The sequence below is a fragment of the Rutidosis leptorrhynchoides genome, chromosome 9 (genome assembly GCF_046630445.1).
Source record: "Rutidosis leptorrhynchoides isolate AG116_Rl617_1_P2 chromosome 9, CSIRO_AGI_Rlap_v1, whole genome shotgun sequence".
NCBI classification, from domain to species: Eukaryota; Viridiplantae; Streptophyta; class Magnoliopsida; order Asterales; family Asteraceae; genus Rutidosis; species Rutidosis leptorrhynchoides.
The window spans coordinates 151,813,460-151,885,548 of NC_092341.1; positions in this window are offsets into that span (position 1 = coordinate 151,813,460).

Genomic DNA, 72,089 nt, shown 5'->3' on the forward strand with positions numbered 1-72,089 from the left:
GTCCTCTCGGCAAGGAGAAAAAATTAATGAAGACGAACGATCAAAAGGCTCTTTCCATCATCCAACAAAGTGTAGATGATGGAGCTTTTGAGAAAATTGCAAGTGCAACCACCGCCAAGAAAGCATGGGAGATCTTGGAGAATTCTTATAAGGGAGTTGATAAGGTGAAAAAGGTTCGACTACAAACACTACGAGGTGAGTTCGAATCCTTAAATAAGAAAGACTCAGAATCAATTTCTAATTATTTTACAAGAGTCTTGGCGGTTGTCAATCAATTAAAGAGGAATGGCGAAACTTTAAGTGATGTGAGGGTCATTGAGAAAATTCTTAGATCATTAGATTCAAAATTCGACTATATAGTCGTAGCCATTGAAGAATCTAAAGATCTAGAATCAATGACTATCGATGAACTCATGGGTTCATTACAAGCCCATGAAGAGAGGTTCAATAAGAAAAATAAGGAGCCTTTGGAGCAAGCTTTACAAGCAAAACTCTCTTTCAAGGAAGAGAACAGTGAAAAGACTCGTCAAACGAGTCAACGAGGCCGTGGTCAAGTACGTGGCCGAGGATGAGGGCAAGGATATATCAAATGTGGAGGTTATAGTTCTTACAAAAATGAAGAAAGAAGTCAAGATTTTCACCTGACAAGAGGTCGCGGGAGAGGCTACACAAGTAGAAAGCCAAGGTATGACAATTCTCAAACCAAATGCTATAATTGTCATAAATTTGGCCACTATGCTTCGGAATGCGAGAAGTCAAACAATTACGTGCAAGAAAGAGCAAATTTTGCACAAGAAGATACTGAAGCCGTGGAAAACACTTTGTTACTAGCATGCAAAGGTGAAGATAACGGAGAATCAAATTTGTGGTATCTCGACACGGGAGCAAGCAACCATATGTGCAGTGCGAAAAACATGTTTGTGGAGTTAGACGAGGTAATTAGTGGAAATATCACCTTCAGAGATTCCTCTAAAGTCCCGGTTAAAGGCAAAGGTAAGATTCTCACCCGCTTGAAAAATGGAAGGCATCAATTTATCTCTAACGTGTATTATGTGCCCAATATGAAGACGAATATACTGAGTATTGGACAACTCTTGGAGAAAGGCTATGATATTCACATGATAAATCGTACCCTTTTTTTAAGAGACCAAAAAGGAGGTTTGATTGCTAAGGTGCCAATGTCAACGAATAGGATGTTCATGCTAAATATTCAACATGACATTCCAAGATGTTTAAAAGCATGTTTCAACGATAATTCTTGGCTTTGGCACATGAGATACGGGCGCTTAAATTTTGGAGGCTTAAAATTATTATCAAGTAAAGGAATGGTGAAGGGTTTGCCTCCAATTAATCATCCGGAACAAATATGTGAGGGATGCCTTCTAGGAAAGCACTTTCGAAACAGTTTTCCAACAGAAGCTTCTAGTAGAGCGAAGAAACCTCTAGAACTTATTCACACGGATGTTTGTGGACCCATCAGCCCACCGTCTTTTGGTAAAAATAGATATTTTCTTCTATTCATTGATGATTTTAGTCGAAAAACATGGGTCTATTTTCTAAAAGAGAAGTCGGAAGCTTTTGGAATGTTCAAGAAGTTTAAAGCATTTGTGGAGAATCAAAGTGGTCTCACCATAAAGGCGTTGAGATCCGATCATGGAGGAGAGTTCACATCCAAGGAATTCAAGGAATTTTGCGACAACAATGGCTTACGACGTCCTCTAACTCTTCCGTATTCACCTCAACAAAATGGTGTTGCGGGAAGAAAAAATAGGACCATTCTTGATATGGCCTGGAGTATGTTAAAGAGCAAAAGGATGCCTAAGGAGTTTTGGGCTGAGGCAGTGGACTGTGCGATCTATCTAGCAAATCGCTCGCCCACTAGAAGCGTCAAGAACAAAACGCCCATTGAAGCTTGGAGTGGAAGGAAGCCCGGCATCTTACACCTTCGAGTGTTCAGAAGTGTGGCATATGCTCATGTGCCAGATCAGAAGAGGACGAAGCTCGATGATAAAAGCGAGAAACTCATATTCGTGGGCTATGACTCAAGTTCGAAGGGTTACAAGTTATACAATCCCAAGACCGGTAAAGTAATCTCAAGTCAAGATGTGGTGTTCGATGAAGAAGAAACATGGGATTGGAATGTTCCCGAAGAGGAGAACTACGACTTTCTCCCTTATCCATTCGAAAGTACTGCAAGGAATGAATAATATCTAGAAGTTCAAGAACCTTCTAGTACACCATCTCCGCACTCTCCATGTACTCCAACCACTACACCTAATGAAGTGACATCAACATCAGGAGGAGAATAAAGTAGGCTACAACATCACACAAGGAGCATTAGGGAGTTGTACGAGGTAACCCAGCCTATGGAGGATCTATCATTGTTCTGCCTTCTTGTCGATTGTGAGCCAATAAGTTACGAAGACGCAGCAAAAATCCAAAAGTGGAAACGTGCCATGGACGAGGAGATTCAAGCAATCGAGAAGAATGATACGTGGGATCTTGCTACACTACCAAAAGGGCATAAGGCTATTGGTGTAAAGTGGGTGTACAAGGCCAAGAAGAATTCCAAAGGTGAAGTTGAAAGATACAAGGCAAGGTTGGTGGCGAAAGGATATAGTCAACGAGCTGGCATAGACTATGAAGAAGTATTTGCTCCCGTCGCTCGTCTAGAAACTATAAGATTAATAATCTCACTTATGGCTCAGCATAATTGGAAGATTTATCAAATGGATGTCAAATCCGAGTTCCTTAATGGCTACTTAGAAGAAGAAGTCTATATAGAACAACCATTGGGATACATCGTGAAAGGCCAAGAGAATAAGGTGCTGAAATTGAAAAGGGCCTTTATATGGGTTGAAGCAAGCGCCTCGAGCATGGAATAGCAGGATAGACAAGTATTTCCAATAGAATGGCTTTACAAAATGCCCACATGAGCATGCTCTCTATACCAAAGTAAGCAAGGAAGGATATGTTATGATTGTGTGCCTATATGTGGATGACTTGATATTCACCGGTAGTAATCCCAAAATGTTTGAGGAGTTCAAGAAAGCAATGGTTCGGGAGTTCGAGATGACCGACATTGGACTTATGGCTTACTATCTTGGGATCAAGGTAAAACAAAAGAAAGAAGGAATATTCATATCCCAAGAAGGTTACGCGAATGAGGTGCTCAAGAAGTTTAAGATGAATGACTGCAAGTCAATGAACACACCGGTGGATTGCAATCTCAAATTGTCAAAAGATGATGAAGGATACTTGGTGGATCCAACACAATACAAGAGTTTGGTTGGAAGTCTGAGGTACCTAACCTGCACGAGGCCAGATATTCTCTACGGAGTTGGACTAGTAAGTCGATACATGGAAGCACCTACAATAAATCACTTGAAGGTGGCCAAGAAGATACTTCGCTACATCAAAGGTACGATTGACTATTGCCTGTTTTATTTGCCTTCTGAGCACTTCAAGCTAGTTGGATACAGTGATAGTGATTGGGCTGGAGACATAGATGATCGTAAGAGTACGAGTGGTTTCGTGTTCTATATGGGAGATACGTCGTTCACATGGAGCTCAAAGAAGCAACCCATTGTGACTCTGTCAACGTGTGAAGCCGAGTTTGTAGCAGCAACATCGTGCACCTGTCATGCAATATGGCTCAGGAAGTTACTAAATGAGCTTAAGTTTTTTCAAAAGGAAGCTACAGAGATATATGTGGATAACAAGTTTGCGATTGCTCTAGCAAAGAATCCAGTCTTCCATGATCGAAACAAACACATCGATACAAAATACCATTACATAAGGGAGTGTGTTACAAATAAAGAGGTGCAGATAAAGTACGCAAAGTCACTTGACCAAGTTGCTGATATTTTCACAAAGCCCCTAAAACACGAGACATTTCAGAGATTACGGAATATGCTCGGAGTGACGAAATCAAGTTTAAGGGGGGCTGTTGGAAACTAAACTTGATTTTGGGCTATGTGTTTTAGATTTGGGCTTGCAAGTATACAACTATTTTGGATCAAGATTATAGCCCATTATGTAGAAACTTCTTGTAATATGTAGTAGTGAAAGTGTGTAGAATGTGTGTAGAATAATCTTGTAAAATATCTAGGTCTAGAAATACTAGGAAATATCTAGATAGGAGTAGATGATGGAGTGATCTAGACTACTCCATTGAGTAGTATAAATAGAGGGCTTCACCCCTCATTTGTAATCAAGCAACAAAGCAATTCAATAAGCAACAAATCAAGTAATAAACAAAGCCTTCAAGATCAATCTTACTTCTAAATCATCAATCATCTCTCCCACAAATAATATACATAACTCCTATTTCCAACATTGTCGTGGTGTTTGAGTTATGGTGTTTGATGAGGATGCAGTTGATTAATCCCCTAAAGGGAAATAGAAAAGAAGCAAGCGTAAGAGGAAAACAGAATAATAGAGGTAGCATGCTTGTGTTTCTTAAAGACGTGTATGTGTTAATATATTACTCAATCAAGCATAGTAATCTACTATAAATTCAACAATCAAACAATTTAACCATCTTAAATTTGGATTATATTACCGACGTTTATAATTACGAATATTATATTGTGGTCTATTGCTAAATAGTTACGGATAAAAACTCTTTCGAAGAATCCCATATTTTTAAATTAAATAGCTTTATTTATTTTGGTCATTATGATATAAAATTCAGTCATAAATTATTAAATAAAAATTACATTAATTATTCACTCCCAACCCCCAAGTTAAATATAAAAAGTTTTAAAATTTGACAAACAACTTCTAAATATATTATTAATAAGCCTAAAATTTATAAAACTCATTTTCGGATCACCGTTTATTTTAAAATCATATAAGTTTAAATTTAACTTGCTTAATATCAATCGAAACATCAAACGAGTATTACAATCATTTAATATTTACTTTTTAATATACTTTATTTATATATAGAGATATCTTTTAAATAATAATTATTATATTATCCTATTTTTATTTTATTAATTTTTAATAACAACATATAATACTTCAAATTATATTTCGAATTATTATTTATATATACATACACACATATCTATTTATAATTAATTGTTCGTGAATCGTCGGGAATGGTAAAAGGGCAAATGCATTTGTGTAAACTGTTTCAAAGATTTTGAGACTCAACGTTACAGATTTTGCTTATCGTGTCAGAAACATATAAAGTTTAAACTTAAATTTGGTCGGGAATTTCCGGGTCGGCACAAAAGGAGACATCAGTTTCTCTTTCTTGGCGCAAGATAATTGCTTTGCGCTTCGAAGTCGCATGGGCGGCTGGATTAGTCGGAACCACAATAGTTTCCGGCTGAGTATCGAGATCCGTATCATGAAGATCTTTTTGTCCAAAAATGACACCATCGGACTTCTTCAACATCATAAACTCGTTCAAATCCGTTTCTGCAATAAAAAGAAAAATATAAGCATAAAGACAAGGGAGATAAATAAACGTCTAAAGTAGTAACATTTAGATAGGGTGTACCCTTCTTGTTCCTAATAATTACGAGACGCTTATCAGAACGTGTCCAATGGGTTGAAATGCAACCAAGAACTAGTGGAACATTAGGATAAACACGAGACGGAAGCGAAAAATTAAGGCAAGATTTGTAGAAATTATCTTCCTCGGGCAGAATGGGTAAAGGTTTATTTTTCTCTCCTTTCTTTCCAGAGTACCAGATAAGAATGTTGTTATATTCTTCAGGAACACATGTAGACTTAACGAAGAAAAAGAATTTTTCCACACACCCTTCACACCTTTTGGGGTAACACAAAACTTGCGGACATTGTCAAAAGAATACCAACTTTCATCACTCATAGAAACATGAAAAAGGTTGGTAAAGATAGACAACGAGGGTTTGTGACCGTTCTAGCGACACCACAATTCAAAGGTAGTGATACGACTCGCACCATAAGGGTGCAATTGACTAATACCGATACAATAGTGGCGAAGAACCTCCATGAAAAATGCGGTAGGAGGAATACGGGTATTACCGAGCTCCATAACCTTATCATAAATGGAAATCATATGCTCTGGCGGCTGATTAGCCCCTAGATCATTTAGAGGGGCAATTGGGGAGTATTTTTCAATTGGGGGATATTGTTCGATGATTTTACGAATCTCCTCATCAGTAATAGAAGATTCTATATCTTTCACGTTCTTATCAATAGACATAGTAGATCGATGCAAGATTTCAAAAGAAATAAAAGGATGAAGGAGAGAAAAGACGAACCTTCGGATGAATAAATGCAAACAGGAAAGTAAATGGCTGCCAGAAAATGAGCAGGATTTGAAATGAGGGAGGAGCGTGTGAAAACTAAAAAGGTAACCTGAACTATTTATAGGTAAGAAAAATTAAAAAGAAAGCATGCCACAGTTAATTTATGAGCGTACACATGTATCAATCTAAAAGTTTATTGACAGTCGGCATACGATAGCAACTCTAGGCAGTTGCATACATTTTCATCATTACCTTTTTGGATGAATAATGACAGTTGTCGCCTCAAGTACAGTAAATACAGTCGAAAGGATGATTTTATCAGCTACAAGAAAATATTGCATTAAATGCAAATGACGGATGGTTATGCACACATGAATATAATGTCATATGTGTGTTCCAATACATTAAAATGAATAGTTGCAAGGTCCAGTGTAAACATTGGATGTCGTTTTTGGTACTTATTTTGAAAATTAGTTCAACCCTATACACTTATTGACATTGTATATAACATCGAACTGGGGGGACTTAATGATATGCATATCCGTATAATGATGCGGAATACGCATCTAAAGCCCTTACCAAAATAGCTAGTGTCGGTGCATTAATAAAATATGGGTATAGCCGCATCTAATATGCGCCTATACCAATTAATGTGAGTTTCGTACACTTGCATAAGGGTCCATTATATTCGACAGGAATATATGACATAATTAATACAGATTCTTATTCCTTAAATAACGTAAGTTAGTTAGTGAAAAGATCACATGTATTTAGGGATAAGATCCTATTAAAACCCTAATTCGTGAGACTATAAATACATAGCTCTCGAACCCTAAAAAACACAATCGTTACTAATACGTATCACACAATACACATTCGTACGAACAAGCTTCATACGATCATTCACATAAAGACTTTCAGGTATGTTACAAACTATGAAACCTTCAGGTCTTTGGGCCACTCAACCTCGTATGCTAGGTTGTTGGTGGACTCTATAATCGGCCACCCTACCAGAATCGAAACGATTCCGGTACGGGTTATCCACGACTAAGGTCGGGGGTTCGAATGTTGTTAGTCCTTAAACCCTTCCATGTACTCAAGCGTAGGTTCACCTTGACCTCGTGAAAATATGCTTGATCAGTTTCTAAGCGATGAAGTTCTATAGTGAGAAAGTAGTGTGTGAGAGAGAAAATGTACTCTCTGCAACAAGTGACTGAATTGTGAAATGTGGTGACCTAGGGGGTCTATTTATAGGCGTAGAATGTCTGAAATTCTTGGGAACATGTGTCAGATGCTGATCACTTTGATTATTCGAAATATCCACAATCGAATTTGGCTTGAGCTGACATAGCTGTTGGTTGCTCACACGCCTATTCAAGGGTTTAAGTATAGAAGCTGCCTTAGAGCTTACACATGATGCTGGGCGGCCTGGCTGAGTGTTGGATGACTATTAACAAAAACTGTCATTATTGCTGTCTTTTATACCTTTCGAGCCTTTCTATTGTGTAAAAATAATGTTTTTATGCATGGTCATGAATTCGAGACCCACGGATGGCGCCATATGTTGGTACTATTTTCTGTCTAGCATCTAAAAGGTACCAGTACAATACTAGAATTTCTTAGCGTGGAGAGATATGTTGCCGACTGATGTTTGCCCTCGGGATAAGATCCCTGCAGACTCGGAACACAGAAGAGATCTCCGTGGGGTGGCCTTAGCAGTCTTATTGGACCAGAATGTGAGCTGGTCCGTCTAGTGTTTTGTTACTAAGCGGTGAAGTTTTAGAGTGAGAAAGTACTGTGTGAGTAAGAAAGTGTATTCTCTGCGACAAGTGAATGAACTCTTAAATGTGGTGACCCAGGGGGTATATTTATAGGTGTAGAATGTCCGAAATTCTCGGGAACACGTGTTAGATGCAGATTAATTTGATTATGCGAAATATCCGCAACCAAATTTGGCTTGGACTGACGTGGCTCTGTGTCGTTCACGCGCCTATTTAAGGGCTTAAGTATAGAAGCTGCCTTCAGGGCTTACGCATGACGTTAGGCAGCCTGGATGAGCACTAGACGCCTATTAACAAAAACTTCCATTATTACTGCCTTTTTTGCCTTTCGAGCCATTCTTTTGTGCAAAAACGATGTTTTTATGAGTGTATCCCCTAGGATACACCATTAGAAAGGAAAATACAAGAAATAGTATGGATGATGGAAATCTAGCACTAGTCTTCAATAAACTTGAGCTTGCAACTTCAACTGAACCTTGATCTCTAAAGAATCATCAAAAGGATCAAATTTAGGTTTTATTTCGGGCCCAATTGTAGCTCCCTTAGCTCAAACCTTTCTCTTCCCTTTTATAGGTTGTCACTAAAAAAAGTGATTATTGCAACGTCGGTGCACCGCACCAGATAATTGCATCGCACCACATCTGAAATGGTAGAGGTGCGTTGTACCATGGCTTGGTGCTACACAATGGGTCTCACTTTAATGTCGCACCTTGACTTTGTTGGGCCACAATCATTCTTTCATTTTGGCTACTGATTTTGAGGTGGCTCTTCATAGTGATATGTCGCATCGTAATCGTTCATGGTGCACCACAATTGTTCTGGAATTTTCATGGATGCGCCACACTAAATACTTGGTGAGCCGTACCTTGTCTGATTTATGCTCTTTTATTCTTTTTTCATCTTTTGGCTCAAGACTTGGTAAATTTTGTACCAATTTCAGCTTTTGACTTCATTTAGCCCTAAACCAACTCTCAATCATTATTTCAACACTTTCAATGAATAAACTCTACAAAACGAATGTCAAGGAAGCGAATATTTTGAGGATAGACATGTGAAATTTGAGATATATTAAATCCCCACACTTGAATCTTGCTTGTCCCCAAGCAAGACCAATCTAAAAAAAAACTTGGACCAATATCAATTCTTGAAATTCCAAGCTAAAAACTTTCTGAACTGAATCTTTAAAGCTCATTTCAACAATAACTTGACAAAGTTTAAATTACCTCAATGACTTCTCAAACTTCAACTTCAATGCTTTCAGAATCTTCCATCAAATGAAATCTTCTACAAATCTTTTCACCAACTTTCATCAAATATCAATTCTTTCATCTCTAACTTTGACTTTCAAAACTTTGACTAAATTTCTTCTTTCAAAGGCTTGTCTTGAAACAATTATAAACATAAATCAATCTTACTGTTCACAACTCACAATCTTCTCAAATTCTTAACTCAAAGATCACCAAATTCAAAGTTAGACTAGATTAAACCTCAACAAACCCTCAAATCTTAGACTATTCTTCAAGATTTCCCGTCAAAATCCAATCTTTATCTAAAAACTTCAAGAAGGATCAACATATGGCAACAATACATATAGGCATAACCTTCATCAAAAATCAAACCACTTTCACTTTCAAATAGATAATTTCTCATGTGTTTTCCTAATCATCAGCTATAAAAAATCAAATATTTCCCAAATGGAGAAACAGGTGGAACCAAGGTTGAAAGGTTGGTGTGCCATCCACGGTTGTCTTCATTTTCAAGACAACGACACTACTCCCGTATGCACCCGTTTATCCCTTGTGATCTAGAGTAAGCACAATTGGAAAACGGCTCAAGGTTATAGTCCCATGTGACTTGGTAAAAACCATTTTGGATTTGGCCTAAATGAGCTCTCATTTCTCGGTTTTAGCCCCAAAAAGCCTCAATTTTTGTGAAAACTGTTTATACGATCAACGTTATTCTGGTAGTGAATAATAGCACACAAAATATACTAACCCAGTATATTACCTTTCGGTAAATTACCTCTCGGATGCAAATAGAAAGCGATGAGAGAGTACTTGTCAATTATGAGCATTTAGTGTCATCCACAGCCCAACTATTAATAATCAGTGACAAAAGAAATAATATCAAAACCTACACCTGGGTTAAGAGAAAAATTGGAATAATACATGAATGGCATTTTGTACAATTCAAATCAGGGGTCAAAATCTGCGGAGACTGAGCTGTCGTGTGGTACGAATCTTGCTCCAGCTTAAACTGTAATCAGTCTTACACTGAGCAGCGACCCGAATTTACCTACCATGGTACCCTCTCTTCCCACGGTACCTTTACATCCTAAAACGATGATGGTATGAAATGATATACTTTAGGAAGGTGCTATATCAAGTAGAACGAAGATTCGAAAGACTTAACTCCCTTAAAAGGATGGAGTTGATTCATCCTAAAACTCAAAGTGGCAGAGTTTAATTTAAAATTGTTCATATATCCACTTTTATAATGAAAAATTGCATGTTCTAGATTTCCATGTTTTAGTAAGTATGATTGACATTTTAACTTCAAGATTGTCCCGAGAATTAATCTCTCTCCCCACACTTGAAATCATGTAATGTCCCCTATAATACGAACTCTGATAAAGTTAATGAATTTGAGAGGGCGATAGTAGAAAAGGGGAAAATAGAAAAGAAATCGGGGATTAAGATCAAAAGATCGCAGAATGTGGAAATGAAGTCAATATCATCATCACGCAAGACAGGTGATGAACTTAATGTCAGGCTTTAGAAAAATACAACCAATCATCACAACCTGCCATTATAAACATCATGCCTAAAATAGAATGGGGGTGGTATCCACCCAAGTATGGCAAATGGAATGCCACACGCCCAAGGCAAACGGCCATGGTAAACGGGCTGACTGATCAAACGGCTCTTGCAAACGGCTTGCTAAACGGCTTACCAAATGGCTTGCCAGTCATTTACAGGCAACGCACACTTCAATTCACTTCTTTCTCTCTCTTATACAATATTAGTCATACTTTCATGGTCTTCGACCCCGTGTGGGAAATCTAGTACCTAGAGAAGAATGTAGAAGATTGTATTAGGAGCAGTCTGGAGTTTGCAGTTGTCACTTTTGTATTCGGAACTCGTTTAATCTACTGGTACTTCTATCCTTTATATTTATATAAAGTCTTCTATCATTATGTTTTGTTATGTTGCTGCCATGATTAGCGAGTAGTTATCTTTAGTGTATGCTATGATGTAGTCAGTTATAATATCGAAATAATATTATGGGTTGTGTATGTTGTCAAAATGCTTTCCGATTATGCTTTAAACTCAATCGATTTTCCAACTAATAGAACGTAGTTATTGGCTATGTTATTGGGAAGTCGCGAACCCCGAATCAGAGTACACTATCTGTGTCACCCCTTGGTAAGAAAAGTCTATCAGATACAATGCAAGATCGAATGAGGTACACTGGTTGTAGTAAGTCTATCAAGATTTGGATTCTGACTAAGGACTCTTTCGTAGTAAAACATTTAACTAGACCCAAAGTACATTGTCGATCCTAGACCATGCTAGTGTAGTCATCCAGCATATAAACTTCATACGTGAATACTGATGCACAACGGTTGTTGTAAGCTGTACCTCTACTAAGTAAGGCCATGGAACCCGGTCAGTGCTGATTAGTACACTTCACCATAATGCGGTCTCAAGCATTGCACCCCGCTTGAGGGATTCTTGGTTAATTAAGGAACTGTTTGTTTAAACACAAAAAGGATTAGACCGTTAGGATAACCGAACATGTTCATGGAAGTCCACTGGACTTGGTCATGGTGTTCTTTATGGTTAAACCCTTTTTAAGGGCCTAACTATATTTTAAACCCAATCATTAATGAAAGCATCGAAACACATCACGTCTCTCAGATACGGTAAACCTTGTATTCTATTGCGCTTAAGAAAGTTTAGATCTTTGTCGAATGTTAATACGTCATCCAACCAAGTCGCTCAATTGGATGAGCCATCTGAACGTGTATGCCTGTAGTCAGACTGCACGGGCGTTGGAGGTAAGGGACGTTGCTGTCTATTCAGAATCTTCAAGCCTATCGCATTACCCAGTGACATGTCTTACAACAGGGGCGTTTAGGACCAGTGTAATGAATACAAGGTCCCTACCTATTCATGAGCCAGCATTTCATAATTCCGGCAGAATAACTAGTGAAATCATAGTATACACTTGTTTTAACCTTATCTAAATTACGAATTTTATTGTATTTACTTTATCTGTCTTATAAACTAGAAAAAACCTAAAATTAGGTAACCACTACTCCTTCTCCTTATAATTATCTTAAGCTTTAAATATAAGTTCGATTTTACTGATATCTTAAAAAAATACGACCCTAGATCATACTTCCTTACTCATAATAAGGAATAGTACGATTTAGGCCCCACTAAATATAAATTTAAAACAGTACCCCCTTCTAGTGACTGATTCTGACGTGTTGCGACCTGACGACACTGCACAAATAAAACCGTCTGTTTTGGTCATATCACGCACCATTTCAAGTTCAAACTTTCTGTTAATGTGAGGGCCCTTTTCTTTGTTATGGTTCGCCACACCAGATGCTGATTTTGCTGGTTCCAGATTTTTCCCTCTTTCAACTCAGCACATAGGCAATTTCCTGCTTGCAAAACAACAATGCATACAAAAACACAATCTTTTTGGTCTTTTGGTCAAAATATGCATGTAATACAGCTATATGAAACGTATCATACAAAGATGCAACTAACCAAAGAAACATCGTACAACCTAAATGCATTGCAACTACCATGAACACTACGCACATGTTTTGTGATTTGTATTAACAAGTCTGTCACATGACTCGTACCCAAGTATTTCACTAGTTGGGTAAAGAGTAATTTCATCTAGCCTAGTAGTGTTGCTTTCATGAAAGTAAAAATTCAATCTATGAACGTTGACCTTAAAGGTATTTCCATTTCCAAATAACTCAACATAACCTGTTGGGTATGCTTGTTTGACTACATAAAGGCCTGTCCATCTTGACTTCAACTTTCTGGGTAAAAATTTGAATCGAGAGTTAAACACTAAGACTTTATCACCTGGTTAAAATTCATTGGTCTCCATTAAACGGGCATCACATCACTTTTTGGTCTTCTCCTTATAAGTTCTAGAATTCTCATACGCTTCTAACCATAATTCACCTAACTCATGCAATTGCATGATTCTTTTCTCTCCCGCCTTCTCAAGATCAAGAATACACAACTTTTAAGCCCAATAGGCCCCATGCTCAACTTCAACGGGAAGATGGCATGCCTTCTCAAGAATTCTTTTTAGGGCCTGATTTGTATTCTCCACTTGCTCATTTCTTTGTGGGTGATAAGGACTGGTGAAATAATGGCTTACATCATATTTTCAACGACTAACATTCTTTCGTCCACTTGATCTTTTCACCCTCTTTGTCACATTCTTAAGCACAAATATTGATTTACTCAGCATGTAGACAACTTCACATTCATCACCAACTCCAAGGTTATTTTTTTCAAAAAAGGCAGTCAGTCACCATAAATGCTCAACTTTGGTGGTTTTAAACCTTTAACCGATAAGAAGCACCACCTCACTTTAACACCATCTGCGTTAACAATATCTACAGAACTACCATTTTCAACTCCAGGAATGTTATAGAACTTAGGTGGAATACGCTATATAAAACCAAATTAAAAGTACAGCATTAGAAAACCTTTTAGTGGAATCTAAATGAAATCTTTGTGTAACATATAGAAATTATAATTAAAATATTTATTAAGAATAAAAATGTGTTAATGAAATTGAGTTTGAGCACATTAGTTAATTTAAAAGGAGAAGAATCATACAAAGCATCTTGATTTGACAATTTTAAACTTGACGAAACGATCTTCCACATTAGATGGTGAAGGAAATTCATGGTGCTGATGTTGTTGTACAACAGAAGTAGAAGCTGCATTCATAGGTGTGGTTGATGGTTTATGAGGCGGCTTAGTTCCAAGGTAGCTTATAAATAGAAAATGCTGAACTGCAAGAGCTTCATTGTTTCCACAAAAGTTCTCCATCCGGTTGTAAACATTAACTGCACACCATCAGAACTGATCTCTATGATCGAACGATTAACTGTGCTGGTGTTAATGAAGACTTCGGAAGGAGGAACTATATTGTGATATGTCATGTCAGACCACTTTAAAGGTAATAGCTACATAACAAATCAAGATAAATGAAGTTAATAATATTTAGGTTCATTAAATAATTAACTAAATGTAAACCTAAATGTAATTGATAAACATACCATGCTTCGGTCATGACAATCCAGCAACCATTTCATGAACATTGCATTTCTTGGTAATCTTAAGATGTTCCACAATCTGACTCCACCCAGTTGAAAAAGTCAGATCATCTCCTATCCACTTCAATTCAAGTTCAGATTGATAATCGAATTCATTAATGATGTTCATTAACTTGGAGGTTTTTATTTTCCTGAAGTAGTTGTTTGCAAAATCATGGGGCATAGTCTGGAAATTAACGCGACATGTGTTTAAGAAAGTATTATTTGCACTTGTCATTATATAAATTTGATTACATTATAAGTAAAATTGTTTATTTAAAAAGATAAGCATCGTAATACCTGTAATGGTGCATACGGGCACTTAAACATGATAATAAAATAAGGAAGCCAGAAAGTTTGTGCCATGAGTTGAGTATATCTTTCTAGGAATTAAAATGAAATACATTTATACAATGAAAATCTGAGTATATGATATAACAATTTTGTAAACTAAATATTAATGTTTGTATATTTTGAGAACATATGTAAGTTACAATGTAATGTAAATAATATAATTATTAATGATAAAGATTTGTAAAAGCACAATCTTATTTTTATAAAAACCACATCACAAAGTTAAAAATTAAAGCTTATAGTTTTGTAAATTTAGAAGAATATATAGATTCTTTAGCTAATATTATCAACAGACATATATACTAACATAATATTCGGATTAAAAGTGTCAGATAGAAGTATCTATATAATTAAAAATCAATATACGGCTTTATACTTGAAAATTGAAATTACAAATCCGATTTAACTTTACGGAAGGATGCATGCATTCATCAATTAACAATTTCTTTTACATGGGAAAATTATTAAGAAACTAACATAAATACCATTAAAAACCCTTACAAATCTAATACAATAGATAGTAATATAACAACTAGAACAAATAAACACGTTTACAGATACTATAGATAGTTGGAAATCAAAGTACATATGGAAAAAAGAAAGTAAAAAAAGAAGATGACACTTACAGGTATAATGTGGTCCTTGTGTGTAAAAGCGGTTTCGAAGGTCGAAAGATTTTGAAGAAGTCACGGCGACAAACATATGTTTTTTTTTATCTCCTCCACCTTTTTTAATTTTACAGTAAAAATTAAGCACAGTAAAAGGGTTTTTTTTGTTGGACTAAAAAAACCAGGACTATTTTATACTGACTATATTATATTGGACTGAAACAAAACTGCAAATGTGGTTTTAAAAAATTAATGGGCTTGAATACAGCAAAAACAATTTAGTCCAAGATTAAACAAAAACGTATTCATAAATTAATGCTGTTGTAATAATTAATCGTATAACAACACAAATATCAAGACACCTACACTAAGAGGTAAAAAAATATCTTTCTTGAAAGTCGGTTTTTAGAAGACAAACAAACATTAAATTTCAATGTAAGTACAAAATTGTTTCCATCACTTTCTACTTCATTTGATTGTAAGTACAAAATTGTTTCCATCACTTTCTACTTCATTTGTTAAATCAAGAGTTGTATATGCTTTGGTTGTCTAGAAAGTTGTTTATTTAATAATGAGTTTAATATTTATATCTATTTTTTTGTGCTGTTATGGTTTTTATAGATCGTAACTTTAAATTAATGTAACCATGATAATCATTTGATAGATAAACTTATACGGATTTATTTGTTTTGATATTTTTATAAATTGCATGTATATTAGTTGTTGGATAATAATAAGTGTTTAATATATATAAATCCTTACTTAATTAGTATAAATTGGTATTTAAATAGGGTTTACTAACTAAAATTACTAATATAATGTTGTTGTATAAATAATATGCAGATTACATAAATAACAAAACTAAAGTCCACTACCTGTCATATTTTTAATACTTGAAGATTGTTTTAATAGTTTATCATGAACATTGTTATTTAGTTTAGGAGATTAAGTTTCGATGATTGATGGTTCTCACATAATCATTGTGCAGAGATGTAAAAGATTCAAATTTATTATGATATTAGGGATTATGAGGAATAGTATATTAAATTAGAAAACAATTATTTTCTCATTATAATATGTTTTTCATGGTTGAAATTCTGTTATTGATTTTGATTTTGATGTATTTGCAATTAATTATACAAATTTATAATTGATAAATGTAATAGAATTTTGTATTACCTAATATGTATTAATTTGATTGATCAATAATAGAGTTGAATAGATTATTCTCAAAGACTACCTTCGTTTCTGACAGTCATTCATGATCCAAATGCGAAGGAAATGGTAAACCATACACACACCTATTTATTTATAGGATAATCCTCTGTTAAATTATTCAGCATATGCTTAAATCCAACTTCTCAATGTTCATTTAACGAAACATTTATTCATTTATCATCAAGCACCAGCAGAATTTGTGAGAAGACATATTGATTCACCGGGTACTATTGATTATTTCAGCATTAAGTTAAGACGCACATATTCTATTCAGATTCAACTGCGATGGGAAGGTACAAAATTGTTCTTCAGTGATGGCTGGGAAGAAATTAATAAGTATTTCCAAACTGAATGTAGTGACATGTTAACGTTGGCATATGTGGGTGAGTACACATTTGAAGTGAAACATTACGTAGCAAGAGACGATTTTTGTGAACGTTTTTCTTTTAAAAAGTGTGTCTATCATGCTTAAAAATGAACATGAATCCAAACGCCTCAGAACTGGTATTGTATTATGTACACTAATATATTTTACATGATCTATGTTGTTAATATATTAAACATGCTTAATTATTAAAAGGTGTTGCCAACCAAATGGATTGGAAATCAGGTAATAGATTATGATAGAGAAATTAGGTTGGAGGTACTCAACATCAGAGGATATGTATATGCTGTGGAAATGAGTTTTATTGGCAATAAGTTATTGTTAAAAATGGTTTTCGAAAATTGGTAAAGGATCTTAAAGTGAATAAGTCTGATGTGCTTTGCTTAACGATGATCGATGAAGATCATATAGGGATGATGGTTTACTCTGTTAATGGATGTGAGAATCTGAAATGACCCGTCTTAATCCATCTGGACGAATACATTACATTTGGTTACTGATAATGCTAAACACGAACATATATTTCATAGCATTATTCCTCAAGAAACACAAGCTTTTAGTTGCAATTGTTCTATTTACTAGTGATATTCGTTTAAATAATAAAAGGTGAAGACAAAAGACAGATGCGATGAATTGAAGACGCAAACGACCAAAAAGCTCAAAAGTACAAAGTACAATCAAAGTGGTTCCAATTATTGATGAGAAACGTCTCAAAATTACAAGAGTACAAGCCGCAAAACGCAAAGTACAAGATATTAAATTATACGAAAGGATGTTCAAAAATCCGGAACCGAGACATGAACCAGCTTTCAACGTACGACGCAACGGATCAGAAATTATAAATTAATTATGTATATAAATATAATATAATATATAATTAATTATATAAATTATATATTTATATTATATTTATAATAAAAACCGTCGGCAGCCTTGGATTCCAAAAGTGTGAGCTGGAATCCACAGCTCTGCACTCGCGGAGTTTGAAAGCCCAAAAAGGCCGCACTCGCGGAGCACTCTCTGCCTATAAAAGAACATGCATTTCGACGATTTAGATATACCTTTTATATTTTATAGATATTTTTCTTTCCCCATTTTTATGTATCAAGTATCACTCCAAATCGTAATCTCAATTTGTAATTTTAATTTTAAGATAGTGATAATAATAAGTATCGATTAGTCGAATGTTTTAAGGTTTTGTAAGTCGAAACTCTGTCCGTGTATCACTACGCTAATAACACCCACTGTAAGTTATGTTTATGTTATTTTCATTAATGTCTCGTAGCTAAGTTATTATTATGCTTATTTAATGCCGAAGTAATCGTGATGTTTGACTAAAAATATTAAAATTGGGTAATTGGGCTTTGTACCATAATTGGGGTTTGGACAAAAGAACGACACTTGTGGAAATTAGACTATGGGATATTAATGGGCTTTATATTTGTTTAACTAAATGATAGTTTGTTAATTTTAATATAAAGATTTACAATTGGACGTCCCTATAAATAACCATATACACTCGATTGGACACGATGGGCGGGATATTTATATGTACGAATAATCGTTCATTTAACCGGACACGGGAATGTATTAATAGTCTATGGAATTATTAAAACAGGGGTGAAATAATGTACAAGGACACTTGGCATAATTGATAACAAAGTATTAAAACCTTGGATTAGACGCAGTCGATATCCTGGTGTAATTATTAAACAAAGTATTAAGACCTTGTTACAGTTTAAGTCCCCAATTAGTTGGAATATTTAACTTCGGGTATAAGGATAATTTGACTAGGACACTCGCACTTTATATTTATGACTGATGGACTGTTATGGACAAAAACCATACGGACATATTGAATAATCCAGGACAAAGAACAATTAACCCATGGGAATAAATTAAAATCAACACGTCAAACATCATGATTACGGAAGTTTAAATAAGCATAATTCTTTTATTTCATATATAATTCCTTTATTTTCATATTTAATTGCACTTCTAATTATCACATTTTTATTTATTGTCATTGTATTTAATTGCACTTTTAATTATCGCACTTTTTAATTATCGCAATTGTATTTCATCGCACTTTTATTTATTGCAATTTAATTATCGTTATTTATTTTACGCTTTAGATTAAGTCTTTTATTTATTTAATATTTTACATTAGGTTTTAACTGTGACTAAAGTTTTAAAATCGATAAACCGGTCATTAAATGGTAAAAACCCCCTTTTTTATAATAATAATATTACTTATATATATATTTGTATTTTTATAAGATAAAACTAATATAGCATTAAGCTCTGTTTAAAAGATTTCCTTGTGGAACGAACTGGACTTACTAAAAACTACACTACTGTACGATTAGGTACACTGCCTATAAGTGTTGTAGCAAGGTTTAGGTATATCCATTCTATAAATAAATAAATATCTTGTGTAAAATTGTATCATATTTAATAGTATTTCCTAGTAAAATATAAGCTATTTCATATACGCCTCGCATAACATCAGTTACATCGCGAGGTACTTGACCTCTATATGATACATTTTACAAACATTGCATTCGTTTTTAAAAGACAAACTTTCATCACATCGAAAATTGACAGCATGCATACCATTTCATAATATTTCCAACTATAATTGACCTAGTAATAATCTTGATGAACTCAACTACTCGAATGCAACGTCTTTTGAAATATGTCATGAATGACTCCAAGTAATATCTCTAAATGAGCAAAGGCGGAGTGGAAGATTTCTTTCAAACCTGAGAATAAACATGCTTTCAAGTGTCAACCAAAAGGTTGGTGAGTTCATTAGTTTATCATAAACATTCATTTCCATCATTTTAATAGACCACAAGATTTTCATTTCATTTCTCATAAACATCATCTCATATTAGGCATTTTGCAAACTGCATAGAGATAAAAATCATTCATATAGTGAACACCTGGTAACCGACCTTAACAAGATGCATATAGAATATCCCCTATCATTCCGGGACTCCCTTCGGACATGAAAAATTCGAAGTACTAAAGCATCCGGTACTTTGGATGGGGCTTGTTGGGCCCAATAGATCTATCTTTAGGATTCGCGTCAATTAAGGTGTCTGTTCCCTAATTCTTAGATTACCAGACTAAAAAGGGGCATATTCGGTTTAATAATCTAGACATAGAATGAAGTTTTAAGTACTTGTGTCTATTTCATAAAATATTTATAAAACAACGCATGTATTCTCAGTTCCAAAAATATATATTGCAAAAGCATTTAAAAAGGGAGCAAATGAAACTCACGATGGTGTATTTTGTAGTAAAAATACATATGGCGATATTGAAAAACTGAACAATGCAGGGTTGGCCTCGGATTCACGAACCTATATCATGTATATATATATATATATATATATATATATATATATATATATATATATATATATATATATATATATATATATATATATAATTGACAAGTTTATGTATTATCATTAATTGTTATTTTAGTAATTTGTATGTTTTATTAATAACTAATTTAACTATATTTATTTTATATACTTTATTTATTATGAAATTATTAGTGTTATTATGTGATATGTACAAAATATATTCTTATATAGCAATTTTTTTGGTAACATAATGTAAGTAGCAATTTGTATCTTTTTATGATAATAATAATACTAATAATTAGATTTTTAGCAATGATATTGATATTAATAGTTTTGATAATAGTAATAAAAGTAATGTTAATTATAATAAAAGTAATGATAATAATGATAAGATAAAATGTTAGTTTTCATAAAATATTACTTTTAATAATAATGGTGATTTTTATAAAAATGATGATTTCATTAGAAGTTTTAATAGTCATGTTAATGAAAATATCAATATTAATGTTAAATGATAATTCTAATACTATTATTAATAAAAATGTTACTTTTAGTAATAATGGTTACTACAATTATACTGATAATAATAATAATAATAATAACTATATTAATATAATTTTTAATATCAAAGATATTGGTTCCATTCGTAATGCTATTACCAAATATAACCTACTTGATAGTACTAATAATAATACTTATACTAATAATAGTACTAAAAATCTTATTATTAATATTAGTGATAATAATTATTACAATAATAATTCTTATGATAATAATATTAATGATAGTCATAATACTTATTTTAATGATAATAATCTAAACTATATAAAAAAATCATGATAATACTAGCTAACATAATAATAATAATAATAATTATAATAATAATGATAATGATAATGATGATAATAATAATAATAATAATAATAATAATAATAATAATAATAATAATAATAATAATAATAATAATAATAATAATAATAATAATAATAATAATAATAATAATAATAATAATAATTATTATTATTATTATTATTATTATTATTATTATTATTATTATTATTATTATTATTATTATTATTATAACAATTATAATGAAATAATAATAATAATAAGTTTGAAAGTACAACCTTTGAAGAAACTAAAAAAATTTCACCATAGAAGGGACTCGAACCCGCGACCTCTCGAAACCCGACACCCCACTTAACCATCTGTTCCACCATGTTTTTCTGATTAAACACAGATCCATTTATTTATAACTATTATCCTAATATCTACTTCTTCTTCAAATTGAAAATCGACCAGGGATTAAACCATGTAAAAATCAAGTTTTCTTAATCAGTTTTAGGACTAAAATCTTATTCAGAAATGACCCTAAATCTGAATTAAATCAATTTAAACAAAACAGATAACAATTTTACTGTAACAGTTTTAAAAAACCACGTTGATGAACTTAAAAACAAACTCAGTATTATAGACTGTTATAGACCTCGATCCCAACATGAAAAAGATTCTAAATTACTATTGAAAACTATCTTTATCAATAATTAATCTTAAAACATCAAAACGATTACCAATTTTACGATGAACAAATTGTTTGACTTTTTGGCAATCAACTTTGACTTCAAATTTCAATTTCAATTTCAATTCGAAGAATTGGAACCTGAAACTTTCCAGAAAGTTTAAAGATTATATTCCTAACAACACTGCATTTAAAATTTTTGAATTCTAATTCGAAATCGTTTATTTTGAAAAATGGACACAGAAACAGAGTTCTAGCTGGGTTCTTCATTATTTTTATTTTAATTCGATCAGTTTTGGAGTTGTTAGTGTCTTTTGTGGTTTACAAATGATAATGTGAGGTGAGGTGATTCTAATTACAACTGGAGTCGATTGTTTTGTAGCATAGAGGTCTCGACAGGATGAATGTGCAGGTACAAAAAAAATAAAGTTGAATGAGACTTCTAACAGATTCAGATAAAATTAAAACTAAAAATTTGATTTGTACAAACTTTGGATCTTGACTGTGAGTTAAAATCGATGGATAACTGAATGGAGATAGGAGTCGTTCGAATAGAACAGTAAAGGAAGAAAATAAATAAAGTTTGTTTATAAAGTCTAATTAAATTTGTTGTGTAGCTGGGTTTATATTCGATTTGTGATTAGATCAAAGGCATAAGACAAAATTAGATACAGAAGGATAGATACAGGTAACCAGTTTATACGATATTCCATTTTTATATAATTTATATACTAAATAAATATATTAATAATAATAAAAATTTTATTAATAATAATTATAAATAATAATGATACTAATAATTATAAAAAAAATGGTAATAATTATATTATTAATGATAATAATATATTGTATTATTTTCTATTAACTATAACTATAATAATACTAATGTTATTAATAATAATAATAATAATAATAATAATAATAATAATAATAATAATAATAATAATAATATTATTAATAAAGATAATAATAATAATAATAATAATAATAATAATAAATAATCAACATAACTTAAAATTAAAATCTTACTACTAATTATAATGATATAACAAATTAGATGTATCAATTCCATATATTATATTAAATAGTAATATACTAACTTTAATATTAATATTAATACTAATATTAATAATGAAAATAGATATACTAATATTACTATAACATTTATATTTTAATTTGTAATTAAATATATTAATATTACAATTTATTAATCAGGCAACATTTAATAATTATATAATACATATATATAATAACATATATTAAATATTTATTATTTATTCCTTACAATATAATAATAATCATTTATAGAAATCAATAATACCATATATATATATATATATATATATATATATATATATATATATATATATATATATATATATATATATATATATATATATATTCATATAATAGTAACTTAATTATTCTATTTATTATTGTATATTTTTAATTCCAATTAATTAAGTGTACTTTTATTAATTCAAAATACGATATGTACACTTCTATTTGTGTATATATGTTTATATTTATTTACACACAATGTTTCGTGAATCGTTGGAAATGGTCGACGTCAAAAGAATTCATGAATACAGTTTAAAGTTTTTGAGACTTCAACATTATAAACTTTGCTTATCGTTTCGAATTCATATAAAGATTAAGTTTAAATTTGGTCAAAAATTTCCGGGTCGTCACAGTACCTACCCGTTAAAGAAATTTCGTCCCGAAATTTGATCGAGGTCGTCATGGTTAAGAATAAAAATGTTTTCCTGACGAATATGGGTTGATACATAGAGTTTTATAATTATTGATTAATATGGATAAAACGATTCGATTATGTGAAGCGTACGAGCGAAGCTATCACAAAAGATTGAGATAGAGATTTAACTTTTGATGTAGTCACGGTGGATTTCTGGAATTTAAGGAATTAAAAGAAAAATCTTCGAAATCTATAAGATTTGATTCTTCGGTAGTTAAGGAAATTAGAATCCCATTTGGTTAAATGTGATGATCTGTTTTGATTGTTCTGTCTGATATTTTACTATAAATCCACTCTCTTCATTTCCTTTATAGTTTGGAGTTCCATACTTTTGTTTTCTCTTTCCGATTTTAAGTCAGGCGAATAATGATCCAGAATTCGTAAGTATGAAGTTCGAGTGAACATAACTAACGTTCTAAGAGGGAAATTATAATAGCACATTCTTGATTAGTTAAATTACCAGAATTCAAGAGGAGAGGTAGAACTATTAGGAAGATATGTTCTCGATATGTTTGGAGATTAAATAGAATATAAGAGTCTTGTAGCATGGCACATGATGATGTTATGGTCTATGAATCATCACGTTTCATTAGAAACTCAGCATGACTTAGTATAATATAATCACGTTGATCAAGTGTCATTATATTATACTAACTCATGCTTCAGTTCCCAACACTACTTCAAAACATTCGTATTTTAAATTCTAAGATTTACAGAATATAGAAACTAAAACAGTTTTCTTTTATGAAATAACACAGATAGCGCGGAGAGATAATTAATATCGGACGAGAAAATTTTTGAAGATATCTTCAGAAATATTGAGGATATTAATAATGAAAGATACGATAATATCTTAGAATTTTAGATTCAAAACGTGATGAAGAAATTCATTCACGATGATTTAGAGCGATTAAGGAGCAAGGTAATCGCCAACGATTTCATCAGGAAAATAAGCATCAAGATTCTTTATGTTCAAGTTTAGTCCTTGTGATTTGTTCAGAGTCTCCTTCATGGTTTGTTCAATTCTTTATTATCAAACTTTTGACTGTTAATGCAGTCTCCAATTTTCACTACTTTATCAGCTTTTTCAAAACTCAGAAAACTGATTCATAGGCTAGAGTGCTTTTCAGAAATTCAGAATTGAAGTTCGTAAATCCAGGAGATAGAAGTTATATATATATATATATATATATATATATATATATATATATATATATATATATATATATATATATATATATAATTGTTGTCGTAGAATCGCTGAGAAATTCGAGATTATCGATTGATGCCCCCGATATTTGGTAGGGTAATCATCGTTACAAGATGCCGGTGAATTCATGATAAGACTCCAATAGATAAATATAGTGATTTGTCGGAGAGATTTAAGTCAAGGAGCAACGAGGTTGCTGGTACGTCTGCTGGTAATATGGTGGAATATAAAAGATTCTCCGGTAACGATGACGAGAGGCAAACTTAGATGTCAAAGTTATAATAAGATTTATTCAAGTGAAAGTCAAAGTTGATTTGCTGAAGCTGTGACAAAATTTGCTACCTTGAAAAGGGATTGTAAAGTTATTTTGGGTAATAATAACGCTAAAAGAATTAGCACAGCTACGTGTTAAACGTTTACTCAGTTTCCGAGAGTTTTTCAGGTGCATAACTATATTCATCAATCTTTTCTTTCGTAGATGAAGTGCGGTTGGTTCATCATCTCGATTGAGGTGTTTTCAAGAATCATGAAAGGTTTGAACGCAGATTGTAATCGTCAAGATACAAATGAGGTTTAAGATGAAATCAAGTGGCAAACTTGAATAATTGTTTAGTTTCATATGTTATAATCAGTATTTTAATTCATTTTAATTGTCCAATGTTAGTAGTCCATAGTTGATAGTCCACAGTTAACAGTCCAATAATTCATATATAGCTTAATATATAATATTTGAATTAATTAATACGTATCGTGACCCGTGTACATGTCTCATACTCGATCACAACTCAAAGTATATATATTATTGTAGAATCAACCTCAACCATGTATAGCTAACTCAAGCATTACTGCATCTAGAGTGTCTATGGTTATTCCAAATAATATATATAGATGCGTCGATATGATATGTCAAAACATTGTATACGTGTCTCGATATTTAAAGTGCGTAAAATATATAACGGAAATTAAATGATGATAAATAAAATTGCGAGAATTAAAATTGCGATAAATAAATTGCGATAAATAAATGTAATAAGGAATTAACAGTTAGCTAGGAATAGTTAGCTAGGATTTGTTAGCGTGGATTCTTAATAAAAAATTTCTCATAGTTAATTTATTTATTTCTAACACATTTTATTTTTTGTCCAATGTTTTTTTCATTATGCCACTTGTTGGATTTTGATAGGTCAAAATCTAAATATAAAATTGAATGAAAATGGTTATTCTGCGGTGAACGGATACGTATATCTGTGGATGTAAGTAAGATAGTAAATGACTATTGAATCTGACTTGAAGAATGTACGGTGTAACTTATTAATGTGAAATCTAAGTATTCCTCGGGTATTACCTACCCGGTAAAATATTTTCACCATTAACAGTTTGTACAAAAGAATTTTTAATTACAATCTTTATGAAAACATATATACATATATATTTTCTTCAGATGTAATCATGGATTTAATGAGTCAATATGATATTAGACTCATTTGATTTACCGTTAGAACAAGAATATATAATCTCTAAAACATTAGAGATTACATAATCGCCATGTTAAACGAAGATAAATGATGTAGAACGTCATGTAGAACGATGATTATGTTCGAGGTCTAGGCTGTGATGTTGAGGCATGTGATGTTGAAACTTAGGTTGTTGGTGGTACTGTTGGTGTTGGTGATGTTGCTGAAGCTGGTAAGTTTTGCACCATATTCTCCAAATTGATTACTCGAGCGCGAAGTTCATTGACTCCTTCTATTACTTCGGAATGATCGGTGGTTCGGATGAGTGGGTGAATAAGATCTAGAATTGTAGATAGTATATAATTGTGACGAGATACTCTGGAAATGAGAGAGAAAATGGTGTCTCGGACAGGTTCGCCGGTAAGTGCTTCAGGTTCTTCGCCAAGAGGAGAGTGTGGTGGATGGAAGGGATCACCTTCTTCTTGTCTCTAATGATTAAGTAAGCTACGAACCCATCAGATGAATTGATGATGACTGATTGGTTGATCCATTCCGGTTACACTATCTTCGGAGTTCAAGTGAAACTCCATATCAGAATCCGAGGGACTTGAACTAGTGGCGAATTCCATTGCATACGACTGAATAAAGGATTTTTCGATATGAAATGATTTTCGAATATTGGATGATATTCTAACTACATAGAATATCTATATATATAGAACAAAAGATTTCGTAGATTACGGAGGAATTTACGGAATATGTCAGGCAAATCTACAGTAACAGATACGCTAAGATACAAATTATCAGATACGCTAAGATATGAATTTTGTCTATACGCTATCGATGCACTAAATGCAGTAAGACGTGTCTAGACTAAGAATGATAAGCAGGTAATTTTTGACATGAAATAATAAGCAAAACTTTTGACATGCAGACACGGTCGAAGTCCAGACTCACTAATGCATCTAAACAACTATCAGTTAGACATACTAATGCAAGACGTGGTTCGCTAAGACCACCGCTCTGATACCAACTAAAATGACCCGTCCTAATCCATCTGGATGAATACATTACATTTGGTTACATCGCGAGGTACTTGACCTCTATATGATACATTTTACAAACATTGCATTCATTTTTAAAAGACAAACTTTCATCACATCGAAAGTTGACAGCATGCATACCATTTCATAATATTTCCAACTATAATTGACCTAGTAATAATCTTGATGAACTCAACAACTCAAATGCAACGTCTTTTGTGTAGTGACCCGTCCTAATCCATCTGAACGAAGTCTTCAACAGTTGGTCCCATTGCGAGGTTCTGACCTCTATATGTCATGAACGAATCCATGTAATATGAGCAAATGTACAGCAGAAGATTTCTTTCATAATTGATAATAAACATGCTTTAAAGTGTCAACCAAAAGGTTGGTGGGTTCATAAGTTTATCATAAAACAATAAAATTCATCATTTTGATAGACCACAAGATTTAAATCCTGCATGGTACAAATGGGCCCGAATCCTATACCCACCTGTAATGTACATGCGATATCTTTTAAATACAGTACACCTTTCTCGTGTATAAAATCATCTTTCATAAATCTTAGTAACCGCACACATATCTTGTGCACAAAAATAACATACACATAACCTGTGTATAAAATCATTTTCTCGATACATAACATTCATTTTTCATTTCTTTCATAGCTTGGCTTGGTAACCGACCTTAACATATAATGTGCATAATAATATCCCCCAAAACAGAACATCTCGTCTGTATAATAATCATATAAACTTCGAAGTACTAAACACCACGCCCACTAGCCCTTCTGTCTAGTGAACATTCTGGGTGGGGGTGTTAAACCCGGTAGCTACCTTTAGGATTCGCGTCAATTAGGCGTGCACTAATTCTCAAAATTAGTGATGTTCCCTAATTCTTAGGTTACCAAGCAATAATAATCAGGGAAAAAATATTCATATCAATTGTGGCAATTATCACGTCCACATAATTCAATGGTGGCAATTATCACGTCCACATAATTCATTCGAGGAATGTTTTGCTTGTGTCTATCTCTTCAAACATTTATAAAAGCATTTCATGTATTCGCAGTTCAAAATGTATTTCAAAAACATTTAATAAAGCAGTTGTAAAAGTAGTACGTGTATTCTCAGTCCCAAAAATATAAAGAGTAAAAGGGAATCAAATGAACTCACCATACGATATTTTGTAGTAAAAATATGCATACGACAGAACTGAACAATGCAAGGTTGGCCTCGGATTCACGAACCTATATCAGTTTTATGTATATTAAAACACATAATAACAATTAACAAGTTTATATATTAATATTATTAGTATACTTCTTATATTAAGAATTTGTATGTTATATTAATAAATAAATTAATTATATCTATTTTATATATTTTAGATGCTTAGTAGTTATATAAAAGATTCTTATTAAAGTATTTTAATTAGGATATAATGTATGTTATTTATTAAAAATATTATATTAATGCTTGAAAATATTAAATAATGTATTAGAACTCATATTTATATATATATATATATATATGCTTTAATTTAATATATATATATATATATATATGTATATATATATATATATATATATATATATATATATATATATATATATATATATATATATATATATATATTATTTGTAACTTAATTATTGTTAACACCTATTTCCTTATGAGGTAAGGCTTAGTGTGTCAACAAAATACTAGAAGTAATCTAGCTTTAGGAGGGCGAAGTATTGCCGTTTGATTTGTACCCTTGGGAAATAATCCCTGCAGACCCGGTTCACAAGTGTAGAAACTTGTGGAGTGGCTTAATCATCTGTCGTCCATAGAGCGTAAAAGTGCTAGCCAGATGACTTCTAGTGAGAGAAACTAGAGAGAGAGAAATGAAGTCTCAGCTCTCAAAGTTGTAAGAATGATTGAACTGTGTAAAATGACGACCCAAGGGGTCTATTTATAGTGTCAGATCCACCAGATTGCTCGGGGACACGTGTCAGATGTTGATATGTTCTGTTACTTGTGATCCAAAATTTACGCTGAAGGTGGCGTTCTCCGGTCAGGGCTTACGCGCTAGGTGGCCTTCAGGGCTTACGCACGACGGAGCAGCCTGTACAGCGGAGAATGCTGGACGGATAACTCCACAAAACTGTTGTTTCCAGTCTTCCTGATGCTACTTTTATGCAACCATTATGCCTTTTATGCGTGTATACGATAGGACACACCATTAAGTCCCCCCAGTTTAATTACTTAAGCATTTGAAAAGTGTTTAACTTATTAAACTTTTGATAACGCATGCCAAACTAGCCTGCTCATTGCCCATTTGCATCGGGGAAAACATTACAGGCATTAAATGTAGAAGAATTTTACTGACGTTGTTATGATTAATTTTGCACGGTTGAGATCCTCCACGCACCTCCAGCTGTAAAAAGTGTTATTTCGTACCCCACGTTTAAACTCGCCCGTACACGTGTCTCAATCGTGACCATAAAAATTGCGTCGATGAACTCCTATATAAACCATCATAACCCTTTTACCTTCACTTTTTTACCTTTGCCAAGATTTGAAAAGCACATTTCTCCCCAAATCTTCATCGCATTCTTCAATTTTCAACTTTTTAAGGTTTAGCATCTTTCCAAGGTCAGTTATACTTCATCCTTCTGCTATTTTCTTCTTGTTGATATCTTTTTACTGTATTATTATGGCTTCTACTCCAAGTACTGGACAATAACACGCAAAGCCTTCTTCGTCAAATACCGCTGACATTCCAGAAGTTAGTACGATGGCTTCATCATTGACAAGTGAATACTTAGATGGTTTAAAGATTGCCTTCCGCCATCTTAATCAATACAACCCTGTTCTTCCCACCAACAAACAAACTGCTGACAACCCTCCTGATGGAAAAATTACTTTATACGCTTTACAAATTTCCCACGGCAACCTCCGTGTTCCCCTTACTAACTTTCTTCTTCATCTTCTTAGATATTATAAGGCCTGCCTTCTTAGATATCTTTTTACTGTATTATCATGGCTTCTACTGCAAGTACTGGACAAGAACACGCAAAGCCTTCTTCGTCAAATACCGCTGACATTCCAGAAGTTAGCACGATGGCTTCATCATTGACAAGTGAATACTTAGATGGTTTAAAGATTGCCTTCCGCCATCTTAATCAATACAACCCTGTTCTTCCCACCAACAAACAAACTGCTAACAACCCTCCTGACGGAAAAATTACTTTATACGCTTTACAAATTTCCCACGGCAACCTCCGTGTTCCCCTTACTAACTTTCTTCTTCATCTTCTTAGATATTATAAGGCCTGCCTTAGTCAGATGCATCCCCATGGCCTTTAAAAAATCATCCTTTTTGAAATGTACTGCAATGCTATTAATATAAAGCCTCACATTAAAGTTTTTATCTCCTTGTTTAGAATTTGCACAATTAGTGACTGCTGGCTTACTATTGATAGTAAGCGAAATACTCATTTTCTTGGTACAAATAGAGTTTCAAATTTAAAGGACTGGAAAAGTCCATTTTTCTTTGTTGATGAGACTGTTATTCCGGAAGAGTACTCCGTTGTCCGGGAATGGGGTGCTATTGATGCTGGTGTAGGAAAGGGTGTTAAGATTTCTGCCGCAGAGCAGTGGATAGTAAATAACTTGAAAGAGCTCCGCCTTCCACCCAGATCATACGAGAAGTATGAGGGAATTCTTGTGCTGTGCAAAGTGAGTCAAGAATGGCCGAGCACTTCTGTGCCAGTACTTCGTGAGAAAAACCAGGGTAGGATGTGATATGATCATCCTATTATATATATAAATGCATTTCTACTGCTTGTCATGTTTGCTTATATTGTTGTTCATGTTCAATTTTTGTAGCCAACTCCGTGATGCAGGTTCGTTCTGCTCTTTTATCCGTTGATCTTGATGATGAAGTGGAGGTCACTGCTCGTGAAAAAACTGCTGAAGAGCTAGAGGCGAAGAGAGCTACAGCTAAGGCTAAAGCTGCTGCTGATGCTGCTACTGCTAAAAAGGGAGAAGAAATCATTGTTAGCAGCTCGGACAGTGAATCTGGGTCTGAACAGACAGACACTGAGCGGACAGCGGATGACACCACCACCGCCGAGCAGCAGACATCTGGTTTGGTTGATATCACTGGTGAAACAAACCCCACCCCCCCCCCCCTCCAACCCAAAAGACAAGGAAGAAGAGCATAGGCTCTAAGAGGGTGAAAAGTACAGAGAGGGGGCAAAAGCAGAAACGCAGAAGAAGTATGTCCATTCTGCTCTTTCTTGATAATGCTCATGTTTTTGCTTATAACTGTTATGTTTATTCATAATGCTAATTTGTTCTTGTTAGTGATTTTAGCAGAATCTGATGATAGCCAAGGGAAGGCTACTGAGGGAGGTGAACAGGTGAAGGAGGAAAACCGTGAGAGTGAAGGAGATAAAACACTAAAAACTCCTGACTACAACTTTACTCCCTTTAATGAATCTGAGTTTGAACAGAGGACGGAGGACGATGCCTCTTATTGTCATAACCCAATCTTAACCATAAGAACGAGTTAGATAACGTATGATTTCATTGCGAGGTATTGACCTCTATATGCGACATTTTTAAAAGAACAACTGCATTTATTTTACATTACAAACCATAACTCTTATGTTAATACAAGCTTTAGACAATATAAAGATGATTATCGTTTAGCGATAATCTTAGACTTACAAACTTTACATGTGATGATAACAATACGATTTCTAGCATATTTTACATTACAATTCCTCGGATATGCAGTTTTATTTTTGACACAAATATGCATACTCAAGATCTTGCTTAAATTCAACATGTTGCAGCGGAAGATTTTAGTTATCACCTGAGAATAGACATGTCTAAAACGTCAACATAAAGTTGGTGAGATATAGGTTTAATGCCGGCAGCGGTATAAATATAGACCACAAGATTTCATATGTAAACATTTTAATAAAAATATTCTAAGTGATTGAGCACTTGGTAACCATACTTAACATTTAATCACGTCGCATATTCCCTTTATTATGAAATCTTACTACACCGTACCAAGTGTAGTCACGAAACGAAGTACTGTGCAACCGTTGAATACTGGTCGTCCAGTCCGGTTGGGGTTGTCAGGCCCGATAGATCTATCAACAGGATTCGCGTTTACAATACCGCTGTAAATAATAGTTACCAAGCTACAGGGGAAGTATGCCAGTGGTACAACTCAACGTAGAATATATTTTTCAGTTACTTGTGTCCATAACGTAAAACATAAAATACATGTATTCTCATCCCGAAATACTTAGAGTTTAAAAGTGGGACTATATACTCACTTTGCCTTGAAGATATATATATTTTGACTTGTTCTCCGGTTGATATCACGAACCTATTCATATATAATATATCAATATATTTTCATTTTAAACAATCGTCACATATATATACTTATAATACTTTTAATGTCTTCTTAGTCCGTAGTTAGCAATTCAATTTTAATGGTTCATATTTAGGTGTTTAGTAAATAAATAAAACCCCCATCGAAATAAATAAAACCCCATTGTATTCATATTGGTCGGAATTAATCTTGACCCACGGTACCGGTGTTGTCAAATGACGTGTTGCGTTCATAAAGTGCCGGTGTTGTCAAATGACGTGTTGCGTACAATCATGGGATCTTATGATTAATCTTCTCGTATTGTTTACGGGTGATCCTGAAATATATAAAATTAAATTATGAGTACATTTATATAAAATATCATGTTATTTTAAAAAGATGTGATTTATTAAATTTTTCTCCAATTATTTTCGTGGCTAAACTAGTTTTGGATATCCGATCTTGTTTTGGTCATAGTTTCTTCGTTACAACTCCGTTTTCGTTGGTTCAACTTGCCACTTCCTTGGATCGAGTCCTTCTTCAAGAATATGAACTGTAAATACCTTAGTTTGTATTCGAAATCATAGGTCATAGGTCAAACTTTAGTGAAACTCATGAAGTTGATCATTTTCCATCATGTAAACAACCTTAAATGATTATTTTTCTAAAAATACTTATACTTTGAGTTAAATCATGAAATTTTTATGTGTTAACATATTCATAGTAAATATCAATTTTCCAGAAAATAAGCCTCCAATTCAAAGTTCAAAATAGTTTTTAATTATCCAACGCAAAACAGCCCCCGGTTGCACTCCGACGTCGTAAATTCAGTTTTTAAGGTGTTCTTTGAAAAACCAAGTTTTACCTTGTTAAGTTAGCATATATTTATGATATATTACAGGTCTTGAAGTATTTTAAAAGTTAAGTTAGAAGGATCTATTTAGTTTGCAAACAAGTTTGAAAACATTCAAACTATGTTCTTGTTATTAAAATTTTATACCATAAAATAAGATAGCTATATATATATGAATCGAATAAGGTTATGAACAAAGTTACTACCTCAAGTTACTTGGACAATATTGCTGTAAAAGAGGAGTAAAAATCTAGAACCAAAAGAGTGATGGAGTTGGATGAAAGATTGAAAGTAAACTTGTGTTCTTGGAAGGATTCTTGAAGTGTTTTTGTAAGGGTTTTCTTATGGTGATTAAGTGATGTTTTTGAAGCTAGATCTTCATGGTAACTTTGCTGAATTGATTAAGGGTTTAAGGCTTATAAGTGTATGGGTGTTTAACTAAGAAATGAAGATAGAATTTGAATCAAATGATGATCCCCCCCCCCCCCCATGGTCTTAAAAACATGAATCAAGGGAGACAAAGACAAGTTTTCATGTTGTATTTTTATGTAATTAGTCAAGCAATCATACAAAAGTAATTACCTTATACATAAGGCATGAACAAGGGCTGGTTGGTGGTGATTTGATGTGTATGTACCAATAGTAAATACATATAGAAGCTAGGTATGATACGGGTACATATACTCTAGATATACGTATAGAAATCTTGTGAAAACGGAACGAGGATTCAAATATAGCTATCTTTTGTGAATATACTTATATTGTTTTATGTATTTAAATCCTTAAAAAGTGATTAAATACATTACTTATACGATATATGTATAAACATTATAGGTCATAAGTATTTATGTCAAATAACGTTACGTATGGTTATTGTTTTGAAAACTTAAGTTAGTAGTTTCAAAATATACTTATAACTTATTGTTATTAATACAAAATGAGATATTAAAACATCCATAAATCATGTTAAATATGAATATATACATATATATACACAAACGTATAATTATCATATGTTATATAGTTCGTGATATCATCGGTCAACTAGACGGTCAAACGTTGTGTAAAACTCTTTTCGAAAACATAAGTTTCAACAATTTGGATTGCTTATAATGTTGGTAAGGTTTAATTTATGTAAATATTAATCTTATAAGTATAAATTGATCGAAAAAGTCCGGGTCATTACAGTACCTACCCGTTAAATAAATTTCGTCCCGAAATTTTAAAATTGTACCTATTTTGCATCATCGGGAAACAAGTGTGGATACTTTTGTTTCATCTGATCCTCTCGTTCCCAAGTAAACTTAGGACCTCTTCGAGCATTCCAATGAACCTTAACGATCGGTATGTTGCTCTGCTTGATTTGTTTAACTTCACGGTCCATGATTTCGACTGGTTCTTCTACGAATTGTAATTTCTCGTCAACTTGGATTTCTTCAAAAGGAATGGTGAGGTCTTCCTTTGCAAGACACTTCTTAAGGTTTGAGACGTGAAAGGTATTATGTACTTCGGCGAGTTGTTGCGGTAACTCGAGTCGATAAGCTACCGGTCCAATGCGTTCGATGATCTTGAACGGGCCTACATATCTTGGGTTTAGTTTACCTCTTTTACCGAAACGTATTACACCTTTCCAAGGTGACACCTTTAGCATAACCATGTCACCGATCTGAAACTCTAATGGTTTCCTTCGGACATCGGCGTAGCTCTTTTGGCGACTACGGGCTGTTTTCAACCTCTCCTTGATTTGTACTATCTTCTCAGTCGTTTCGTGTATGATCTCGGGACCAGTTAATTGTCGATCTCCTACTTCATTCCAACAAATAGGAGATCTACACTTCCTTCCGTACAATGCTTCGAATGGCGCAGCTTTAATGCTCGCATGATAACTATTATTATACGAGAATTCTGCTAATGGTAGATATTTATCCCATCCGTTTCCAAAATCGATCACACATGCCCTGAGCATGTCTTCAAGAGTCTGAATCGTTCTTTCACTCTGCCCGTCGGTTTGCGGATGATATGCGGTGCTCATATCCAAACGAGTTCCTAGTGCCTCCTGTAGTGATTGCCAGAACTTTGAGGTAAATCTACTATCACGATCAGATATAATGGAAATAGGTATTCCATGCCTTGAAACAATTTCCTTTATATATAATCGTAATAGTTTCTCCATTCTATTCGTTTCCTTTATAGGCAAGAAATGTGCAGATTTGGTAAGACGATCAACAATTACCCAAATGGTATCGTATCCCCAGGCAGTCTTTGGTAACTTCGTGATGAAATCCATGGTAATACCATCCCATTTCCATTCTTGGATTTCTGGTTGTTGAAGTAACCCTGACGGCTTCTGATGTTCTGCTTTGACTTTGGAACAAGTTAAACACTCCCCAACATATGTTGCAACGTCTGTCTTTAAATTAGGCCACCAATAATGTGTCTTAAGATCTTGATACATCTTTCCAACTCCAGGATGTATCGAGTATCTTGTCTTATGTGCCTCATTCAATATCAACTTCCTTAATCCTCCCAACTTTGGTACCCAAATACGATTTGCAAAATATCGAATTCCATCTTCCCGTATAACAAGTTGCTTCTCATACTTCTTCATTATTTCATTTCCTATATTTTCTTTAGTAAGTGCTTCTCGTTGAACTTCTTTGATTTGTGAGTTGAGATTCATGCGAATTTTTATGTTCATCGCTCGTACTCGAATTGGTTCTCGTTCCTTTCTGCTTAGTGCGTCAGCCACCACATTCGCTTTCCCGGGATGATAACGAATTTCACAATCATAGTCGTTTATTAACTCGACCCACCTACGTTGCCTCATGTTCAGCTGTTTCTGATCAAAAATATGTTGAAGGCTTTTATGATCAGTAAACACAGTGCATTTAACCCCATACAAGTAGTGTCTCCATATCTTCAATGCAAACACGACTGCTCCCAATTCTAGATCATGCGTCGTATAATTCCGCTCGTGAATATTCAATTGTCGGGATGCGTATGCAATAACTTTCTTCCGTTGCATAAGAACGCAACCAAAACCTTGTCGCGAAGCATCACAATATATTTCAAAATCATCGTTCCCTTCTGGTAACGATAAAATAGGCGCCGTAGTCAACTTCTTTTTCAGTAATTGAAATGCACTCTCCTGCTCAGAAGTCCATTCATATTTCTTCCCTTTTTGTGTTAACGCTGTCAACGGCTTAGCTATTCGGGAAAAATCTTGAATAAACCTTCTATAATAACCGGCTAAACCCAAAAATTGGCGTATCTGCATTGGTGTCTTAGGAGTCTCCCATTTTTCAATGGCTTCAATATTTGCTGGATCAACCTGAATTCCTTTGCTACTAACAACGTGGCCAAGAAATTGCACTTCTTTCAACCAAAAAGCACACTTAGAAAATTTAGCATATAGCTGTTCTTTTCTCAACAACTCTAATATCAACCTTAAATGCTGCTCATGCTCTTGCTCACTCTTGGCATAAATAAGAATGTCATCAATGAAAACAATAACAAACTTATCTAAATATGGACTACAAACTCGATTCATGAGGTCCATGAATACAGCTGGCGCATTCGTCAATCCAAACGGCATGACCAAAAATTCATAATGACCGTAACGTGTCCGAAAAACAGTTTTCGGTATATCTTCTTCTTTGACACGTAATTGATGATAGCCCGATCTTAGGTCGATTTTCGAATAAACACATGATCCTTGCAGTTGATCAAATAAGTCATCAATTCTCGGTAGTGGATACCGATTCTTGATAGTTAACTTATTTAATTCACGATAATCTATACACATCCTAAAAGATCCATCTTTCTTCTTAACAAACAAAATTGGAGCTCCCCACGGTGAAGTACTTGGTCGTATGAATCCACGATCCAGTAATTCTTTTAACTGACTCTGAAGTTCTTTTAACTCGGACGGTGCAAGTCTATATGGAGCACGGGCAACTGGTGCAGCTCCTGGTACTAAATCTATTTGAAATTCTACAGATCTAAATGGAGGTAATCCCGGCAACTCTTCCGGAAAAACTTCAGGAAAATCTCTTGCCACAGGCACGTCGTTGATGCACTTCTCTTTTTCTTTCTTTTCGACTTTATTAACATGTGCTAGAATAGCATAACATCCCTTTTCTAAACACTTCTTGGCTTTCAAACAGTTAATGAGTTTTAGCTTTGAGTTACCCTTCTCTCCATAAATCATCACCGGCATTTTATCCTTACAAGGAATGCGAATTGCCTTCTTGGCACACACAACTTCAGCTCCTACTTTGGACATCCAGTCCATGCCGACTATTACATCAAAACTTCCTAATTCTACGGGTATCAAATCAATCTTAAATGTTTCTCCAGCTAAATTTATTTTACAATCACGGTAAATTTTATCGGCTTTAATTAGTTTACCATTAGCTAACTCAATCATGTACTTAGCATCTAGAGGTAATGATGAACAATTCAATTTAGCGTGAAAGTCTCTACACACGTAACTTCTATCAGCACCAGTATCAAATATAATAGATGCGGATAAGTTATTAATGGTAAACGTACCCGTAACAAGCTCCGGGTCTTCACACGCCTCTCTAGCATTAATAACAAATGCTCTCCCACGTGCAGGTCCGATATTCTTCTCTGGATTCGGGCACTGGTTCTTATAATGACCCTGTTTCCCACATCCATAACAAGTAACAGTAGCCAAAGCAGTTCTATTTGCATTAGTGGCAGGAGTCTTGGTACCATTTGTATTTGTAACGAGAGCCCTACAATCTTCAGCAGGATGACCCTTTCGATTACATCTGTTGCATACCACATTACAGTAACCAGAGTGATGTTTGTGGCATCGGTTGCATAAAGGATTTTGTCCTTTATAACCAAAGCTTAAACCACTACCCGCACCTTGCGTGATTTCTTGTTTCTTAAAAGATTGTTGTTGGTTACCTCGATCATAATTTCCATTCCACTTTCTTTTGTTACTTGATACCTTCACATCAGTATTGGATACTTTCTTATCCATGATGACCTGATCCATTAGCTCGTTTGCCATGGTTATAGCTTCATGAATTGTCTTAGGTTTCGATGCTGTAACATTTGCCTTGACCTTTTTGGGCAAACCATCTTTGTACATTTCAATCTTCCGTTCTTCGGTTGGAACCAATTCAGGACATAGCAAAACTAACTCCATGAATAGCTGATTGTAGTTGGTGATTTCAGTACCAACAACCTTCAGGCTTCGTAATTCATCTTCCAACTTCCTAACCTCGTTCCTTGGACAATACTCGTTGATTAACATTATTTTGAATTCTTCCCATGGAGTATCATAAGCTACATCTCCTCCTACAGCCTTCACATAATTTTTCCACCACGTGAGTGCACTATCTTGTAAAGTGCACGATGCATACTTGCTCATGTCCTTTTCAACACAACCACTGATTTTAAACACAGTCTCCATCTTTTCTATCCACCAGGTTAAACCGATCGGTCCTTCTGTTCCACTGAATGATGAGGGCTTGCAAGCTTGAAAAGTTTTGTAGGTGCATCCTACACGAGGATTTGGGTTAACTGCAGCAGCTCTTGCAGCCTCGACCCATAACATTCTGTCGTTCACTCGCTGGTTGATGAATTCCTCGACTTCTTGTTCCGTCATTCGATTCAATCGTGCCATATTCTTCTATAAGAATGAAAAGAGAATAATTATTCACATGGAATATTATAGATGTAGTGTATATTTACAGTACATTATAGCTTATTAATAATATGAACCAGGTATTATTATAAAAGCCTTTTCTTCTTATTAGCGTTTTATAATTATATCTAGGGTAGTACCTACCCGTTAATGTCCATACTTAATAGCTTAGTACAGAACCAATTACTACCATCTAAATAATACTTAACCATGGAAAATTATTGCATTTCATACTTCACTATTTTACATATGCTTATCTTACATCGAACATTAAGCAAACCACACTAATAATATTATACAAAACATTATATGATCCCATGGTTTAATACGGCAGCGCATCATTTGGTCTATTTTCTAGGATGTTTAGGTTCAATGAATCGCCTAACGCTTATCCTAGCTGTCTGCCTATATTTTGGCTGTGGGACTGAAGAACTGGATGCCGGGATAGAACGAATAGGAATAGCGGGAATAGGGGTGGTAGTGTCTAGTGGAGTTGGTGCCACATCATCCTTACTAAACTCGGGATTTGAATTTTCTAATTCATTAGCCTTTCGTTTCTTTCCTAGTTCGAACTTGTCTTTTGTAATTTCCTGTATTTCTTCCTCGGGTTCACTTTCCTCCTCGGGTTCACTTTCCTCCTCGGGTTCACTTTCCAGGTTCTCTATAGTCGGTTCATCCGGAATTTGTGAGTCTTCCCCAAAGATATTATTTTCGTCATCGGATAGGTTAATGACTGGAACACCATCTGAAGATTCTGGTTCGGAGTCGCTGAATGTGATAACAAGTTTTGAGCCCGACATCTATCACACAACAACTAACCCATTAGTACTACATAATATTTACATATAAATTTTAACCAACAATGATAAGCAATGGTTTTTAAATCAGACCCGGTCAAAGTCCAGACTTACTAATGTATCCTAACGACTTATCAGTTAGACACACTAATGCAAACCTGGTTCGCTAAGACCACCGCTCTGATACCACATGTCATAACCCATCCTTAACCATAAGAACGAGTTAGATAACGTATGATTTCATTGCGAGGTATTGACCTCTATATGCGACATTTTTAAAAGAACAACTGCATTTATTTTACATTACAAACCATAACTCTTATGTTAATACAAGCTTTAGACAATATAAAGATGATTATCGTTTGGCGATAATCTTAGACTTACAAACTTTACATGTGATGATAACAATACGATTTCTAGCATATTTTACATTACAATTCCTCGGATATGCAGTTTTATTTTTGACACAAATATGCATACTCAAGATCTTGCTTAAATTCAACATGTTGCAGCGGAAGCTTTTAGTTATCACCTGAGAATAGACATGTCTAAAACGTCAACATAAAGTTGGTGAGATATAGGTTTAATGCCGGCAGCGGTATAAATATAGACCACAAGATTTCATATGTAAACATTTTAATAAAAATATTCTAAGTGATTGAGCACTTGGTAACCATACTTAACATTTAATCACGTCGCATATTCCCTTTATTATGAAATCTTACTACACCGTACCAAGTGTAGTCACGAAACGAAGTACTGTGCAACCGTTGAATACTGGTCGTCCAGTCCGGTTGGGGTTGTCAGGCCCGATAGATCTATCAACAGGATTCGCGTTTACAATACCGCTGTAAATAATAGTTACCAAGCTACAGGGAAGTATGCCAGTGGTACAACTCAACGTAGAATATATTTTTCAGTTACTTGTGTCCATAACGTAAAACATAAAATACATGTATTCTCATCCCGAAATACTTAGAGTTTAAAAGTGGGACTATATACTCACTTTGCCTTGAAGATATATATATTTTGACTTGGTCTCTAGTTGATATCACGAACCTATCCATATATAATATATCAATATATTTTCATTTTAAACAATCGTCACATATATATACTTATAATACTTTTAATGTCTTCTTAGTCCGTAGTTAGCAATTCAATTTTAATGGTTCATATTTAGGTGTTTAGTAAATAAATAAAACCCCCATCGAAATAAATAAAACCCCATTGTATTCATATTGGTCGGGATTAATCTTGACCCACGGTACCGGTGTTGTCAAATGACGTGTTGCGTACATAAAGTGCCGGTGTTGTCAAATGACGTGTTGCGTACAATCATGGGATCTTATGATTAATCTTCTCGTATTGTTTACGGGTGATCCTGAAATATATAAAATTAAATTATGAGTACATATATATAAAATATCATGTTATTTTAAAAAGATGTGATTTATTAAATTTTTCTCCAATTATTTTCGTGGCTAAACTAGTTTTGGATATCCGATCTTGTTTTGGTCATAGTTTCTTCGTTACAACTCCGTTTTCATTGGTTCAACTTGCCACTTCCTTGGATCGAGTCCTTCTTCAAGAATATGAACTGTAAATACCTTAGTTTGTATTCAAAATCACAGGTCATAGGTCAAACTTTAGTGAAACTCATGAAGTTGATCATTTTCCATCATGTAAACAACCTTAAATGATTATTTTTCTAAAAATACTTATACTTTGAGTTAAATCATGAAATTTTTATGTGTTAACATATTCATAGTAAATATCAATTTTCCAGAAAATAAGCCTCCAATTCAAAGTTCAAAATAGTTTTTAATTATCCAACCCAAAACAGCCCCCGGTTGCACTCCGACGTCGTAAATTCACTTTTTAAGGTGTTCTTTGAAAAACCAAGTTTTACCTTGTTAAGTTAGCATATATTTATGATATATTACAGGTCTTGAAGTATTTTAAAAGTTAAGTTAGAAGGATCTATTTAGTTTGCAAACAAGTTTGAAAACATTCAAACTATGTTCTTGTTGTTAAAATTTTATACCATAAAATAAGATAGCTATATATATATATATGAATCGAATAAGGTTATGAACAAAGTTACTACCTCAAGTTACTTGGACAAGATTGCTGTAAAAGAGGAGTAAAAATCTAGAACCAAAAGAGTGATGGAGTTGGATGAAAGATTGAAAGTAAACTTGTGTTCTTGGAAGGATTCTTGAAGTGTTTTTGTAAGGGTTTTCTTATGGTGATTAAGTGATGTTTTTGAAGCTAGATCTTCATGGTAACTTTTCTGAATTGATTAAGGGTTTAAGGCTTATAAGTGTGTGGGTGTTTAACTAAGAAATGAAGATAGAATTTGAATCAAATGATGATCCCCCCCCCCATGGTCTTAAAAACGTGAATCAAGGGAGACAAAGACAAGTTTTCATGTTGTATTTTTATGTAATTAGTCAAGCAATCATACAAAAGTAATTACCTTATACATAAGGCATGAACAAGGGCTGGTTGGTGGTGATTTGATGTGTATGTACCAATAGTAAATACGTATAGAAGCTAGGTATGATACGGGTACATATACTCTAGATATACGTATAGAAATCTTGTGAAAACGGAACGAGGATTCAAATATAGCTATCTTTTGTGAATATACTTATATTGTTTTATGTATTTAAATCCTTAAAAAGTGATTAAATACATTACTTATACGATATATGTATAAACATTATAGGTCATAAGTATTTATGTCAAATAACGTTACGTATAGTTATTGTTTTGAAAACTTAAGTTAGTAGTTTCAAAATATACTTATAACTTATTGTTATTAATACAAAATGAGATATTAAAACATCCATAAATCATGTTAAATATGTATATATACATATATATACACAAACGTATAATTATCATATGTTATATAGTTCGTGATATCATCGGTCAACTAGACGGTCAAACGTTGTGTAAAACTCTTTTCGAAAACATAAGTTTCAACAATTTGGATTGCTTATCATGTTGGTAAGGTTTAATTTATGTAAATATTAATCTTATAAGTATAAATTGATCGAAAAAGTCCGGGTCATTACACTTATCGTTCTCCTCCTCCCAACACTGGCAACCCTGCTGTCACATCATCAAATGTGCAAGTGCCACAAGTTCCTACTCATGTTAGTACGTTGCAGGCACTCATTGATTATCCTGCTACTAAGAGCAAAGGTTTTGCAACTGTTCTTCAGGTATTAACGATTAAATCATCTGTATGCATGTACTTGTAATTTATTTATGCACTCTTGCAATATTTAATCATAATATTTTGCTATTGCCGGGTTGTGTTATCCCTGAGTTGATACCTCATTTAAACGCTCTCTGTTCTGAACAACTCAGGGAATCAACTGCTGCTACTCACTTGCTACTAACCAATCAGCTGGAGTCCATCCTGCAACTGCAGGAGCATCAGGAGTCTATTCTTGCTATAGCCCGTAAAGATATAGCTGAAGGTGCAAATGCTTGTAAGAGAGCTGCTGATGCTGAGCGTGCCTTAAGTGATGCTCAGAAAATAATAAAAGCTAAGGAGACGGAGCTAAAAAATGCTCTAGATGCTGCTACTGCCCTGCAAGAGGAGAAAGACAAGATGGTGGATGCTGAGAAGAAAAGGGTTGAGGAGGATCACTTGAAGATTGCTGAGTTGGAAAAGCAGCTATCTGCAGAAAGGGAAAAGTCTGATGGGCTTCTCCAGAGGGCGGAGAAGGTTGAGAGCAACTTTGTCGAGCTTAAGAAGGGTATACCGGGTTTGATAGCGAAGGTGCTTAGATCCAGTCTTGTGGGGAATCCCTACAATGATTATGTTGATGCTATACGCACCCATGCTATTGCTGATGTGACAGACAAATTAACCAGATGCCTTGCTCCAAACAAGTCTCTTCCTGCTGCTATTACAAATCTGATGCTTCCTGGAACCCTGGAGAAGGTTGATGAAGCTAGAGACAGATTGATTAATCTGAAGATAGATGTTTATGATGAAGTATGTAGCAGAGAGGAGTCCTCTACTTAGGATGTGCTCAATGTTGAATTTTCATAAATTTGCAACCATTTGATGAGCAACCGTTTGTAATAAACATTGATAACTTGAATGCCACAAATATACGCTTATTGTAGTGATTATGCTTTGCTTGTGTGCTTGCACCAAATACTTTAATGTTTGCTATGTATAACGCATCTGCTATGCATGAAGCATATCATAAAATTTTATATACAACTGTGTATTGTACAACTGAACAAAGCATTTTTAAGGTAATTCATTTTTGAACGTTTTGCACTGTGAACTTCTGCCAAAGGAATAACACATGCAAAATTGAAATCCCACTTTACAAATATTATGCCTTCAAACAATTAATAGGATATTTAAAGTATGTTATACACCTTCCATCATCAAATTGATGAGGAATAGTTATGGAGTGTTCTTTGAAGAGTGATTATAAAATAATTTTTCCGCCGTACGCCTTCCGTCATAAAGTATATGAGGAAGAATTTATGAAATATTACATAAATATTAGTTATGAGTTAGTGACTTGTCCGTCAGACGCCTTCCGTCATAAAATATATGAGGAAGAATTGTGTAATATATTTGACCTTCATAAAATATAAACTTCTTTCGTTCTGTGAAGTAAGTTTTTATAATGTTTGTCATGACAAGTATCTGAGTTTTATATCATGCCTCGGTGCATTCTAGTAAAACTTAAACGTTTTCTAGCCGATCCCTTGTGCCTTTTGCTGGCCGGCACAAAAGCTTCAGCCATCGGAGGTATAAAAATACACTCCTTCTGTGGGCAGGATATAAATGCAATGTTCTACATTTGTCACGGGTAGCACTTTGTTTAAGAAAAATATAAAATTTATTGATCAGTACTGAGCAATACATAAACGATTGATGACGAATTTAGGTGGATCAAGCCTAATTAGTACATCATGAATGTTTAGTGTATGCTTATTGCGAATACATGCACTGTAAAAATGACCACAATGGTCTACAGTAAATTGATACACGTTGCTCTTCAGAAAATGCTAATAAACTGCGTTTATTGAAATGATAAATTCTGCTCTTGATAAAAATGCTAACAAATTGCTTCTTCACACGCCGAGCGCCCAGCGCTGTCCAGCTCGAACACTTGATTACGGAATGAAAAACTCCTGAACCTCATCTTCCCTGAACAACCGATTTCTCCTCCTTTGATTCATATTGCCTTCTGGTATGTTTGCAAATGTGGATCGTTCCCTTGTTGGTGCCACATACTGTGAGTGTATGGCAGCTACTCCGTTAGGAGTTGGGAATCTGATCTCTGCATGGGCCGTCGATGTTATCGCTCCAAATTTTGCTAACGCTGCCTGTCCAAAAAGGACATTGAATCGTGAATTACCATCCAAGATAGTGAAATCGATTGTTTCGGTTCTTAATAGTGGAAATGTTCCCAAAACGACCTCCAAACGAACTCTTCCCATTACATTAACTGGGGCTCCTGTTAACCCTGAAACCTTCAAACTTGTCCGCCTAGCTCTTACATGCACATGCCATGGAAAAGCGTTGAAACAATGCCAATAAATGATGTCAGCCTCACTGCCTGTATCTGTGTAAATATGGCTGATGAACTTGTTTACAATTTCTGCTGAAATGACCACTGGCTGAACGGACAAAGCCCAATTTTGAATTGGTTGAAAAATAATTGGAGCATATCTCCAGCTATCAACATTGTTATCCGACTGCTCACCGTCCTCATAGTGACTTCCATTCAACCACACCATTTTGATTACAACGTCTGGAGTTGACTCACGCTCCGTGATCCGGTTTCCGTACTGATTTCTATTATCTTCTCCGCCATGCTCTTCCCGTCTTCTGTTATCTCCTCAACGACCTTTTCCACCATCATTCCTTTGCCATCCAAATTTCCTACGAGGATCATTCCTCCAGTATTGTTTGCCTGGTAACAAGTGGTTTAACTCTCCTGCTTTGATCTTTGCGATGATCTCTCTCATCAGGGATTTGAAATTATCTGTATCATGACCCCATGCTTCATGAAAGTCACATCATAGTTCACTTTTTGGACCCTCTCTTTCCTCCATGGGTGCCGGCGGATTGAAAGTGGTCCGGATTGGTTCAGTGAAAAGAATCTCTTTTGGAGTTTTAGTCAGCGCCATTATCAACGGATGCCTCTCTATTGGCCTTCTATTGTGATGAAAATCATTGGGATGGTTGTTGCCTCTCCATCTGCCATTGGAATTGTCATTCCTCCTCTGATTTCTGTCAAAGTACCTCCCTCCGTTGTGCAGTTTGCTACTGCTGCTGCCATCAAACTTATTCATCCCCCGCTCACCAGCTCGAACATGCTTCTGTGCAACTTCCAACGCCTGATGTAGAGTTTTTGACAAGTCATACCTTAACGCATGAACAAGTGCACTAAACCGTCGCTGATCCAGACAAAAAATAAAACCAGATACTAGCTGAGATTCTGGACAATCAGGTATCTTCTGTGCTTCAAGTGTGTATCGCTTCATGAAATTACTCAAGGATTCATTGTGATGCATTGTGATCTCATGTGCATCAAGATGCGTCAAAGTACAGCTTTGAAGGTTTTGATACTGCATAACAAACTTTGCACGAAGGTCCAAATAACTGGTGATGCTTCTTGGCGGCAAGCTAGCAAACCATTCCCTTGCCATTTTTTGCAGCACCATTGGGAACATATGACAAGCTACCTCGTCATCCCAATGCTACAATCTCATAGCGCCTTCAAACATAGTGAGGAAATCCTCAGGATCTGTTGTACCATCATAAACTCCAATTGTTGGTATGCCAAGATTCCTGGGCAAAGAATAGTTGGCAATTCGATCAATGAAACATTGAGTGGATTCTGCCATAGCTGGTGGCTTTGTAGCTTGCTCTCCAGTAATGAGGGCGAAGAAATTATCTACAGCCACAGCACGGACGGAGGGCTGCGTTAAGCGTTGCTTATATTTTGTCGGAGCTGTCTGCTTAAGGATGTCATTTAAGAGCAACACTGCCTGCTTCTCTGACATGAACTCATCTTCGTCAATTTCATCATCAGTGTCATTATTATCATAGCTTAGGTCGTTATCATCCTCAAAATCATCAATAAGACTACCCAGCTTGTCAAGTAGCCTAGATAACCTGTATTTTGATATAGATTGCCTTTTCATGATTTGCATGTCTTTGCCATCCACCATCCGCCGAAAAGGTATAAATGACGGACATCGCCGTGGTTGCATCAATGGTCGTCGTTCTGGATTAGTAACAAAATTTGGAAGTCTTTCTGCACTTTTGGTTGTCGTTTCTTCGATTACTGGCCTTTTCTCCCAATTAGTTGCCAAATGCTTAAGCCTTTCTGCAGTTTCAGCAACTGTTTCTTCAATCGTACCATCTAGTGGCGGAACAGGTACATCTTCAACAGTTATCATGTCGTCAGTTGATGGATTATTGACTGCTTCAAGTACAAATGGAGCTTCAGTTGTTTTTGTTCCTTTTTCGTTTCGTGTGTTCTTTGCATTAGTGGATGGCGCCATTGTTAACACCTATTTCCTTATGAGGTAAGGCTTAGTATGTCAACAAGATACTAGAAGTAATCTAGTTTAGGAGGGCGGAGTGTTGCCGATTGATTTTTACCCTTGGGAAATAATCCCTGCAGACCCGGTTCACAAGTGTAGAAACTTGTGGGGTGGCTTAATCAATCTGTTGTCCGTAGAGCGTAAAGGTGCTAGTCGGATGACTTCTAGTGAGAGAAACTAGAGAGAGAAAAATGAAGTCTCAGCTCTCAAAGTTGTAAGAATGACTGAACTGTGTAAAATGACGACCCAAGGGGTCTATTTATAGTGTCAGATCCACCATATTGCTCGGGGATACGTGTTAGATGTTGATACGTTCTGTTACTTGTGATCCGAAATTTACGCTGAAGGTGGCGTTCTCCGGCCAGGGTTTACGCGCTAGGCGGCCTTCAGGGCTTACCCACGACGGAGCAGCCTGTACAGCGGAGAACGCTGGACGGATAACTCCAAAAAACTGTTGTTTCCAGTCTTCCTGATGCTACTTTTATGCAACCATTATGTCTTTTATGCGTGTATACGATAGGATACACCATTAATTATAATAACATTTTATTAAACAAAAGAGTATCTAATGTTAATATAGATGTAAAATATATAAATGTCATTTGTTTATTACAATAATATTTATAATACTAAAATAGTGATAATAATAATAATGATGATAATAATAATAATAATTTAAATAATAATTTTTGTAATAGTATTAATGATAACAAAAATAATAATGATAACTATAATAACCATAAAAATAATAATTTTATTCATGATGATAATAATAATAATATTAATGCTAATAATGCTTATCTTAATAATAATAATAATAATAATGATAATAATAATATCAACTATATTAATGTTAGTAATAATAATAATTAACTTAACAATAATAACAATTAATAATAATAATAATAATAATAATAATAATAATAATAATAATAATAATAATAATAATAATAATAATAATAATAATAATAATAATAATAATAATAATAATAATAATAATAATAATAATAATAATAATAATAATAATAATAATAATGAAAATAATAAATTGAGTAAAATTACTACCTCAAAGAAGTAGCTCTTAAAAAATTACCCAAGTCCGGGTTTGAACCCGCGACGTCCTGCTAACCCGAAAACAATCCTAACCATTACACCATTTGTGTTCTTCTGAAATGATCACCATCTTAATTCCTTTAACCCTTACGTTTCTGTTTCATTTTCCTAATCCATTCATCCTTAATTACTATTAATCATCTTCATCATCCTAATCGTAAACATCATCCTTAAACCCGTTACTTCATAACCATCATCATCATCATACCTTTAATCAAGATTAAAATCATAATTATAATCATTTACGTTAAACCATCATCTTTACTCGCATCATCACTAACCCAACATCGTCCAACTTAACATCATCATCATCATTTTAATCTACTTGATTACCATCATCAATAAAATTTGTCACAATCAATCATCATTATTTAAGTTCTTATTTCTAGTATTAATATCACTCCTTGTTATATATTAACAGAAATAAGAATGACGAGTTGTAGCAATCCCTAATTTGAATTCGGCCTATACATACTTCGACCCAACAGCTCGCTGTTATTAAAGCCCGGTCACAGCCCCATTTTACTGAAAGTCTGATTAGAGTTTTGGAGCCCAACTAGTCACATATCATCATCATTATTAGGCTAGAAAAGAAGCAGAAATAGGAGCGTATTGCGTGCAGCTGTCGGCCATAAGGTAAAAGGAAAAGGAATTATGACAACCTTTAGTTTATTATCAATCTTTATTCCTATCATCTTGGTCCACATAAGGCTTTTTGGCCGATGCTTCCCTAATGGTTTTTTATGCTTTCCCACTTTTGTTTCGATTAAATCACAGCACTCATCAAACTATTTTCAGTGACCAAATTTTATATACATGTCATCCTTATTTTTTTAATAAACAAGTGGGTTGATAAAAATAAAAAGGTGCCGGCCACAAGGAATAAAGAAGAAAAAAAAACGTAAACCTATTAATTGTCAACAATCTTCTTCACTTTAACAAAGTAATGATCGCCACTTTCCTAATTACCCAATTTATCGGCACTTTAACTTTTAAGTGGGTCATGGTAAGTTAACCCATGCGTTCCTTTATAATCTATGACATCAGTAGGTGTTGTTCATGATTTGATGCAGCAAGGGTGGAGTGGTTTTTCGATGAACAAAGATTTTTAGAGAGAGATAGAGGGAGATGGTGTTGTGGTTGTTTGTTTAAGATGGTGACTTACGAAGATAAAGAAGAAACAGAAAGATAGAATTTACACTGTTTGTTTGGTGAAAGTTGTTCAGTCCATAGCAGGTGTACTAAAACAGAAGTATAGCAGAAAATGTTGGTGATTTGATAGTAATAGAAGAGAGAGAGGGATGAAGAAGGAAAGGTGATGGGTGTAGTTCTAGTTGTTGATTTCCTAGAAGAGTAGTGTGATGGATTGTGTATTATACGATGCTCGTGTTATCGACATGAAGAATCAAGCCCAAGAAGAAAACAACAAAAATATACAAGGCTGAAAGTGAAATGTAACCAATTCGTACAATTGTTATTAACAACTTGATTTGATCACATTGTTTGTATTAAGAAATTGATTTGAATGGGTAACCAGATGGAGACAGGAAGGACAAAATTTTCAATCACGTAGAAAAATAAAAGTAGATGATAACGAAAGCAAACAGATTTTGTATTTATCTGTTTTTAATTCCTTCTCAATTGCATAAAGTAATATGTACTACGCGTAATTATGTTTGGAATCGAGATTGAGATGGACAGGTAACAGATTGTAAATAGAAACAGAACTATGGAAAGATTGAAAAGTGATGCTATCAGTTTTGGCTTCCACCGATTGTATATGTACAATTAATTTTTAATAAATGTATTGATAATAATAATATTATTAATAATAATAATTATTTTAATAATAATGATAATAAATAATAATGATGATAATAATTATTATAAAAGTAATGAAAGTAGTAATTTGCATTATAATGATAACTATAATCAATCTAATAATTTTAGTAATAATACTTATAAAAATAATGATGATAATAATAATCAAAGTAATTATATATATATATTTTAAAAATTATTAATTATCATATTAATGATATTAATAATGATAATAATAATATTAGTCATTATAACACATTAGGTGAATGACTTTCATATCTATATATTATATATAGCAATATTAATAATACCGATGTTAATATTAACCTCATTAAAAATGAAGGAATGATAATAATATTAGTATACATCTTTGTTTTCAACTTGTAACCACATTTAATATATTAATAATATAATTTATTAATTATGTAATATTATATAATATATTGTAGGGTATCATTCATGGAATAATTATACTTAATTATTTTGTATATTATTTTACCTATGTGATCCTCATAACTAACTTGTATTTTTTTATTTTAATTTATTATATATATACCTATATTTAAATATCTATATTAAAATTTTTTTTTTTTACAAACCATTGTTCGTGAATCGTCGGAAGTGGTCGAATGTCAATTGAATATCCCTTCATATGGTGAACACCTGGTAACCGACCTTAACAAGATGCATATAGAATATCCCCTATCATTCCGGGACTCCCTTCGAACATGATAAATTCAAAGTACTAAAGCATCCGGTACTTTGGATGGGGCTTGTTGGGCCCAATAGATTTATCTTTAGGATTCGCGTCAATTAGGGTGTCTGTTCCCTAATTCTTAGATTACCAGACTAAAAAGGGTCATATTCGGCTTAATAATCCCGCCATAGAATGTAGTTTTAAGTACTTGTGTCTATTTCGTAAAACTTTATAAAACAGCGCATGTATTCTCAGTCCCAAAAATATATATTGCAAAACCATTTAAAAAGGGAGCAAATGAAACTCACGATGGTGTATTTTGTAGTAAAAATACATATGACGATATTGAACAACTGAACAATGCAGGGTTGGCCTCGAATTCACGAACCTATATCATGTATATATATTAAAACCTACACTTGTAATTGACAAGTTTATGTATTATCATTAATTGTTATTTTAGTAATTTGTATGTTTTATTAATAACTAATTTAACTATATTTATTTTATATACTTTATTTATTATGAAATTATTAGTGTTATTATGTGATATGTACAAAATATATTCTTATATAGCTATTTATTTGGTAACATAATGTAAGTAGCAATTTGTATCTTTTTATGATAATAATAATACTAATAATTAGATTTTTTGCAATGATATTGATATTAATAGTTTTGATAATAGTAATAAAAGTAATGTTAATTATAATAAAAGTAATGATAATAATGATAAGATAAAATGTTAGTTTTCATAAAATATTACTTTTAATAATAATGGTGATTTTTATAAAAATGATGATTTCATTAGAAGTTTTAATAGTCATGTTAATGAAAATATCAATATTAATGTTAAATGATAATTCTAATACTATTATTAATAAAAATGTTACTTTTAGTAATAATGGTTACTACAATTATATTGATAATAATAATAATAATAATAATAACTATAGTAATATAAATTTTAATATCAAAGATACTGGTTCCATTCGTAATGCTATTACCAAATATAACCTACTTGATAGTACTAATAATAATACTTATACTAATAATAGTAATAAAAATCTTATTATTAATATTAGTGATAATAATTATTACAATAATAATTCTTATGATAATAATATTAATGATAGTCATAATACATATTTTAATGATAATAATCTAAACTATATAAAAAAATCATGATAATACTAGCTAACATAATAATAATAATTATAATAATAATGATAATGATAATGATAATAATAATAATAATAATAATAATAATAATAATAATAATAATAATAATAATATTAATAATAATAATAATAATAATAATAATTATTATTATTATTATTATTATTATTATTATTATTATTATTATTATTATTATTATTATAACAATTATAATGAAATAATAATAATAATAAGTTTGAAAGTACAAACTTTGAAGAAACTAAAAAAATTTCGCCATAGAAGGGACTCGAACCCGTGACCTCTCGAAACCCGACACCCCACTTAACCATATGTTCCACCATGTTTTTCTGATTAAACACAGATCCATTTATTTATAACTATTATCCTAATATCTTCTTCTTCTTCTTCAAATCGAAAATCAACCAGGGATTAAACCATGTAAAAATCAAGTTTTCTTAATCAGTTTTAGGACTAAAATCATATACAGAAACGACCCTAAATCTGAATTAAATCAATTTAAACAAAACATATAACAATTTTGATGTAACAGTTTAAAAAAACCACGTTGATGAACTTAAAATCAAACTCAGCATTATAGACTGTTATAGACCTCGATCCCAACATGAAAAAGATTCTAAATTACTATTGAAAACTATATGTATCAACAATTAATCTTAAAACATCAAAACAATTACCAATTTTATGATGAACAAATTGTTTGACTTTTTGGCAATCAATATTGACTTCAAAATTCGAGTTCAATTCGAAGAATTGGAACCTGAAACTTTCCAGAAAGTTTAAAGATTATATTCCTAACAACACTGCATTTAAAATTTTTGAATTCTAATTCGAAATCTTTTATTTTGAAAAATGGACACAGAAACAGAGTTCTAGCTGGGTTCTTCAATATTTTTATTTTAATTCGATCAGTTTTGGAGTTGTTAGTGTCTTTTGTGGTTTATAAATGATAATGTGAGGTGATGTGATTAAAATTACAACTATAGTCGATTGTTTTGTAGCATAGAGGTCTCGACATGATGAATGCGCAGGTACAAAAAAAATAAATAAAATAAATAAAAGTTGAATGAGACTTCTAACAGATTCAGATAAAATTAAAACTGAAAATTTGATTTGTACAAACTTTGGATCTTGACTGTGAGTTAAAATCGAAGGATAACTGAATGGCGACAGGAGTCGTTCAAATAGAACAGTAAAGGAAGAAAATAAATAAAGTTTGTTTACAAAGTCTAATTAAATTTGTTGTGTAGCTGGGTTTATATTCGATTTATGATTAGATCAAAGGCATGAGACAAAATCAGATACAGAAGGATAGATACAGGTAACCAATTTGTACGATATTCAATTTTTATATAATTTATATACTTAATAAATATATTAATAATAATAATAATTATATTAATAATAATTATAAATAATAATGATACTAATAATCATAAAAAAAATGGTAATAATTATATTATTAATGATAATAATATATTGTATTATTTTCTATTAACTATAACTATAATAATACTAATGTTATTAATAATAATAATAATATTAATAAAGATAATAATAATAATAATAATAAATAATCAACATAACTTAAAATTAAAATCTTACTACTAATTATAATGAAATAACAAATTAGATGTATCAATTCCATATATTATATTAAATAGTAATATACTAACTTTAATATTAATATTAATACTAATATTAATAATGAAATTAGATGTACTAATATTACTATAACATTTATATTTTAATTTGTAATTAAATATATTAATATTACAATTTATTAATCAGGTAACATTTAATAATTATATAATACATATATATAATAACATATATTAAATATTTATTATTTATTATTTATTCCTTACAATATAATAATAATCATTTATAGAAATCAATAATATCATATATATATATATATATATATATATATATATATATATATATATATATATATATATATATATATATATATATATATATATATATATATATATATATATATATATATATATATATATATATATATATATATTCATATAATAGTAACTTAATTATTCAATTTATTTTTGTATATTTTTAATTCCAATTAATTAAGTGTACTTTTATTAATTCAAAATGCGATATGTACACTTATATTTGTATATATATGTTTATATTTATTTACACACAATGGTTCGTGAATCGTTGGAAATGGTCGAAGTCAAATGAATTAATGAACACAGTTCAAAGTTTTTGAGACTTCAACATTACAAACCTTGCTTATCATGTCGAATTCATATAAAGACTAAGTTTAAATTTGGTCAGAAATTTCCAAGTCGTCACAGAATCAATACTTGGAACTTATTAATTCAAAGACATATGAACATGGAGAACCTTCTGGCAGCAAACCGTCCTCATCAATTGACATAATTGTCATTGATTCATCAACTGATTGTACCGAGAGTGAGACATCAAAAGGTAGTGAGCATGATGATCGGAGAAAAATTCTTTTGTCTTTGACACATATGGAAGTGAGAATGAGGATGTATGGATTAGTCTGATGGTGACACAGATGGTGTGGAAAACACAAATGTTATCGTGAAAATGACCATTCAAAAAGCAAATGTGTTTGTAACCTTTCTTTACTTTCATATAGGTCATACATATGTTTTAATAGTTATTTAATCTGAATAATCTATTAGTGTTTATGTTTATGATTAACTGTATGTTTTCATAGCGTCTAGCGGAAGGATTCGCTGGATTGCGGGGATTGAAAGATGGGATGAAGGTTCCTGTAGTTAATGAAGATGGTATTGAATGCTTCTAGGGGTTAAAAACAGATTTCACAAAGCATCAGCTGAATTTATATGTATCTGGTGGTTGGTATGAGTTTAAGCACGTCAATAATCTCATACCAGATGATGAAGCAGTTTTCACCTTCAAGAAAAGTGAAAGTAAGTTCATTGTCTCGAATGTAAGGCGAGTGATTTAATGATTGTGCTGGTGTTTAAACATGATATTATTTCGGTTGATAGTAAAAACAATTATCTTTTGTAAGTGTTTGTAAGTAATACTACTTTGTGATGTGGTATGCATGGATGTTGTCATCAAACATTTTTTTGTGTGATTGTGGTAGTTTGAACACTATATGATAAATTGTAATGGATTTTGTTAATTAGTTAGAATTAATATGGGTTCGTATTATATGCTGATTGTGTAGCATTTTATAACATCATTGTAGTCTAAAATTTTTTATGTTTGATGTATCAGATACAAATGTATGTACATTAGTAACAATGTGTATCGAAACTAATTGACCTGAATATACAAGTACATATAATAAGACATTTGTAAAAGAACAAAGTGTAATGGTAATGTTTGGATGTTTCACATAAAAAAGAATAACACTAAATTTTTTTTTAAAAATAAACATAAAGAAAGAACCACATAACCTTCAAACGATACGCAATAATTGTATTCATAAAACAAAAACAAAACCATGAGTCATGAATTATTACTCTTAAAACAAACCATAAAAGCAAATAAAGAAAAATGAAAATAAGTTCAAAGCAATCTTAAAATCAACTTGACAAATGAAATGTAAACAAAATGCCTCATCTGGATTCAGACACTTTTTCGCTTTTGTTGATGAAGATTTAACAATTGGTTGAGTGTCAGAAGGAGTGACTGTGGAACCACACTTTAGAGGTGAACAATTGTAGAGTAAGTAAAAGAATGAATGAATCATATTAATGAAAAAATTAAGAAAGGATCTAATGCTCTATCACTTTTAAAAATGAATAAATATAGTGTTTAGTAGATTGAACTATTTAAGTAAGTATACATGTAGTACTAATTTAAGTTAAATATATATGTTAAACAAAAAGACTATTGTAAAAGTTAATGCAAATCTTTCAGCTACAACGTAATATACTTAGAAAATTCCTCTGCCGAATCACCATATTTCTTTTCACCGCTGATGTAAGTAACTCTACCATGAATATCTAAAATAATACCAATGAAAATAATAGATTAAATTTAATTTAAAATACATAAATAAAAGAAATTATAAACTGAAATGCAAAAATTACCTGCCCTAATATGGATTAAGTTAATGTATTACGTAAAATATCACATTGTAAACTGAAATGTATTAAGTACATACAAGTACATATAATAAGACGTTTGCAAAAGAACAAAGTGTAATGGTAATGTTTGGATGTTTCACATAAAAAAAATAACACTAAAAGTGAAATATGAAATATACTAAAAATACATAATGAACACAAACCTCCTCATCCGACACTTGCCTTCATCGTAACCATATCCCAGCTTTTGAAGGAGCCGAACGACTTTAATTTTAATGGTAAAATTAACTTTTCGTCCATCAATATCTGAAACCCGAATGATGTTCTTCGATGTGGCCATTATTTAAAACTAAAATGAAAAGAAATGTAAGTTAGAAAATAATAATTCAAAAAACATCAAGATTATTGAAGTTGAGTTAAAAAATTAAACCTTTAGATTTTTCGAATTGGAAATCGAGAGAGAATTTGAATTCAAAATAACAAAGAAGATTTTGAAAATAATGGTATAATGAGCGGGTTAATTGTGTATCAGATGTATGAAGTAGAGATATGTTGGTAAATGTGTGCACTTGAGTGTATTTTTTAAAAAAAAGCAACCTTTTCACCACTTTCTATACCAAAAAGTAATTTTTATATTCATAATGTCTTTGGAAATTGTGATGAGTTGAAAAATTGGGCTTTTGGTGAGAAGGTATAGATTTGGAAATTGTGGGATGGTAACGTGGTGAATGTATTGTATGTATAGGTTTGATGTGAGGTAAAAAAAATAGCAACAAATAGTGTATATGTATAGGTTTTTTGTGAGACAAACTTCTCTCCTATGTGGACCGTAAATGAAGGGCTGTTGGACATTTGGACAAAAGCTTAACGATATATATATATATATATATATATATATATATATATATATATATATATATATATATATATATATATATATATATATATATATATATATTTATATACATAGATATATATATATACATAGATATATATATATATATATATATATATATATATATATATACATATAAAAATTGGCATATCCCTTCTTCATAACATTTGTCAATTTCTTCTTGAGCCCAGAAATAGATGGTCTTTTGCCAAAATAGGTCTTTGACCTATCAAAAACAATCTGCAGATTTGGAATATTTCGACAAGTATTTTGAAGCAAACTTGGTCGATCTATCTTTTGAAATCTTTGGATTCGGAAATGAGAAAGGAAATGAGGGTGAATGGGTAACGTATTTGGTAGTGAATTTTGGGGTAAACTTTTCTAATTCATAAACTCTTTTTGAGTAAGTCGGTCGATTTAAGTACTTGGTGGTGGAAACGGAAATGTAAGGTTTTTGTCTACTCTATTCAGAATGGTTTCGAAAGAAGTATCGCACCTTCACCACGTTTGTTGCTTACTAACCATTGGCCTTGAAACGTATGTCAAAGAGAAAGTTCTAATTCAAACCGTACACCCGCATGCTCTTCAAATGAAATAGCAAAGTATTATAGATTGTATTGTTCATACAATTACTTTGGGCCCAAGTTAACCTCACTTTTTGTTGGTAGGGGTCGTGCTTGGTCATGCGTAGCACTTTCTAACAATCATTCGAAAAGAAATCATTTTGATAAAATCATAAGTTTTAGCTTAATTGTTCCGTTCAAGTAAATGTTTGAAATCTAAACCTTTGGAATTTTATAGAAGCTTTTGGTGGAACGAGGTACGCATTTTTCAAATTTCCCATATTTCTTGCTATTATTATGATGACTAAAAAGAATTTTTCAAAATTTTGAGCGTGATGATTGCCTTAATGTACCCTGCCCAATTACCACCATCCCACACTTAGAAGAACATTGTCCCTAATGTTCTGTTAAAAGAAATTTTTATCATTTCACATATTAAAAACAACATTTTCCTAGAATCTATGAGTAAGTTATGGGCAATGATCCAACACTTAGTGATTTTAGTGATTTATAATATTTGTAAAAATATCTAAGGAGGAACGAATCCGACACTTAGAGTTTTTAATATGTATACATAATAAAGGGTTCTAAGGACATATTACTCCCCTATGTCTGGGTCGGGTTACTAGAGAAGGACCAGATTGATTTTGGTGCTGGAATCAACTAGACTTTCCTAAACATGGTTCTGCACAAACAAGAGAGAAATTTTCACTACAAAAAGTTTTTAGTACATAATATATCTGAAATAAACTAAAAAGATAAACTAGAAAAGTCTATGATAAACTATCAAAGTGATGTCCAGTGTGTTTTCTTTTAAGAATCAAGATCTCTGAGGGTGTTCTTGTCTAAGTCATCAAGGCTGGTGATACCCATCAGTCAATGCTCTATAGAGCTGCAACTGTAAAAGACCTGCGAATGGGTCATCCTCCTCTGGTATGGTATTAGTGATCCTAAAAACTTGAGCAACTGTAGCAGCTGGTGGAGTGATCAGTGCCATGGTGATAGGAATGGTGACAAGATAATGATCAGCAAGTGGCTCCATAGTGATCCTCTGGTGGATAATGCCAAGAATCTCGGTAGCAGGAGATGGTGTGATCTGGAGAGTAGAGGTTCGAGATGCAGCAGAAGCGGTGAAGACGACAGATGCTGGAGCTAGAGGCTATGGTGTAGTCCTTCATGCAGGAGGACCAATGTACTCTAACATGAACGACAAAGGTCTCAACGTACCGCTGGGCATGGCAAAATGGTCAAGCAAGGCTCTGAAGGCATCGTGGCGACACTCATGGTCTCGTAAAAGGCACCATGTAATAACTGTGTCTGCTAAGGTAACGCCATAGTGGAATACCATTTGTGTAGGCTCTGTAGAAGCTCTCCTAGGCATTGGTCATGAAGAAAAATGAGGTGATCATCTTGGTGGTGCTACTGGAGTGTCATCATTATCTAAGCTCGGCATAATCAATCAGTGCGGATGAAGCTTTCCTGTACTCAGTCTCTGCTATTGTATGCTAGAGATGGATGTATAAACTCGGTCGGACCTCTTCCTTTTGACAGGAAGGCCGATGGAAGAACTGGTACTCATCTAGTTGACTTAAAGTCAAGGTGGGTCAATGGAACGAGGGTCTTCTTGCATGGTGTGGTCTTCTAAATAGACTTGCAGTCAGTGCCCGTTAACTTTGAAGTTCCCGGTAGGTCCTTTTAATTCTATGGATCCATGTGGAAAGACATGTATTGTGAAAACCTGGAAATTTTCGATCAAATTTAAACTATATCTTTATATGATTTAATATTTCCGACATGATAAGCAAAGTCTGTAATGTGGAAATCGCAAAAACTTTAAACTATGTTCATGTAATCAATTACCCTTCGACTGCTCTTGACGATTCACGAACAATTATGTGTATATAGATATGTATGAATATATACATATGTGTGATTATTAAATTGAGAAATATTAACAAAATATTAAACGTATAACGTTATACTTATTCGTTATAGATAAACGTCTACGTAATAAAAAGTGTTACGCGAAACGTGTATATATATATATATATATATATATATATATATATATATATATATATATATATATAGTCAAGTATATTGAGCTTATATATAGGTGGTTTCGAATACAAGTAATAGATATAAAACGTACTACGATATGTTTCGAAAGATTTGTACATTTTACCATATGTCAAGAAGTAAATTATTAATGTTATTATCATTATCTTTTACTGTTATAAATTTTTAGAAATTATATACAATGATTTGGGTGTCACGTCTTCTTTAAAAAGTAATATAACTTTATAAATGCCTGGAACCACTTTTGACAAATTGTTAACGAATCATTTTAATAAGGATTAAGGTTTTAACGTTATTTTAAAATTTAGAATCTTTCTAGAAACCTTTTGACGAATTATAAATGATAACGATCCGTGATTCAATTAAATATATGAATAACTCACAATGTGTATTTAAAATATGTTAGTTCAAATTGGTTAGTAACCGTTAGAAGCATTCAATTGTTCGATTGATAGTAAGTAAGATAATTAGAACGTTTGAGAAGTTAAAATAACGCTAAAGTATAAACGTTATTTAGTATAATATTTTCTATTATTTAAAAGATATAGAATTTATACTTTCTTTATAAACTCTAAATATAATTAGTCTTGAAAAACTATGGATTATATCATTTCGAGTATATATATATATGTTATACATATTTCTAAACGATTATATATATATTCTATATGTGACAAAATATAATATTTATTTAATTATATAACAATTTGATTATATTTATCTTTCTTATAATAAAGATTCTAAATAATATTATTTGATATATTTTAATAAATATCGTGAATATGATTTATAGAAGCAAATAACCAAAACACTTGAACGTTCAACTTACATTTAGAGTGATATAGTTTATTGGCAATTTAAGTCTATTATTGATAAAGGTACACGTCGCGTATCGTTTAATACAAGATTCTATAGCGTACGAAACAACGTTCTAAAAACCGGATCAGGACATTAGTCGAGGGACAACGTACAAGTTATTGGTAATAATTTTATAAGTTAATTATACACGTAAATATAATATAATATATATATATATATATATATATATATATATATATAATTATATAAATTAAATAAATATATATTAAATATTAAATCGGATGTCGGCAGCCTCAAATTAGTGGGATATGAGCTGGTTGCTTAGCTCATGCAAACGCATAACTTGAAGCCTTAGACCCCATGCGATCGCAATTCATCCAAAATAAATGATGGCTAATTGGTTGATCTATTCTGGTCACACTGCTTTCAGAGCTCGAGTGAAATTCCATATCGGAATTCGAGGGACTTGAACTAGTGGAGAGTTCTATTTCGTACGATTGAATAAAGGATTTTTCGATATGAAATGATTTCCGGCTATCAGATGGTATTCTAATTACATAGAATATCTATATATATAGAGCAAAAGATTTCATAGATTACGGAGGAATTTACGGAATATGTTAGGCAAAGTTTACAGTAACAGATACGCTAAGATATGAATTAGCATATACGCTAAAATATGAACTTTGTCTATACACTATTTATGCAATCAATGCAGTAAGATGTGTCTAGACTAAGAATGATAAGCATGTAATTTTCTAAGGGTGATAAGCAGATGATTTCTGACTAGAAATGATAAGCAAAACTTTTGACATGCAGTTAAGGTCGAAGTCCAGACTCACTAATGCATCTTAATAACTATCCGTTAGACACACTAATGCAAGACATGGTTCGCTAAGACCACCGCTCTGATACCAACTGAAACGACCCGTCCATATTACTAAAAACGCAGTACGTTCTCATTGTTCTCATAGCGAGGTATTTGACCTCTATATGATACGTTTTAGAAAATATTGCATTCGTTTCATAAAAAGCACATCATTATTATACATAATGCATGTTTTAAACAAGTGAGCGATTATTTAAGAAATAATCCCCAAAATACATCGGTTTCCAAATACTACACACGTGATGTAACAGTCGAATATAATACATGACAAAAGTTTTATTGAATGCAACACTTTATTTAAATAAAAGTATGAGACTCCATGCACAGCTTGCTCACATATTGCAACAGCGGAAGACTTTCTTAAGGACATGAGAATAAACATGCGTAAACAGTCAACACAAAGGTTGGTGAGATATATAGGTTTATCATCGATATAAATATAGACCACAAGATTTCATAGTTATAAATATATGTACACTCGCAAGTGTATAAAAGTATTCTATAAGTTGTTGAGCGCTTCGGTAACCATACTTAACCATTAATGTAGCATATTCCCTTTATTATGAAATCTCTCTACACTGTACCAAGTGTAGTAAAAACGAAGTACTATACAACCGTTTACGATACTACAGTGACTAGCCCGGTTGGGGTTGTCAAACCCGATAGATCTATCAATAGGATTCGCGCTTACATGTTTTTACAACATGTAAATATTAGTTACCAAGCTATTCGGGAAGATATGCAAAGTGGTGCAACTCAACGTAGAATATATTTTAAGTACTTGTGTCCATGGCGTAAAACATAAACTGCATGTATTCTCATCCCAAAATATTTTTAGAGTTTAAAAATGGGACTATATACTCACAGTAGTAAAAGTATATTAATAATAAGTTTTCAATTTATTAAAAATATTACCGTCATCCTTGGATTCACGAACCTATAACAATAATAACGATTCAGATAATAATTCGACATATGAATAAAATAAAGCAAGTTCATAGAATACTTATATAATAATTTTTAACATTTTATGTTAGTAGTCCATTGTTAGTAGTCCTTTGTTAGTAGTCCAAAATAGTCCAAAAAGTGCAACAGTCCAATAATCGGTATATATATATATTATATATATATATATATATATATATATATATATATATATATATATATATATATATATATATATATATAATCTTAGAATTACCACACGACGTATTGTATACGTAGTGTATTTGCATCAACCCAGAGACGTATTGTATACATATTGTCTTAGAATTAACTAAGACGTATTTTGTACGTATTGTCTTAGAATTTATCAAAACGTATTGTATACTTATTGTGTTAGGACGTACCAAGAATATTATTATACATATATACAATAACAGAATTAACCAAGATTATAATATTTTGTTATACTACTGATAACATGTCCAAATATATATAGGATATAGGAAAAGTTAACAAGGATATGGTTAATATAGTTTTTATAATATAAATTTCGTCCATACAACGTTAATTTTAGCAGATATTGTTTTGCTCGCCAAATATTCATTACAACTCCGTTTAAAGTGAATCAAATTGCTATGGATTCATTAAGAAGTAAAGTTTACAAAACCAATTCAAAAAGTTCATCCTAAGTAGTAATTTTTAGAGCTTTACCCTCTTTTTGTGTCGGTGGACAGATTTGGAAAAATCCCGGCATCCACCCAATTTATGATTTTTGATAGAATACTTCCACTTTGTCTAAAATCATGAAAAAAATACTGGCAGTCTTATTTACATATATTAACATATTTCCAAAGTCTTAGCCTCAAACTCAAAGTCTAAGATACGTTTTTAATTCCCAACCCAAAACAGCCCGCTTTTTACCGAATGGAGATTAAAGGATATATGTTAAGTTTCAAGATATTCTTCATATGTACAAGTTATAAGTTCTTATATTAACTTAATATAATATCATAATACATATAAATAAGTGTTATTAGAGTTAAGTTAGAAAGATTAGATTAGTTTTTCAAACAAGCTTGGTGTTCACCAAAACAAGTTCTAGTTTTTACAAGTTTTATAAGTATAATAAGATAGCAACTATACAAGGAATTGAACAAGGATTTTGAGAAGTATTTTACCTTGATTATGAAGAGAAAAGTTGCTAAGATTAAAGTATGATATGAGAGCATTCAAGTGTGTGTTTTTAGTTTAAGAAAATGTGGAGTAAAAATGAGTTAAAATGGTCCTTATTTATAAGCTTATAATTTTGGCTTTTAGTGAAAATATCTAAAATAAGTTAAATTGTATTAAGTCATGCATGACATATTAAATTGATTAGGTCATGGATGACATATTACACAAATAATTGCATATTTCTATTGGTATATACCAATAGTAAATACTTCTAGAAGCTGTGTATAATACGGGTAAAAATACCGTATGAATGCGAGTAGAATTCTTGAGGAAATTGAATGGAAATACGAGTATAGCTATCCTTTATATGTATTGGTATATTATAAAGTGTATTCAATACTTGTAAGGATGTATTTACACTCGTAATATATTATATGTAAATACATTTTAACATAAGTTAATTACGTCGTTTAAATAGTAACATATATATTGTTTGAAAACTCTTTAAATTAGTAGTATGAAAATATATATATAATACTTTGTTAATATGCTTAATGAGATATTTAATTATCATATTTTCAAGTTAAATATATATAAATCCATATATATATATACACAATAATTAAACAATTAAACAATTAAATCAAGTTATGACGTTCGTGAATCGTCAGAATAAAATGGTGACCAAAAGCTTGTGTAAAACTCTTTCCGGAGGTTCAAGATTTATTAAAATTCATTGCTTATCAAGTCGGAATTATATAAAGATTAAGTTTAAATTTGGTCGGAAATTTCTGGGTCGTTACATATTTCAAAAGACGTTGCATTAAAGTCGTTGAGTTCAATAGAGATTATTATTAAGTAGATGACAGATTAGGTCATTTATAGGTTGGATATTATGAAATGGTATGCATGCCTATCAACTTTCGATGAAATGAAAGTTTGTCTTTAAGAACGAATGCAATGTTTGTAAAATGTATCATATAGAGGTCAAATACCTCGCAATGTAACCATATGTTATTGTATTCATCCTTATGGATTAGGACGGGTCTTTACAGGTGGTATCAGAGCGGTGGTCTTATCTAACCAGGTCTTGCATTAGCGTGTCTAACGGATAGCTATTAAGATGCATTAGTGAGTCTAGACTTCGACCTTAGCTGCATGTCAAAAAGTTTTGCTTATCATTTGTTGTCGGTAATTACCTGCTTATCATTCTTAGTCTAAACACGTCTTACTGCATTAATTGCATGAATAGTGTATAGACAAAAATTCACATCTTAGCGTATCTGCTAATTCATATCTTAGGGTATCTGTTACTGTAAACTTTGCCTGACATATTCCGTAAATTCCTCCGTAATCTACGAAATCTTTTGTTCTATATATATAGATATTCTATGTAATTAGAATACCATCCGATAGCCAAAAATAATTTCATATCGAAATATCCTTTATTCAATCGTACGAAATGGAATTCGCCACTAGTTCAAGTCCCTCAGATTCCGATATGGAGTTTCACTCGAGCTCCGAAAGCAGTGAAGCCTTAGACCCCATGCGATCGCATGGGGGTCGATGGCTGGGCAAATCTATAAATCGAGTCAGTTTGGTACACTGGTTACACACACATATATTCGATCTATTTTTTCTCTCATATATATTTATATTATTATTATTATTATTATTATTATTATTATTATTATTATTATTATTATTATTATTATTATTATTATTATTATTAATATTATTATTAATCTTATGGTAGGAGTAATATTAGTATTATACATAAAATACTACGATGAGGTTATGAGCTAGTTATTTCAAATGAGTTTTACGAGCTGGATAAAGCTAAGGATATTATGGGTTATAACTATGGAGGTGATGGGTATTGTTCGGGGTTATGCTTGTGAGGTCAATCTAGTGTTTATCATCTTCGTTGCGTCTACGTACTTTCCTGCAATATTGAATCACAATATTGATACGTGAGCCCTCATAACTTAACTTTTATATATTATAGTGTATCCCTGACTAGTGCTCTAGTATATATGATTATGCATGCTTGTATGATTAATTTTTGTCATTCGATAGTTATGATAAATCACGAATTTGATACATATGCGATTGAGATAAGATATATGATATGTTTGTCGTTAGAAACCTGGCGAAAAATTAATAACTTTTAATTTAGAAAGTGTATGATTTCGATGAATGGATTAAAAGATATCGTCAATTGAATTATCTATAATTTTAAAGTATTATTGTTAAAATGATTATTATTATCATTATCGTTATCGTTATCGTTATTGTTATCGTTATCGTTTTCGTTATCATTATCGTTATCGTTATCGTTATCGTCGTTATTATCGTTATTATTATTATTATCTAATAATCAATAATATTATTATTATTATTATTATTATTATTATTATTATTATTATTATTATTATTATTATTATTAAAATAATTAATATTTTTATCAAAACTATCATTTTATTATTTTTATCGTCATTATTATTATTAAAAGTATCATTAATATTAAAACCATCATTTTTATTAAAATTATCATTTTTAAATAGAAATGTCAATGTTATTATAAAATATCATAATCATTTTACTATTATTATTATTATTATTAAAAATAATCATTTTGAATAGAATTATTATTTTTATAAAATATTATTATTACTATTAATATTAAAAAGTACCAATATTATTAAGATTATCATGATTAGAATTATCATTTTATCATAATTAATATCGTCATTAGTAAATATAAATATTGTTATTATTATTAGTAGAATAATAATAATTATTATTATTAATACAAAATAATACAACTTTTATTTATTATTATTATTATCAATATTATTTTATCAAATGAATATGTGATACAAAAATATTTTACCATATGTAATATAATAACATTAATAATCCATGCCATTATATTTTTATAATATTAAGTGAACTTTATAAATTTTATTACTTAAGTTATATAAAAGGATATTTTTATCATATATAAATAATAGTAAAAATTTTTATTAATAAATGACTTGTATTATTTACTCTAATAAAAATCTAATAAATATTTTAAAACAATTATTTTTAAGTTATATAATAATCATAAATAGATTTTGGAAGTCATTTTGGGTCAAGTTGACTTTTGTTGACTTTTACATATCAATCTCGTGCATTAGGATTGTGGTACACTAAGACTTGACCTAAATTGTTAGACAGATATTGACCAATATATAAATATATATACTTAATATAGGTTCGTGAATCTAAGGCTAACCTTGCATTGATCAATGTCGTCATATATATTTTTACTACAAAATACAGTATTGTGAGTTTCATTACTCCCTTTTTAAATGCTTTTGCAATATATATTTTTGGGACTGAGAATACATGCGCTTTTATAAATGTTTGACGAAATAGACACAAGTAATTGAAACTACATTCTATGGTTGAATGATCGAAATCGAATATGCCCCTTTTAGCTTGGTAGCCTAAGAATTAGGGAACTAGCCCCTAATTGATGAGAATCCTAAAGATAGATCTATCGGGCCCAACAAGCCCCATCCATGTTGCAGATGCTTTAGTACTTCAAAATTATCATGTCCGAAGGATGTCCCAGAATGATGGGGATATTCTATATGCATCTTGTTAATGTCGGTTACCAGCTGTTCAATCCATATGAATAATTTTTATCTCTATGTATGAGATGTATATTTATGAGAAATGGAAATGAAAATCATGTGGTCTATAAAAATGATGGAAATGAATATTGATGATAAACTAATGAACTCACTAACCTTTTGGTTGACACTTTTAAGCATGTTTATTCTCAGGTTTGAAAGAAATCTTCCGCTGTGCATTTGCTCATTTTAAAAAAATTACTTGAAGTCATTCATGGCATATTTCAAAAGACGTTGCATTCAAGTCATTGAGTTCAATAGAGATTATTATTAAGTAGATAACAGATTAGGTCATTTATAGGTTGGATATTATGAAATGGTATGCATGCCTGTCAACTTTCGATGAATTGAAAGTTAGTCTTTAAGAACGAATGCAATGTTTGTAAAATGTATCATATAGAAGTCAAATACCTCGCAATGTAACCATATGTTATTGTATTCGTCCTTATGAATTAGGACGTGTCTTTACATGTATCACTGTAAATGTTCCACTCCATCTTAATTTAAACTTACCAGATAATCTTTTGAACTGCAAATTGAAAAGTAGATTTTTATCTCCAGGAGGGAACTTTGTAGGTATAAGTTTTGCATCGTGTAAGATATTGGTTCGTTCCTTATAGATATAAGAAGTCTCATACGCTTGGTCTCTTAATTTGGCGAGTTCACTCATCTGCATCTTATGATGTCTACTCGTCTCTGAAGGATCGAGGTTAAAGGTCTTTAATGTCCAGAGAGCTTTGTACTCTAATTCTATATGAAGGTGACATGCTTTGCCACAGATCATTCGGTATGGTAGTGCCAAGTGGATTTTTGTAGTCAGTACTAAATGCCCATAGAGCATCGTCTAGTTTCTCGGCCCACTTATTTCCATGATGGCCAACAGTTTCAAAAATTATTTGAAGTGCTCTATTTGTGTCTTCTGCCTGTCCCTTAGTCTGTAGATGATAAACAGTGGACATATTATGGGTAACTTCATATTGTTGAATCACCTTCATGAATTGAGTTAGCAGAAGTGTGTGCCTCTGTCACCTATAATAGCGCGAGGAGCTCTGAATCGGCAAAATAGTCTTTTGAGGAAGCTGGTGATGATCTTGGCATCATTGGTTGGAAATGCATGAGCTTCTACCCATCTGGAGACATAATCAACAGCTAGAGGATGTACTCTTTCCCGTTTGACTTGGGAAAAGGTCCCAAGAAGTCTAATCCCCATATATATAAGAATTCGCAAGCTTGGATGTTGGTGTGTGGCGTCTCATTCTTTGCGGAGATAATTCCTTGTCTTTGGTATGCATCGCATCATCTCACAAGGTCTTGGGCATCTCGGAATATAGTTAGCCAATAGAAGCCTGATTCGTAGATCTTTCTAGCAGTGAGGTTTTCTCCGTGATGACCTCCGGTTGATCCGTGATGACATTGCTGGAGAATTCCTAATGCTTGCTTTTCGTTAACACACATCCTTATTACTTGATCTGGACAGACTTTAAACAAGTATGGATCATCTCAATAATAGTGCTTAGCATCTCTGAAAAACTTTCATCTTTTAGTAGTGCTCATTCCTTTTTGGACTACTCCAGTAACTAAATGGTTGGCTATGTCAGCGTACCAAGGGATATCGGTGAATTGTGATCCTAGCTCGACTTGTACCAAGCTCATTAGCTGTTCTTCTAGAAATTTGTCTCTGATATCATGTTTAACAAGTTTTTCCATCGCCAAATTTTCAAGGCGAGTGAGATGATCTGTTGTGACGTTCTCTTCTCCCTTTTTGTCTTTAATTTCAATGTCGGATTCTTGGAGTAGCAGGATCCATCGGAGGAGTCTTGGTTTTGTATCTTGTTTAACGAAAAGATATTTTAGGGCTGAGTGATCCATGTAAACCGTAGTTTTAGATAAGATTTGGTAAGGTCGGAAATTATCGTAAGCGAATACTACAGCTAGCAGCTCCTTTTTAGTAGTCGCAAAAGTGCAAAATTGTGCAGTTCTTAATTTGCCTTTCTAACTTTCAAATTTATATAACCTTTTTAATTCACTTTTAACACCCTAACAAGCAACAAAACCCGATCAGATGTAGTATTTTTACGTTATCATCCCAAGAGAGCGTGGAAGCGGTTTTAAGTTGGTTTATTTATGTAGTCTAATTCTTATTAAAGAACTAGAACTAGAAATATATTTTTTATATTTTCGGTTGGTATTTAAGTTTGGAATACTATCTCTTAGGAAATAATGATATCTATGAAAAGATAGAATAAAGTTTTGATTTGAATAAACTATATAGAATAAAAGTGGTTACATGAACTAATAGATTTGGTTGGAAACATATTAGATAAGTTTTATGACTCACATTAACACAAAGCAAGATAATAATTATAGACCAACTATTATCTCTAAAAGGCTAAGCTATGTGTCTCATATCATTCATAAAGTAGGACTTAAAGCATATATTAGCTAAGTGATGTTCAAAGCTAATATCTTAATTCTTAGTGTTTATTTTGATCACATAACACATATCAATTTAATCTTGTAATGAGGATTAATTAACATGCAAATAGATTAACAAATAGATAGACTATTAAACCTAATTAGATCAACTCAAGTTACTAGCTGAAAGCCAATCTTTACTAAGTTTTCATGCAATCATTAACTAAACACATCCAAACGAAGGATCTTTGATTAAGCCTAACAATATTAAATTCTATTATATAAGCGTGATTCATATTCAACAAGTTCATCATTACCAATGTTGTTTATCCTAGTTGCATGCAATCCAATTACTATGTTTGATTGACTAGAACTAAACAAGTAAAGTGAATCGAATAATTGATCATCGGATTAAGTATTAGTTATGTGACGACCTGGAAATTTTCGACCAAATTAAAACTTAATCTTTATATGTTCCAACACAATAAGCAAAGCCTGTAATGTTGAGTCTCGAAATGTTTGAACTATTTATATAGATTCATTTAACCTGTGACTATTTCCGACGATTCACGAACAATTGTGTGTAAATAAATATGTAAATATATATACATATATAAATATAAGAGTGCATATTAAGTTGTATTAATAAAATACAAAATAATCATTTGAATTGAAAATGTAAAATAATGTACAAGATAATTAAGATTAAAAATTATTTATGATTTAAACGAATTCTTATTTTTATTTATTATCATTTTTATGATATTATTTAGTTATTTTATTAGAATTATTATCAATATTATTAGGGTATTTACTATTAATATTTATTAAAAATAAAAATAGGGAATCCCATTCTGTTAGAAGTAACTATCAATTTTTTTACTTTTTCTTCACATGAAAATAATTTACGTACTTCATGTCTCCAGTTTGTTACAAGTCTACTTCACAAATCAATTGGAAATCAATTTAACTGTTAAATCATGTACCTAATCACTCTATATAAGTTACAAACTGCAATTTGAGTTGAAAACAAAGAAAACCCAGAAAATAAGCTCGACACTCTGTACATTCATCTTTTTCACCATATTTTGATTTAGAACAAATTTTCAAAATGTAATAATGCAGTCATGTTAGGAATCGTCTATCTAAACTATCTGTAAGTTTTCAATCCTCAATTCTTTCTATTAATTTCTAATTTGAGAGTCAAAGTTTTGGTTTTCAAAGTCAACTAAGTGTTCTTGAATCAAATTTGAGTTTGTTTTGATATCTCCAGTTAATTTGATGATCCATAAAGATTATAGGAATGATTTGCAACACAATTCATGTTGTAATCATAACCTATAATACTCTTAATCTAAAAATCAATTTTTGAGTTCTTGAGTTCTTCACAGTGATATACACTAACGTGAATTCGAAACAAATTTCAAAAACTAAAAATGTAGAGTTGTTAGGAATCATTTACTTAAACTTCCTGCAAAATCTCAAGTTCCAATTCTTGATAACGAATTCGAATTTGCGAGTCAAAGTTAAATTGTCAAAAGTCAACTGTTTTGTTCTTGGAGAAATTAGAGCTTGTTTTGATGTTTTAAGTTCAATTGACGATTTCAATAGTTGTTAGGAATGATTTGTAACATGTTTCATGTTGTAAAGATTGTCCAAAACGAACTCAAAATTGAAAACAAAATTTTTTTTTCTTGGCTACTAGCAAGCAATAGGATTTTTTTTTTCTCATTTTTTTTATATCATGGACACATTTTTATTTTTTGTTTCATGCTTGTTTAGAAGTCCTAAAACCATTTTGATGATTGACTATTTAGAATGAAGTTGTTTGATTATTTAGATTTTGGTGAAGAAGATGAAGTGGGTTGAAACATGTAATAGATAAGTATTTGGGTTTGTATTATAAATCAGAAAAACTGAAATGGAGGAATGGTTAAGGGTGTTGATGAGTGAGCGAGAGGTCTCGGGTTCGAGCCCGGCTTGGTGCAATTTTTTTAAAACTGACTCCTAAGGTAGTTTTATACTTTTAAAAATTATTATTATTATTAATATTATTATTATTATCC